Raw genomic sequence first — 60948 nt, forward strand, 5'->3', positions numbered from 1 at the left:
TTGAAGACTATGATTGGTAATTATCACCCTGTTTGTCTACCTATATGTGTTGTCTCTATCTCTCTCTCTCTATTTTTCTTAGGACTGTATGTATGATTTTATGAGTATTTTATCTTGTATGTAAGCCTATATTTTCTGGGATAAATTTTAATTGTTTTACTTAATTAGAGTCCCTAATATTTTAAGCATTAATTTCTGGACCTGGAATCCTGTATACACAGGTAAAAGATCCTGATTAAGCCAGGTGCCCACCTGACAATTCCCCATCCTCGTTTTGAGGGCATTTTGGCTTACAGCTGAGGTGGAAAAAGGAGCTTGAGTGAGGTTCTGTAGAGTGCTATGAAAGAAATCTGTGTTTTGTGTGGCAAGTTAAGCTATTAAGCTTTGTGCAGGATATGAGCCTAAGTTACAAGTGAGAAAAATAGAGAACCAGTTTTGTGTAGTGGTTAAAAGCAGTGGACTCCAATCTGGAGAACCAGATTTGATTCCTCACTCCTCCATGTGCAGCTGCTGGGTGATCTTGGGTCAGTCACAGTTCTCTCAGAGCCCTCTCAGCCCCAGAACTCTCAAGAGTAGTTCTCAAAGAGCTCTCTCAGCCCCATTTACCTCTCAGGGTGTCTGTTGGAGCGGAAGGAAAGGAGATTGTAAACTGCTCTGAGGCTTTGAGTGAAGGGTGGGGTATAAATCCAATCTCCTCCTCCTCCTCCAATTTGTCTGGAAGTTATTCACGGAAGTGGCTAGTGAGGAATGTAAGTCTGTGTGGCTAGGTCTATTTAAGGAACCATTTTGCTTATGTACCCATTTGAAATCATTATGCTTAATAACCATACAGAGGCTGTTAAGCAGTTTTACTTATCAACTCTATTCATGTTTAAGAAAAATAGCTATTTAAAGAGTGAAGAGCCACCATCGCTTGCAGACCACTCTGTCAACCTACATATACAATTAAGCCATCCTGTTCTTTAGGTCCAACTAAGAATTCGAAGGTGAGAACCTTTGGTGGCAGCAAAAATAAGGAAGGCAAGGAGACAGCATAAGACACATCACCTCAGAGCGCTACAGTGAGCTGCCTTTCCAGAGGAGTCATAGAGAAAAGCAAAATGTTACAATGATGAACAAAAATCAAGAGTCTGGCTGGCAAAAAGCCACTCTCAAACAAAAATGTAGAATTTACAATTGATTCAAGAATATCTTGAAAATGCTCTGAGAGCTCTGAGAGAGAGCAGCAAGTAATTAATTAGGCTGTCTGCTTTCTCCAGAGTAGCTTGGGCTTGACACTCCATTTGCATTTCAGGTCTGAAAAAAGAACCCTTCCACAGAATATACTGGAATGCAGTGGGCCGACTATTACATCATCTGAATTGTCTGTAAAAACTGAATGAAGAAGTCATGGTAGATCCAAATTAATGGCCAGTAAAGTGTAACCATTACTGATCCAGGAAACGCAGAGTAACATTGGTATAGCTCTGACAATCACAATTGTTGCATCAATTTGTATTCCCCAATCTGAGCATGCCTTTGTCTACTTAAAATGAACTGATCCATTTTAATTAATGCTGAGTTGTAACACATAGTAAATTAAAGATGGTAAGATAAGGCATGAAATGGGAAATTGAGAGACTGTGGAAGAAAATTAACCAAGCAACAAAACAACGTTCACTTATGTGTCTGTGCATATATGCATGCTCTTGTCATGATCTTCCCACTATCTAAGTGGGAAGCATTAGAAAAAGTTTCCGTTCTGAAAGATGAGATTAAATTATCCATACCTGTATTAGATAACACCATTTCATTGCTTCATTTTGTACACTAATACAGCCAGCCTCAGTAGCTGGAAATGTTGCAAAGTGGAGGCTTCAGGTAAGAAGGACACACCAGCTGAGAAGGACAAATATACCAGAATGTCATTTGCTTCTAGGCAGGAGTTGTAGATATTCTTCCCCCACTTTCATTTTTATACAGCGCTGGTCAATTTCACAGCCCATAGCAAGGCTGAATGGGGAAATTGGAAACCTGCAGAATCGATTTACAGAAGTGAAGTTCTATTTTCTTTTACAGCTCTTTCATCAGAGTCACTATCACTCCTGTGTTATGTGGTATTATTATCAAAAGCAGCCTGGGCATTGGTGATAATTGCCAAGAGGTGAAGCTGTTCTCTTAACGTAGAAGACGAACCACACCATTGGAGTCCTGAATTCTACTTCGCTAACACCTTCAACAGCCAACGCTTAATTTCAAAAACAAGGAGATAGCCTGAAACAGTACATCCCATCACTCAGAAACCTGAGGTTATGGCTGGCAATAGCTGCCGAAAATAAGGGCAAGGAACTCTGCAGATCCTCAGTGTTACTTTTCTTTGTTGCACACATACCAGTGACCATTTCAATTTATAAAATGCATCAGTTATATGTATAACTGGCCCCCACAGTGATGTACAATTTATTTTTTAAAAAACAGCCAACTGAAACTATAGCATCTAATAAAAGAATTGGCCTGATTTTTTCAAACCTTTTAAAAACTCTGTGCTTTCCTCACATAAGCATTTTGTTGTACATATTGAGAGTTATGTTTGCTCATCCGCTAGGCAGACAGGATCGATGTCCTTTCTGATATGTATGACCTTACTTGTTACTCATGGACTCTTTTTTTCCTATTAATTAATTCCATTCTTGAAATTATAGTGCTTAACAGTGTTACTTCCTGAGCTTTGTAAGCTTTTTATTGCAACTCAGAATTTTGTACCTATACCTTTGGAGGTAACTTACCTGTTGAATGAGCATTATCTATTACAGACACTATTAACGTTATGAGTTACACTGCAACTTTAGGAATCTTACCTCTGGTATGTTAAGTAGTTTGTTCTTCATTTTGCATCTGTACCTGTGGAAGTGACTGACCTGTTGAGTTAACATCTGTTACAGACACTATCAACATTATGAGCTAGCGCTTTAAGGATTTTTTCCTCTGTAGAGAGAGCCTTTAGGACTGGTAAGAAGGAGATAGCAAGTCAAAGCATAGATGTCAAGTCTGCTATGGGTTACTCAATATCTGTATTAAGGTTGGTTCTGAAGTGAAGGAGTCTGGGTACTTTACAGTGTACACCGGGGGCTGCTAGCTCACTCTCCTGCCCCCTCTCTAGAAATGCCTTTGTTGTGTAACCTGCTTTGAAATGCTAACCTGTGAACAAGATAGTGGCGCCTTCCCAGCCTTGTTCTCTGTGGGGAGTATGGGGTGTCAAGACTTCGGTCTGGGAACGAAAGAAGTAGCATCCTAGTGTGAAGATGTGTTGCATAGATTGCCCCCCGTAGGAATCCTTTAGATTCATACTTTAAATACTGGATTAGTGCATATGTGTTTCAGTCCTTCAATCTCTGCCATGGTCCACAGTTCTGATTACAATAAACTTGCTACTTTGTCAAGAGACTCGTTATTGAATTCAGCCGACTTGACATTTTGAAGGACTCCCTATCTTGGAGTTCAACCTTTCCGGCAACTGAAAAGGCGATGTCCGAACAGTCTCCGGAGAATGGAGGATTCCCAACCAGAGTGGAGGGGGCCGAGACACCCTGGCACATCCATACTGCCAGAAGGACCGCGGCCTCCCCTCCACAGTTTCAGCTGGTGGCGACCCCACGGCAATACCAGCCAAGAACCTCCACTACGCTGATGGATCAAGCCCCGGTCCGTCGGGAGGCGATCATGACCCGCCACACCAAGCGGGTCCAACTGGCCGAGGCCGCCGCCGTCCACCCAGGCGAGGCGAGCGAAGGCGCCAGCGCCGCGGGGGCGCAGGACCTCGAGAGTGGAAGCGAAGGGGCCGAGTGCGGAGCGGAGGACGGAGGGGCGAGCCCCAAGGACCAGACCGATGAGGAGTACGAGACGTTTCGCGCGATGGTCCGCAGGGAGATCGACGGGGCGGTGAGAGACCTAAAGGACCAGATGCAGACCCTGACCACGCAGCTGGGCAGAGCGCTGGGGGTGACCGGGGCTCGCCAGCAACAGCCAGCCCCGGCGGGTCCGCGGGGACCCCCGGCTCGACAGGGCCCCGCCGCTCCTCCACCCGGAGCGGCCCCGCAAGCCCCAGCGGCGCCCCCCCCTGCCCCGGTCAGACAAAGAGACCTGGGGGGGGGCAGGAGCTGGACGCCACGTTCGACGGGGACCCGGAGGAAGTGAACTACTTCGCGATCCAAGCAAACAGCTACATGCACTACTGGGGGGACTCATTCCCCGATGAGATGAGCCGCGTGGACTACCTCGGGTCGAAGCTACGGGGCGCAGCGAAGAAGTGGTATGTGAGCCTATGCGAAACCAACAGCCCGGTCCTCCATTTCGTAAACACTTTCGTGCAGGCCCTGCTGACCCAGTACGAGGACCCCCTGCAAGAAACCCGAGCGCTGGCGGCGCTGCGGAACATGAAGCAAGGGGCCCGATCCATCCGGGAGTACGCGGCCGACTTCCAGGCCAACGCCGCCCGGGCTCGGAACTGGAACGAGGTGATGAAGATCGAGCACTTCACCAATGGGCTGAACCCGAGCATCCTGGATAGAGCGCTCACGCAAGCCCGCCCCGATACCCTGGTGGGGTGGATTCAGCTGGCGGGGGAGGTGGAGACCAACCTGAAACGAGTGGCGATGCTGCGCCAAGCACTGGCCGCCGGCAGGGGAACGCCGAAAGCAAGCCCCGGGAAGGCTGAGCCACCTAAAGTCAAGAAGCAGGCGGTGGCTGCCCCGGGGGGGCCCCGACGTTGTTTTCGGTGTGGGGACCCCAACCATCTAGCCTCCGGCTGCCCCCAATCAGCCACCGGGGCCGCCCCACCGCAGGGAGCCACCCGCCCGGGCACCCCCGGCCCCAAGAAAACCACCGGCCGCCCTAAGGACGCGGCGAAGAGCAGCGCGCTCCTGGTGCAAGACGACCTACAAGAGGAGGAGGTGCGTCTGTCAGAGGAGCTGGCCGAGCTGGCGTGGGAAGAGGAGCCGGCGGGAAACGACGCCGACCTGCTTTGAACGGTGCCAACCAGCAGGTCGACCGAGAGGAGGCACCGCTCACGGTGAGACCCACGGGAAGGTTGTACTTTATAGTGGTCAAATTGTTGAACCCAAAGCTAAAAAGGTTCCTACAGATCCGGGCCCTCATAGACTCGGGCTGTAATAGAGAGCTGATTTCCCCCAAGGTGGTGGAGGCTCTGGGATTGAAACGCTTACAACTGCCCCACCCCATGCACTTTGAACAGATGGATGAGTCAGTAATGGGGGGGGAACCCTGCACGCAAGAGACTGAGCCGTGCCCCCTGGGGATTGAGGATCACTGGGACTCAGAGACGTTTGTGATCGCGCCCGCCTGCGGCTACCCCGTGGTCCTGGGAGTGGGGTGGTTGGAAAAGCACGAGCCCCTCATCCGCTGGAGAGCCCAGACCATCAGATTTTCCGACCCAAGTTGCAACCAGCACCTTTGGCAGGCAGCATGGGGGCCACGAGCGCCAGCCGCTCGGGAGAGGGCGTGCGTCCTGGTGGAAGAGGTGCACCATGTCCCGGACGCCTACCGCGACCTGATGGAGGTATTTAGTGAGCGGGAGGCCAACCAGCTACCCCCCCACAGGAGCACAGACTGTGCGATAGAACTAATCCCCGGGGAAAGCCTTCCCAGGGCCAAGCTCTACCAAATGGGGTGGGCTGAGAAGAAGGAGCTGCGAAAATTCCTAGACTTGAACTTGAAAAGGGGGTTCATCAGACCCGCGACGGCCCCCCACGCGGCCCCCGTGTTGTTTAGAAAGAAAAAGGACCACAGTCTTAGGCTTTGCACGGATTTTCGTGGGATTAACGCGATTTCCATGTCAAACGCCTACCCCATCCCCCTCATCAAAGATTTGCTAAGCACGGTGGCGGGGGGGAAGATTTTCACAAAGCTTGACCTGCGGGACGCGTACTTCCGAGTGCGCATCAAGGAGGGGGATGAGTGGAAAACGGCGTTCAACACCCCGATGGGGCAATTTGAATATTTAGTCATGCCGTTTGGATTGCAAGGGGCACCGGGGGTGTTCATGAATTTCATAAATGATGTATTGCGGGAATTTCTGTACAAGGGGGTGGTGGTGTACCTTGATGACATCATTATTTATTCGCAAGACGAACAATCCCATGTGAAACTAGTGAGGGAAGTGCTGGCCACCCTGCTGAAGCACCAGCTCTACGCCAAGCTGTCTAAATGCGAGTTCCACCGCACGGAACTAGACTATTTGGGCTTCCGGGTGTCTGGGGACGGGCTGGCCATGGATCCAGCCAAAGTTCAGGCAGTTCTAGAGTGGGCCCCCCCGAGGACACGTAGACAGCTCCAAAGTTTCCTCGGATTCTCCAATTTCTATAGGACATTCATTGAGGGGTTCGCCCAGATCGCTCTGCCCCTAACAGACCTCCTGAAGACGAAGGGGAAGGGGGAGGAGGCAAAGCGACCAGGGGCCAGGCTGAATTGGACACCGACTTGTCAGGCGGCTTTCAACCGGCTTAAACAACTGTTCACAAGCGAGCCGGTCTTAAGCCACCCAGATGAGCGGAAGGGGTTTGTGGTCCAATGCGACGCCTCCGACGTCGCCGTAGGAGCCATTCTCATGCAGAGGGATGAGGAGGGGAAGCTGAGACCCTGCGCTTACATTTCGCGAAAGTTCTCGGAGGAGCAGAGGAACTGGTCAGTGTGGGACAAAGAGGCTTTCGCTGTCATGTTTGCACTGAAAACTTGGAGGTCCTGGTTGGAGGGAGCCAGGGTGCCCTTTGAGATATGGACGGACCACAAAAATCTAGAGGCACTAACAGGGAAAAGAAAATTGAGTGAAAAGCAAATCAGGTGGGCGGGCTTCTTCTCCAGATTCGACTTCACCCTGAAACACATCCCGGGGACCCGCAATTTCCTAGCAGACGCCCTGTCCAGGCTCCCACAGCATGAGAGCCAGAGAGAGGAAGTGGTAGATTCCCTGATCCCCCCCACACAAGTGGCGGCTATGGTCACTACCCGCTCGCAGAGGAAAAAGGAATTGAGCGGGCTAAGCAAAGAACGAATCACCCTAGAGGCCGAACGGGAGGGAGGTGGGCGGCCGGAGGGGTTGCAGAAAAGAAAAGACGCTCTTTGGTACAAGGGGGAGAGACTGTACATCCCGGAAATATTAAGGAAAGAAATTCTCCAACTATGTCACTGTTCCAAATTAGCTGGGCACTTCGGCTATGTAAAAACCGTACACTTGGTGCACCGGCAGTTCTGGTGGCCGTCCCTAAAGAAGGATGTGTCGGACTTTGTAGCTGGTTGCCCGGTGTGTGTGATGGCAAAAAGGAGGGGGGGGGAACCCCCGGGACTCCTACAGCCTCTGGAAACAGCAAAACGGCCATGGGCCATGGTGTCCATGGACTTCATAGTCGAGCTACCCCCCTCCCGGGGGAAAACAGTCATACTGGTGGTGGTGGACACGTTTTCAAAACAAGCCCACTTCATCCCCTGCAGCCAATTACCCACGGCCAAGAAACTAGCGACTTTATTTTTCGACCACGTGGCCAAACATCACTCCATCCCTGACAAGGTCATAAGTGACAGGGGGCCTCAGTTCGTTGCCACCTTCTGGCGGGAGTTTTGTAAGTTACTAGGGATGGAACAGGGGCTAAGTTCTGCCTATCACCCCCAGACGGACGGACAGACTGAGAGAGTGAACGGGGTGCTAGAGCAGTACCTACGGTGCTTTGTAAGCCTACGCCAATCAGACTGGGTGGACCTCCTCCCCTTCGCAGAATACGCTTACAACAACAGCGCTCACAGTTCCACAAAAGCATCTCCCTTTGCAACAGTGTTCGGGTATGAGGGAAAGCCGATTCCCATGCTGCCAGGGGGGGAGGGATTGATGGGCTCAAGTTTCGAGCAATGGTGGCAAGGTCCCAGCCAATGTTGGCCAGCCATTCAAGAAAACCTGAAGCTGGCCAAGGAGGCGTATAAGAAACAGTACGATAAAAGCCATGTGCCAGTCTGGGACTTGAAGGTGGGGGACTCCGTGTACCTGTCAACAAAAAACCTGCCTCTGGCACAACCGTCTAGGAAATTGGCTTTTAAGTTCTTAGGGCCATTCAAAATCAAGCGGGTAATCAACCCGGTGACAGTAGAGTTAGACCTCCCCCCTGCTCTTGGTAAAGTCCACCCTGTTTTTCATTGCAGCCTACTGCGCAGATCTCCGGGGCCGTCCAAATGGCATTCACAAGATTCACCAACCCTCCCCTCGAAGGGGGAGTGCCGGAGCCTCTCGGGGCCCGAGTTCCGGAGCCATAAATGTGACTCGCCCTCCTTGCAAGGCCGCCCGGCAGGAGGGGGATCCTAGGGGGGGCAGTATGTCAAGTCTGCTATGGGTTACTCAATATCTGTATTAAGGTTGGTTCTGAAGTGAAGGAGTCTGGGTACTTTACAGTGTACACCGGGGGCTGCTAGCTCACTCTCCTGCCCCCTCTCTAGAAATGCCTTTGTTGTGTAACCTGCTTTGAAATGCTAACCTGTGAACAAGATAGTGGCGCCTTCCCAGCCTTGTTCTCTGTGGGGAGTATGGGGTGTCAAGACTTCGGTCTGGGAACGAAAGAAGTAGCATCCTAGTGTGAAGATGTGTTGCATAGATTGCCCCCCGTAGGAATCCTTTAGATTCATACTTTAAATACTGGATTAGTGCATATGTGTTTCAGTCCTTCAATCTCTGCCATGGTCCACAGTTCTGATTACAATAAACTTGCTACTTTGTCAAGAGACTCGTTATTGAATTCAGCCGACTTGACAATAGATCCATGTAAAATTAATTCATGTGGGTAAGTGTGATTTTTGAAGAACAGAGCAAAATGTAGCATGTCGTTTGTTTGCTGTAGGTTTGAGTCTTCATCTGTGCCTGTAGAAGTGACTTACCTGTTGAATTAATATTATCTGTTCCTATGGGACCGTTTGATTGCTTTTAAAAGTTCACCGTGGGAGCAAGAGTGGATGCTGAAAGTTCCGACATGGAGAATAAGAGAGAAGGAACTGTCAATCTTTTCATTTTTTTCAAGAGGAGGTGAGGATTTCTCATGGGACTGTGTTCTATTATTGCATGGATGTGAATAATGGTCAAATAAACATTGTTATTATATGTTATAGATTAAAAAGACTGTAATATGTCTATAAAATATTTGGGGATTCCCATTATTCTAGCAGTTGTGTTTGTCAGTCTCATTTGACACTGAAATCCTATTCTGCATCGATTCTGTGAATTAGGCAGATCATGAGATGGAGGGCAGGAAGGGTTGCATCAGTGCTTAGTTCTGATGGCCCTTTCTTACACACCCAGGGAAATGCTGATTGGCACTTTCGAGTCAGTTAGCAATTTTTCTCCAGGCCAGTTTGGCCAGGGATCCTGGAGGTCTTTGCCATCTTCTGGGCATGGAGCAGGGGTCACTGGGGATGTAAATGTGGAGGGGAGGTATTTGTGAAGTTCCTGTATTGTACAGGGGATTGGACTAGATGACCCTGGATGTCCCTTCCAACTCTACGATTCTATATGTCTGATGCCCTAGGGTTGCTAGCCTCCAAGAGGGGCCTAGAGATCTCCCGCTTTTACAACTGATCTCCAGGTGGCAGAGATTAGCTCTCCTAGAGAAAATGGCTGCTTTGAAGGGTGGACTCTGGCATTACACCATCCTCTCCCAAAACCCCGTTCTCTCCCAGACCCACACCCAAAGTCTCCAGGTATTTCCCAACAGAGACCTGGCAGTGGTAATTGCTTTTAATTATTTACACAATTAGCTGTTGATTGCATTTTTGTTCATTTTAACTATATTTGGTTGAGTGTGCTAAAGTACACATAAATCAGTCCTCTCTGCCTCTTAAGAAATACGTAATTTGGGGAGAGTGGGGGTGGGGGGAAGGAAACAATTTAAATGAAAGAGAAAAAACACAAAAATAATAGAAACATTCCTGATGGAACTTTGTTTCCTAAGGATTGCACCCAGTGCTCTAAGCAGGGGGAGGGGAGACTTCATGACAGAAATAATAATGTATTTATTTATTAGGTAATTTTTATCCCACCTTCCCTCCAAGGAGCCTGGAGTATCAGGTGAATCACTGAAAATGACCCCAGCAGCAACATAGGAACTAGTGAGACTTGTGCTCTGAACCAGCCAATGGGAATGGTGTACTGGGAGACAGGTTAAGATCTCATCTTCGCAGTGTAACTTAGGTTTGGACAGGTTGACCTTTGTGGCAGAGAGAGAGGAGGAGAGTTTTGGGAAAGGCTTAGCAAAGCAGGAAAGTGGGAAGGACAGAGGCCTAGGAGTGGAACGGTATGGAAGCACAGATAGCTACAATTACAGGAAAAAGTTGTAGATTGTGTGTCAGGGGTTATCAAGAATGTAACAAGGAGTCTGTCTGGAAAGGGTTTAACTTAATTTGCAGTATTATAAGTCCACTGGTGAAAGTTTTGATTAGATGGTTTCCACAAACATGCTTTCAACAGCCACAACTACAGGGATCAGGTGAAAAGGTAGCCACCTAATGTAGCGACCTCCCAAAATGGATGAAGACGTGTACTGAGGAGAGTGCAGGGAGTGGGAATGCTTCTAAAGCAACAAGGATGCAGGCTGATTAAAGTCAATGATAACAGTGCATATGGGGTAGGGTTGCCAATCTCCAGGTGGGGCAGGGGATCCCCCACTTTGGGGGCCCTTTCCCTACTTCAGGGTCATCAGAAAGTGGTGGCGGAGGAAAATGTCTGCTGGGCATTCCATTATTCTCTATGGAGACCAATTCCCATAGGATGTAATGGAGAATTGATTTGTGGGTCTCTGGGGTAGCTGTTTTTTTGAGGAAAAGGCACCAAATTTTCAGCATAGCATCCAGTGCCTCTCCTCAAAACACCCTCCAAGTTTCAAAAAGATTGGACCAGGGGGTCCAATTATATGAGCCCCCAAAAAGGTGCTCCTAGCCTTCATTATTTCCAAAGGAGGGAAGGCATTTAAAAGGTGTGCAGTCCCTTAAATTTGATGGCCAGAACTCCCTTTGGAGTTCAATTATGCTTGTCAAAATCTTGCTCCTGGCTCCACCCACAAAGTCCCCAGATATTTCTTTAATTGGACTTGGCAACCCTTTTATTTTATTTATTTATTTAGTAGGCTTATATTGTGTCCTTTCCCATTATGGGCTCAGGGCGGATCACAACACGAACTGAACAATAATAAAAACCTGCAATTTAAAAATTAAAACAATACAATTAAATTAGCAAACCAAAGAACAACAGAACAAAATCACCCTAATATGGGGTGGGCAGTAGACCTGGCTCCCATTAGCATTTTTTTAATCTGTACATAAAGCACCCCTCCGCTATGTAATGCAGGGTTCGACGGAGCCAAAAAGCAAGAAGGGCCCTGGATTGGGCGGGTGGAGGAGAAGAGGGGCCGCAAAAACACTTCAACATAGGCCTGTCGCTCCAGCCCTAACCGAACTACGACTTCCAGTAGGCAGTTCAGGAGCAGTATAAGCGTGCCGTGAAGGCGAGCCGGACTACATTTCCCAGCAAGCATCGGCAGAGCGTCGCCGCTTCCCTAAACCGCGCTCGCGAGCGTGGCGTTCTTCGCGGAGCCGACTGAGGCCGCGCTGGCGGCGCTGCGATCGGCGCTCGACAGAGACGGGGCCGAAACGGGAAGTTGTGGCGGCCCCCGCTGGTGACAGTCTCGCTTGGGCTGGCTTCTCCCTCGCCCGCCCCACAGCATGGCTGCCATGGGAGGTGGGCGTCGCCGTCGCTTGGCCGGGGGATGGGGATGAGGATGGAATGGGGTGGCTCGTAGGACGATCTGGGTCCCCGTCTGCCTGTCTGTCGGGGGCTTTCGAGGCCTGCCTGTGGAGCCCCGCGGTAGTCCAAGGGGTGGGGCTGGGCTAGTTCCATGAGGGTACTTGGGGAAGGCTGGAGTCTGTGTGAAGAGACGGGGGGGGGGGGGGGTGGCGAGAGGGGCAGTCTAGTGTTTTGTGTCTGAAGATGAAGGGATTTATTTTATTCTACTTGTGATGTAGCTTGTTCAGTATGGTGCTTTTATGTATACTGCTATATTGTATTAATATTCTGTTGTTTGTTTTTTTCTGTATAATGTGATATTGCTGTGGCATTTTTAAGAGTTTTTTCTTCATCGTGGAACTCAGGGTGTTGTATCTAATGGGTTCCAGGTGATCTCAGCCAGGTGTTGTCCAGACCCAAACATGCTTAAGTTCAGCAAGGTGACTGCTTCCTGTGTCTTCTGTCTAAGACTCTGGGCTCCTCCACTCAAACTCTTAACTTTGGATATATAGCCATGTTAGTTTGTATCAGAAAATGCATAAGTGTTGGTGAATCAGGGCATTTAGTGAACTCATCTTTGTGAAATCTTGTACTGGAATATCTTTTGGTAGACTTCGCAGTGCTTCAGGACTCTTGTGTTATTTTTGCCCTTAATTTTGTAGCCTTCAGTCTTGACAGATTATTATTTTGTGTTTTAATTTCTTGCGTGGACATCCTTCAGTGTGCATGGTGTCTTTGGTTTTTTCTCTCTAATAGTATATTTTTTCTAATATTTTTCTCTAATAGTATATTTTGTCCACAATGTACTACTTGTTTATGCAGTCCTTTAAAAAGGCCAGCCTCACTTCTTGGGGAATGTCTTATTCTGTGTGTAAAGGAAGATATCTTTGAGGATCCACAAATGTACTTGCTATTACAATTGGCAAGTGTTCTTTTCTCCATTAGTGAGTCTGGTGGTCTCCTAATGTTGGAGAGAGGAAGGGGATTGTCTGTGATGACATGCTTATATCTGGGGTGTTCAGAGAGGCTCTCCAAAATGTGGTATGACATCAAAGACAGGCCCTCTCTTTGTTGGAGACTTGACAAAGGTAAGCACAAATGTTGGCTGGGTACCAAGGCCAGTCTAAAATTTGTTGTTCCTTGATTACTGTAATGCCCAGTGCTGTCATTCAAGGACTTTGATAGTTTAGATGGGTAATTGTGTAAGACTTGGTCAGGATTATTAATTGGTGTGGCTTGGTGAAGGTCTTGTAAATTTTTGGTCCTTATAGAGGAAGCGGGGAAGGTATTCCATTAGGATCCAAGTTATGCTTAATTAGAAATTGCACTATATACACTGTAGCCAGTGTGGCAATTTATCTCTCACTTCCTCTTCTCCACCCCACTTATTTTCTCTGAAAGGCATTGTGGCCACTTCCTGTTTGGTCAGTAGTGGAACCTGAATTCTAAATGGTGAAAGCCTTGTATTTTCTTGTTGGAATCCCTGCTTGTTTTCATTGCTCTAACAAAACAGGTTTTGTACTTGAAATGTTGCTCAATTGTCAGTTCATTAGACACTCCTTATGTGCTGTTTAGACTGTGTTTGTTTTCTTGATATCTAGGAAATTTGTATCACAGGCATATTTTAAAGGTAATTGGATTAAATATAATTCTACCAGGGACTTTAAATCCTATCAAAGGTAATAAATGTGTTTTAGACAGGCTTTGCTTTTATAGATGCTAAGAAATGAGTAGGTAAATACAATTTTGTAGATAAATTCAATTTTTTTTTAAAAAAAATCAGCATGTTCTGTCCATATGTGTCAGGTTTCTATTCATTTAAAACATTTTTATGTCACCTTTGCAGGGTCCAAAAGGTGGTGAACATAAAAACAATTAAAGATTGTAAAAGTCAATTAAAACACATGAACACACAACACTAGAGGGAGGGATAATATTATTGGGGGTATAGCATGTGAAACAAAAATGTCTTCAACTGCTAGTGAAAGACACCCAGAGAGGAAGACAGATGAATCTCCCTAGGGAGAGAGTTCCAGAGTTTTGGTGCCATGATTGAGAAGGCTTTTTCGTGTGTTGTCACCTGTCTAGTCTCAGATAGTGGGGGCAACCAAAACAAAGCCTCTGAGGATTATTTGTTTATACTTTCAGTTTTGAATCACCCAGTCCCCAAGTTCACAGGACTACGGCTGATGAACAATGATAAGTAAAATACATCATAACAGTGTTAAAAGTATAGTATAAATTTTAAAATACTTATCATTTATGAAACAAACTTCAGTTGGCACGTAAATTTATTTCAAGCAGTTCCAGACCATGTTGCCTCATGGGCAGGGGATGGAGGAGATAGCAGAAAAGATGTAAAAGAGATAAGGTGGGGGGGGGTGCCTGCCAAGTAAGATCAATTGCTGTCCTCAACCAAAAGCCTGGCAAAACATCTCTGCCTTATAGGCTCTGCGGAATTGCATTTAAGTCCCGCAGGGCCCTGGTGTAATGTGGCAGAGTTCCACCAGGTTGGAGGACATCCAGATGTCCTTAGGGCCAGGGATCATCATCAGATTGTTTTCAGCAGAGTGTAATGTTCTTCGGCAGATGTACCAGAGGAGGTGGTCCCAGACTGCTCAACGCCTTGAAGATCATAACCAGAACTTTGATGATTGGACTGAGTGGGTAGGTTGGTCTGATGCTGTATAGGGCTTTAAAGGTCAATACCAGCACGTTGAATTGAGCCTGGAAGCAAATTGGAAGCCGGTGTAGGTGGAACAGGGCTGAGGTGATATAGATCCCACAAACCACTCCAGCCTTCACTCTGGCCACAGCATTTTTTACCAACTGTAGCTTCCATACAGTTTTCAAGGACAGATCCATGTGGAGTGTTTTGTAGGTGTCACACAGGGCATAGAAGATATTTTATGCCCAGAATGACCGCAGCTGGCTCACCAGCCAAAGCTGGTGAAAGGCACCCCAGACCAGTGCTGCCACCTGTTTATCCAACAGGAGTTCAGGGTCTGGGAGCACTCCCAAGCTATGGGCCTGCTCCATACAGAACAGGGTGGTCTCTCATCCATGTACTAAGCAGAGCTAACGATGCTTATCTTCTGAGATTGGGCTAGCCTGGGCCATACAGGGTAGGGCAAGCCCATCTTGAATGTAGCTTAATTTATGAGGCTGAAACTTATGTAAGCGTTACTTTATGGAATTAGATGCTGATATCCAAGAATTCAGGATCTTTCAACGTATTGGAGCAAGATTTGAGTTAAAAGATGAACAGGATTTCCAATGCATTAGTTTTTAGTAGCACACGTTTATACCTTGGAAGTCTTGCTGGTCTTTGAAGCTCTACTGGACTTTAATCTTGCTTTTCTACAGCAGACCAACATGACTACCCACGTGAAAGTTTCTGTGTATTGAAATACACCTTCAGAGAAATTTGATTTTGTGTTCAGAACAGAAGGTGAAGGAACTTCAGTCCTGTTAGTACCTCATGAATTAATGAATCCACATTCAGTTAAAGCAGGGGTGGGGAACCTGCCAAGGGCCATATGGATATTTATAACATCATTCGTGGGCCATAAAAATTATCAGTTTAAAAAACAGTGCTCCACCAAGGGAGAATGATTTATTTATTTATTTATTTATTTATTAATTTCATTTATATCCCGCCCTCCCCCACCTTGGCAGGCTCAGGGCGGCTAACAGCAATCCATAAAAACACACCATAATAAATAAAACATTAGAATTACATTATAGAACAATAAAACATTAAAACATTAAATTAAAAACCAGTCTAGTAGATACAATTATACTGCGGTATAGATCTTTGGACCGCATTGGCGGATCTTTAATTACCATTTTTCTTAGCAGTCCGAATATGCTGATTTAAAAAGGATGGTCTTGCAGGCCCTGCGGAACTGTTCAAGGCTCCGCAGGGCCCGCACCTCCTCGGGGAGTCGGTTCCATAGGGTAGGGGCCGCGATCGAAAAGGCCCGTATTCTGGTGCTCTGATATTTAACTTCCTTCGGCCCAGGGATAGTCATTAAGTTTTTCCCCGTTGACCTCAGTGCTCTCTGGGGTTCATATGGGGAAAGACGGTCCCTCAGGTAGGCAGGTCCTCGGCCATATAAGGCTTTAAAGGTAACGACCAACACTTTGTACTGGACCCGGTATATAATCGGCAGCCAGTGCAGTTCACGTAGTCCCGGCCATATATGCTCCCGTTTCGGGAGTCCCAACAACAGCCTGGCCGCCGCGTTCTGCACTAGCTGCAATTTCCGGGTCCGGCACAGAGGTAGCCCCAAGTAGAGGGCGTTACAGTAGTCTGGGCGTTACATGATTCAGGCCAGCAAATAATTGTTAATGCAAATAATTGTTTTTTTATTTGAAGTCATGTGGGGAGAGCCTAATCTGGCACACACACACACAGTCCGCCGCCCTAGGCAAATGCATAGGTCCAGGGCTTTTTTGTAGAAAAAGCCCAGCAGGAACTCAGTAGCATATTAGACCACATCCCCTAATATTAGCATATTAGGCGACATCTGGAATAATCAAGTGCAAACTGAACTGTGACAATAACTTTTCCAGGCCCTGCAGCAATTCTAGGCAGCCATCCAGGCCCCAGGGAGGCTGCTGCACAGTGCGGCTGGGCCCCACGATCATCGCTGGCTAGCCAGGCCCCATGGAGACTGCCACATGGCTCGGTTTGGCCCAGCAATCCCCAAGGGCCACACCAAGTGACCTCAAGGGCCGCATACAGCCCTCGGGATGGAGGTTCCCCACCCCTGAGTTAAGGGGATAGTTAATTGTTGAGTCCTGAGATGGGCAACGCCACCAGACATTTAGTATAGGGCTGCAAATGGCCTGGGTATTATATCAAGCCATTTGGAGCCCCAGATATGGCCTGCAGCATCTGTGCAATATTCTAGGTAAACAGGTGAACTGTCTCAACTTCTTTCTCTTCCCACTGCCTTGCATGCCTCAGTCCCTTTAAATTAGCAGTGTGGAAGTTTGAGACCCATGGTTTACTGCATTACTTTTGGGGGGAATGATGTGTGATATGCTTTTAAGTTTTCTACAATTTCATTTAAGGAAAAATAAGAGGTTTTAATTCCCTTTTTAAAATGCATTAATCACTGGACACTGTCATTCATCAACAGTAGATGAAAGTACTGATAGATTTTTGATGCAATCTCAGGAAAACAGAAATGCCTTATTAAGGAATCCCTCATAGTTATGTATTGGCAGATACAACTTGGATAAATTTCATTTTAGGTCAAGGCTAAGAAGAGGTTTATTGATTTCATGCCACCGTCTTTCAAAGGAGGTCAGAATGACATTTATTCTCTCCACCACCCCCAGGTTATGATGAGAGATATAGACTAGCTAAGCCTATTGAGGCTGATTGGGTATTTGAACCATGAATTCCCAGGTCTAAGTATAGCATTCACCATGCTGCAGTGGCAAAATGGAAGTGGTGTACTTCTTGTGTGTTTGCTGTGTGTAAAATTCATACAGAATAATTCTTCTTGGAGTTGAAAGTTTACAGGCTGCACTTTCAGCCCAAAGTCTCCCCTGGCTAGCAGTGAGGGGTGGCTTGGGTCTGAAAGAATGAAATTTGAGTCCAGTAGTATCTTTAAGACCAGCAAAGTTTAATTCTGGCTTTCATGTGCATGCAGACTCCATTAGAAAAGCTTATACCCGGAGTAAAATTTTATACAAAAGCTTATACCCGGAGTCAAATTTTGTTGGTTTTAAAGTTACCAGTGGATTCAACATTCTACTGCTTCAGACCAACACGGCTACACACCTGAATTTAGATTTGAAAGGGCATTGTAATTTTCAGCGGGCATTATACTTGTCATCCATGCTGGCTAATTGAAGGATGCACTTCCTCCTCCAAGCCTGATTATCTGGCTTGTGGTGGAGACTTGAAGCAGAACCACAGGGTGGTCTTTCTCCTCTAAGCTCCTCCCTCAGCAGATGAGTGGGAGTCCTGGAAAAACTCTGCCAGCCAGTTCCAGTAAGCTGTTGAACAAGAAAACCTCACTGCGCAATGCATAGCAGTTGTAACAAACTGGTAATCTAAATGTATATTTGCACAATAATTTTAATAGTTTAATAATGTTGGGAAGAATACATTTTCAAAACAGGGCATACTACACTCATGACTGTTGCACAAATCATGCCATGTTGAGCGGTACCACTTCTTCTGTGACCCTTTCATTAATGGAACACTGTTTATTGGGATGAACTGTGCTGAAATTTTGTTGGATACATGTCATTCACTGAGCTACTACATCATGACCAGCATGGCTTCAAACTGTTTTCAAGGAGGCTGGCTAGAGTGTCAAGGAAGGAAGGCTGTAAAGCATCCATTTTATATGTAAAAGTCCTAGGATCAATCTTTGGCATCTCTGGTTAAAAGGATCAGGTAGCATCTAATGCAAAAGACCTGACTGAGACCTTGGGGATCTGCTGCCAATTGAAATAGATGATACTAACTTCAATGGACTGATTATCTGACTCCGTGTAAGGCAGAACAAAGTCTGAGTCCAGTGGCACCTTTAAGACCAACAAAGCTTTATTCAAGGTATGAACTTTCATGCACACTTCCTGTGTGTATTAGAGACAGAACAATTATAAAACAGTTTTTAGAAAATCTAAAAAATATTTGTGTTGGACTGTAGGAAATTTTACCAGATTTTATTCCCATTTTGTAGGATTGTATGACAATAGGAGTTTTTAAGAAAAAATGTTCTAAGTCTGTTATGGTTATGCATTGCATCTTCATCAATTCTGTCAGTATTTTTTTGGAAGTGGAAGTCTGAGGGAAGACTCAGTTTGAATTATCTTTGAGTCTCCTAATAGCAGCTAAAGTTTGCATGGCATGCAGATGGCCTAACTCTAAAAGTACCTTTCTAAACATTCTGGGCTATTTATTGGAAAGTGGCTGAGAAAGCAAAACATATTGGGTACAAGCAGAAGAAAGTGAGCAAAACACAGAACTTCTGTAGAGAAACAATCTTTAATTATTGGGTATCAGACCTAAGAGGATGACAGTCACAGAATTCCCAAGCTGAAAATATCCATGAAAATTGCTTCTTCACGTTATTACAATTGTTTCATAGAATCATATTGTTGGAAGGAACCTCCAGAGTCATCTAGGCCAACCCCCTGCACAATGCAGGAAAATAACAAATCTCTCTCCGCCCCCCCCCCCCCCACAACACACCCCTACTGATCCCTGGGTGCCCATGATCTGCCCATCATGCCCAGAAGATGTTAAAAAAACAAAACCTCTCCAGGATCCCTGGCCAAACCAGCCTGGAGAAAAGTTGCTGCCTGACCCCGAAGTGGTGAACAGCATTTCCCTGGGTGTGTAAGAAAGGGCCATGAGAACTAACACTGATGTAACTCTTTCTTGCCATAAGCTGCCTAAATTCACAAAATCAGCACTGCTATCAGATGGCCATCTAGCCTCTGTTTAAAAACCTCCAAAGAAGGTTCCCAGATCAATATTAGCAATCTGGGATTCTTACTTTGCAACCGTATTAATAGTTATTGCACTCTAAGCCCACTGACAACTTTAAACTGAGACTGGAGTAACTTGCCATGGGATTCCAGTGTTAGTGAAACAAAACTAAAGAGTCTCAAGGTCAGCCCAGAAGAGAACTGGAGGAGGGATTTGGTGCCTCTTCTTGAATTCTTTCAAGATTGAACCGTCCTGAGGTGGGGAGAGAGGGAAGCCATTGGTGTGTGGAAGATGTGGTTCTGTGCTTGAAGACTTGACAGAACCTCAACCCTCCCCCACCCTTAGGCATTTCCTCTTGCCTCTTCCAGATACAGAGTGTCTGACCAAAGCACATCTAAAGAGGTGGCTCCATAGGTATCTGCAGCCACCGCTCAGTTATATTGCCATACCACCTGCATGGTCTGGAATTATGTCCAGAAAACAGAGGATCCATGTTATGCCCAATGCCAACTGTGCAGATCTTGCTCATCTCTCTACTGCTGGACTGAGAAGCCATTTGAAGTAGCAGCAGCAGTAATTGCTTCTTCGTGGGGAGGGAGGTGCTGCTGCAGTGGCATTAGGGGTGAGTTGTTTCTCAGCCACCACTTACAACGTGCTTCCTTCCAAGAGTTTATTAGTTAAAAGCTGGCACCAGACATCTCTGACTGAGATGTTTGTTGCTATTGACAGTATACTGTGTAGGAGTAAGCAGAGGCAGGCATCTAAGAGGGTTTTATTGGTAACATGATTGCTCTTGCCAGTAGATCCTTCAGGATAGTAGAGGGCCTTGGCCTCCTTTGGGTCCTCCATGATACATACTACTGGTACATGATCCTCACTCGTACCATGATGTGCTGGAACACTGTGTACTCTCTTTACATGGTGGCAAGTGGGCATGTGAAAGCATAATTTTTCTGAACTTTGGGGAGAGTTGTACACTATTGATGTGTAGCATACATACTTATCTCTTGTTTATTGTGCACTGGTGACAACCCAAAGATATTTTGGAGGGCATCATCACCCACATGGTCAGTGCTCTCACCTTCTGTAGAGATGAGGTCTCAAAGAACATGTAGGCTAGATGGGATATGTTCTTGTTGAGGAGGGGGGGAGGCATCATCCCTCTTAACCAGGTGAGGATCACCCCCCTGCTCACCACCATATGTGTTCTTCCTGCGTGTTCTGGAGCAGGCACATGAGTCTAATGAAAACTGAAGGTACAGGTGGGAGGATTAAGTACAGGAAATGGTTAGGGACTACCTAGCAGAGCCATGGGAGCTGCCTAACACTGCTCCTTTGATTTACTGAGCCTGGAAAAAGATAGTTTTTCGCTATTGGCACAGAACAGGGGTGGCCAAACTTTCTTAATGTAAGAACCATGTTGAATAAACGTGAGATGTTTGAGAGCTGCAAGGAAGAAAGGAAGGCAAAGAGATGGGGGAAAGAAAGGTGGGAAGAAGACAACTTTAAATGCATTCTCCAGGCCAGCCACCTGCTGGCTTGGCTTGGGGAAGTGATTTATAGAGAAAAATGCCTTCTCCAAGGGGGGCAGTGGGGGGCTTGAAGAGCCATACAATACATGTGAAAGAGCCACCCCTGGCACAGAAGTGCCTCTTCTCCCCCCCCCCCCCGCTGCCATGACTGTATGGAGTGAGTGGATATTTTCACAAATGTGTGACACCTGTCACCATTCACACCTCCTCCCCTGGGATGTGGAAAATTGGTCTTCCCCAAGATTAGCTTATCCTTGTTAGCTGCCTAAGCCTTGGCTACGAAGATGCTTAGTCGAGTGGCATGTGAACAACTGTGCTATGTGCCTTTCAGATTCCTGGAATGTTTGAGAAAATGGAGAACTCAAATTCCTGTTATTCAAGACTGAACAACATATACCTGGTCAAACTCAGTGGCTGTTTTAAAACCACATTCATGCAAGAATTACTTGACTTCAACTTGATAGCACTTTCTACCATTGAATGGAGGAATGCATGGTTTGGCACTCCTTGGTCTCTTCAATTATGTAATAGTTGTATGTGTAGGCCATAGATGTCTCTTATGAGTGGGCAGATGTGTGCTCCTCAGTGTTGTTGACTGCTGTGGATGGTTCTGCATGGATGCACTTGTGGTGAAAAAGATAGGGAATATGTGAGAAATGTCTGCTCACATTTTGGTCAGCATTGTTGGGAAAGGATTGTTGGTTTTACAAGCACCCTGGTATACTTTCCACCCTCCTGCTAATCACCCATTGCCTGTGGAAGATGGTGAGGTAGGCTCATAACATGTTGTGAAACATGGAACACCCCCCCTCCCAAGACCAGGAGACCCTTGAGGGGGCAGTGCAGCTTATACTGGCCTCTTTGACCCACAGTGGTTCTGCAAAAAGAGAAATTCATTTACATCAGAACATATTGTAGTACATAAGAACATAAGAGAAGCCATGTTGGATCAGGCTAATGGCCCATCATGTCCACCACTCTGCGTCACACAGTGGCCATAAAAAAACAACACCCAAGTGCCATCAGGAGTTCCACAAGTGGGGCTTTCAATTGTGAAAGTAATCTACAACATGGTGGTACATTGTACTACATGCAGCATCAGTTGATCCAGTAAGGCAGTAACCCTTGTACAAGCCTTCTGTCATTCATATTAAGGGGAGTGAAGGTTTACAGCATCAAATTTGGCTACATGGATTCACACACATGATGTGTAGATTGGGAAGAACAGAGAGAGCAGTAGTCAGTGCAGCAGCACTTAGATGTATCATGTGCCACCAAGCCAACTTTACATCCATTATATCTAGGACCAAAATTGGTGAATGGAAACATTGGTGAAGGAGGAAAGTTTGTCTCGTTAAAGGCACTGTGCCTCATGCAGCACTGCACATTTAAGTTTTCAATGGGAAACTCTAAAACACCAATAGTAGCAATGGGCTTTCGCTCAAGAAGACTGAGTAGAAGAGGGAAAGTAAGAGAGTCAGTGGTCAGGCTCCTCTGCAGTCTCTCCTTAATGATGTCCTGGACCATTGCCTTCCTCTTACTTTCCTCCACTGACAGGAAGACGCAGAATGGAACAGTTTTAGAAGGCTGTGGGCACATGTGATTTTTCTTCCCCTAAGAAATGGGAGGGATTGAATATTTGTGAGGCACAGGGACAAAATGAAGTTTATTTGTATTCCTTTATGAGGTCAACAAATGATTTCAGCAGCAAGAATTTTCATCACGTCTAGGCAAGTGTGTCTGGAACCTGAAATTGGAGCATGGCACCATAGAACCTGTCAGAGCAGTGTGATAGGTTACTCGATGTAGATCAAGTAATGTCCCACCCTCCGCTGCATAATGCATAGACTGGAGTAAAAAGTTGCCTTTCCTTTTATTAAAGTTACATCACCTGCTTCATTTACCAGATGAGATAGCAAAACTGGTTTCATAAGGCTTATAGAATAATGCAAATACATAGGAAATTTAACATTGTTTCTGCCTTACAGTCATCATGTGAGATTATGGAAGTGGTAAGAAAAGCCACTTTAGGAATTTTTGAGTGTGTTGTTGAGTAGTCAGAATGGGAAAAAAACATATTGAAGGGTTAGCTAGCAACCAGAAATTTTTTTTTTTTTTTTAAATTTTTAAATTTTATTAAAGAAAAAAGAAATGCAGACAGAACAATACACAAAAGCACAAAAGTGCTAAAACGTAAAACACCAAACAGTACACAATGTTACAAACTATACAAGCACTAATCATACACAACCTCTACATTGCTACATTACTACAAGTACTACATTACTACAAGTACCCCCCCACAGGAGAAGGAGAGGATTTCACTTATGAGTAAAACATTCATTGCTCCCTCACTACATTAACTTGATATAATTATTTTATATCAAAACCTCTGTTTTTAACCCATTCGTATATAGGATCCCATTCCTCCCGGCATTTCTGCACATTACCACTTCGCAATCGAGTAGTCAAGAGATCTGATTCCGCTATTTCTAGAAGTTTAGTAATAAATTCTTCTCTATTAGGAATTCTGTCTTCCTTCCAATATTTAGCGTATAAAATTCTGGCAATTGTAACTATGTACAGCAATAATTTCAGCTTGGTCGTAGGTAGGTTTTGTCTACAAATGTTTATAAGGTACAGTTCTGGAACATGTTTCACCTGTATTTGCAAAATTTTTTGGATCCAGATGTTGACTTGCGTCCAGTATTTTCTGGCCTTTTTACATTGCCACCATATATGGAACAAAGAGCCTTTAACTTCAGAACATTTCCAGCATTTATTAGAGTAAGAAGGATATATCTTTGCCAACCTATCTGGGGTAAGATACCACCTGTATATCATTTTATACATATTTTCTTTAAGATCTGCTGGCTTTATTAACTTTATATTTTGCTTCCATAGCTTCTCCCATTCTTCCAAATCTATATTATAGCCAAAATCCTTCAGCCATCTAATCCATGCTTCTTTAACCACCTCATCTTGCATCTTGACTTGGAGCAGCCAGTCGTATACTTTGGTAATTAATTTTTGTTTAGATTCCAAGATCAGATCTAAGTCAGAATAAGAGTTCAAAAAGCCAATTTCTTTATCTTTTCTGAATCTTGATCTCACTTGGCATTGTAACCACCAAGATAACTTTAAAACTTCTTCCTCTATCAGTTCATTCTGGTCATTTAGCAAGTAAGCATAGTCCTGTTGATTTTCCCAATTATATAATTTAGGATGTGACGCAGCCTCTATCGGGGAGATCCATTTTGGAGTGTGTTTATACTGCACTTTAATTTCAGTCCAGACCATATACAGAGATCTTCTTATATCATGTCTAAGGAAACGTCCGGTTTTGGTAGGAGTTTTGTACCACATGTAGTTGTGCCAGCCTTCTCCTAGCCCATCACCCTCTAGAGATAATAATCTTTTATCCTCCAATTTACACCATGTTCTCAGCCACGCAATATTGCAGGCTTTATAGTACAATTTCCAGTCTGGGAGGGCTAGTCCTCCTCTTAGTTTAGTATCTTGCATAACTTTCATTTTAATTCTGGCCTTCTTACCCCGCCAAATAAACATTTTGGTCATCTCGTTGAGTTGCTGAAAAAAGGGTTTAGGTAGTATAATTGGGATCGTTTGAAATAAAAATAGCACCCTTGGAAGAATGTTCATTTTAATCGTTGCAACCCGGCCAAGAAGCGAAATTTGGAGATCCTTCCATTTAATTAGGTCCCTCCGGATCTCTTTCATAATTTTTTCATAGTTGTCTCTATATAAATTCTTTAGGTTATTCGTCAAAAAGATTCCCAAGTATTTAACCTTCTTTTCATTCTTAAATCCAGAAAGCTGTTCCAACCTTTCAATTTGATCCTTTTCCATATTCTTCGTTAAGATCTTGGTTTTAACAACATTCAATTTAAATCCAGATACTTCTCCAAACTCTCTTAATCTCTGTTTTAAAAGCTCAATCGATGATATGGGTTGTTCCAGTGTAAATACCAAGTCATCTGCGAACGCTAACGTTTTTAGTTCTGTATCGTTTATTCTAATCCCTTTAATTTGAGAGTCTTCTCTAATCTTCTTAATCAGCGGCTCTAAAGTCAATATAAATAGTAGGGGAGATAGTGGACATCCTTGTCTAGTACCTTGTTCTATCTCTATCAAGTCCGTCATTACTCCATTGAAATTTACTTTCGCTGTCTGTTTCGTGTACACTGCTTCAACCATTGAACAGTATCTTTCTCCACACCCAACTCCAGCCAGAGTCTCTTTGATAAAATTCCAGTTAACATTGTCGAAAGCCTTTTCAGCGTCTATCAAAATCGCAGCAAATTCTTTATCTGGGTGCTCTCTATAATACTCAATTGCATTCAACAGCAATCTCACATTCTGGTTCATTAAACGTCCCGGAACAAAACCCGTTTGATCTTCGTGAACTAAAGTTCTAATAACTTTCTTCAATCTATTTGCTAATATAGTTGCATAGATCTTATAGTCACTGTTCAACAGAGAGATTGGTCTGTAATTTTTAATTTCTGCTGGATCGGAATCTTCTTTATGTATAAGAGATATTAAGGCTTCTTTCCATGACTCTGGGATATCACCCGTATTATAAACATTTTCCATTACTTTCTTGAAGGGAAGCAGTAATACGTCTTCAAAGGCTCTAAAAAATTCAATCGGTAATCCGTCTGTACCCGGCGTCTTGTTACTTTTTTGAGATTTTATAGCGTCAACTACTTCCTGCATTGAAATTGGATTTTCTAAACTTGCTTGTTGTTCCTTTGTTAGTTGTTGCATTTCCACTTCGTTTATATAGGCTTCTTGTTTTTGTTGGTCAAGCTTCTGTTTCTTGTACAAATTCCGATAAAAATTCTGAATGATAGTTTTCATTTGAGAATTTTGAAAAATCTCCTCTTTCGCCTCATTCCTTAGCATCTTTATGATCCTTTTCTCCTTCTCTTTCCTCAATCTATACGCCAACCATCTACTCACTTTGTTCGCGTTTTCAAAGTAGTTTTGTCTTGTCCATTTTAGTTTTCTCTCGATTTCTTCTGCCAAAAGGATATTTATCTGATGTTGAATAGCTATAATTTTGGACTTAATCCCGTTTGGGTTCACCATTTTCTGTTGTTTCTCAAAGTAGTTCAACTTTGTTAAGAGCTCATTGTAGGTCTTTCTTTGTTCCCTCTTCCTCCTTGATGAATATCGGATGGCGAGGCCCCGAAAAAAGGCCTTAAATGCATCCCATATTATTGGGATCTTTGTATCCTTTTCCAAGTTACATTTAAAAAATTCTTGTATTTCTTTTTTTGCTTCTTCCAAAAACTTAGTTTCCTTCAGAATTTGTAAATTTAGAGACCATCTAAAGTCCCTTTTTTGTTCCTGGAATGCCACCGAAACTGGGCTATGATCCGAATACGATTGAGGAAGAATCTCCACTTGGTTGACTGTTAGCATCATATCTAGAGACATCCAGACCATATCAATTCTTGACCAAGACTTATGTGGTTGTGAGTAGAAGGTAAAGTCTGCTGTGCTCGGATTTCTCGTTCTCCAAGCATCTACTAAGTTCAGTTCCTCAGCCATTTTTAAGAAGGAGTTGGGTAATAAATTTCGAGTCTTCACCTTTTTCCTTTGTGGGTCTACATATTTTTTATCCAGGTTCACATCGAATATCGCATTATAATCTCCTATAATGCAGTATCTATCCGAATTGATTTCTCTTAGCTTAAGATACAGGTCTTGATAAAATTTTTCTTGATTTTCATTGGGGGCATATATATTCCCCAAAATTATTTTCTGACCATTTAGTTCTACTTCAACGATAAGAATTCTTCCTTGCTCATCCGAATACAAACAACTCGATTTTATATGATGAGAAATAAAAATTGCTACCCCTTTCTTCTTCTTCTGTAAATCACATGAAGCATATAGAACTCCCAATTTCTTATTTTCCAGGTACTTAACATTGTCTTTCCGAATGTGGGTTTCTTGTAGACAAATGATTTGTGCACCAGATTTTTTCAGTTGTTGAAAGACTCTCTAGCTAGCAACCAGAAATAAACATGTACACATCAAGCAGGGCATACTCCTTTGCTGCTTGCTAATGCTAATATTCCCTCACTGTCACATCTGGAAGTGATGCACCCGGGCAATAGCCCCCTCCTAGCCCTACCTGACCTCTTGAGACATAGGCTCCAGAAAAGATTGCATGCAAGCACTTCACTGCACCCCGCCACACCCCATAGAAAAGCACCATGGAAAAGGTTTTTTCACTTATGTGGCTCCAGCAACTCCCATGGGAAATCCTTCTCACGGTTTTCTTTTAGTAAGGGAACTGGATGGAGACATCCTGGATGTCATAGAACTCTTCCAGCCTGCATATGGTGCAGACAAGGAGAAATGTCCCACTGAGCCACTGTCTTCCTTGGATTCGCCCATCCCACCCTCTGACAGAGGAGAACTAGGTGTGCTGCAGCTTGCTGCTGTTGCTGCTACTGACTACAAGTTTAACAGCAAAACAATACTGTGGAAACAAAATATATTTACATATAGAACAATGCTGCAATAGGTGTACATATATAAAGACTGATAAGCAATATAAAATCATAATGAACTGAATAGTTTGTCCCCGTTGAAAATGTCAGTTTCAAAAATAAGTCCTGAGCAGAGTCTACACAGTCCCTAAATTAGAGATCCACTGCAGGGAAACATTTAAGAATGTAAGTGGTGACTTCCAAGTAACTTTCTTAGAGAAGTAATTCAGTCAAAAAAGGGATCCGAAACCCAACAGGCAGTCAGTAATAGCTGTTTCGAACTCTCTTTGAGAACCTTTTAAGCATGATCCTATTCACAAACAGTATTGTAGAAGCTTACTGAACATTCAAGAAATCCAAATTACAAACAATATTGTACAGAATATTTACGCTTGCTGCTGAAGTAGGGCTGAATAATGGTTCAACACTTTGCCTCCAGAAATCTAGTTCAAAGAATATAGCCATTCAGCATCAGGCTATGCATTCTTAATTCCTGTGTAAGCCAAACTTCCTAAAGTATGCTTGCATGCCCGGTGTATAGAATCATGAAGCTCTTAAAGGGACTCTGCAAAGTCAATCTGAGATATACCAGATCCAAAAACCTTGGCACACACCTCATAAAGGAACCTGCCCCGCTACCTAGAACCTTTCTTGGAAGAAAACTCAAACATGATGGTGGTGGTCGATGGGATTGGAATAGACCCACCTGCAGCCCATTATATATGATGATTGATTGCCTCCGCATGAGCCAGAAATGCGCTTACACATGCTGTTTGCTGCCTTGTTAAAGGACGTGAATAGACAGAAGTGCATGTGTGTAGAAAATGAGACACTTTTGTGGGGACTGCTAAAACAGAGCCCCATTGTTGTATGTGCTTGAAACTTGGGGGGGAGGGGTGTTGTCTGATTAGAGAGGACTGTGTTCCATGAGAATTTAATTCAGTCACATTGTATATAAAAACTGGCCCAGAGCACAGCTTGGTTGACCTTCAAAAAGTACAGCGTTTGGATGCACCAAGAAAAAAAAAACTTCCCTACTTGAGGGATCCATGAACCCCTTTTATTGCATTGGTTGTTGTCAAGTGGGGGCAGTTAGAATAGAGGAAGCTCTATGATGATGTCCAATTGTGGAAATCATACGCACAAAAAGTGTGCTAAAGCAGTTGGGGAAATAACAAAACAGCTACTAAATACAAACCTGCAAGGCAAAGAAAATGTTTATGTGTGTCCCAAGAAAAAAATGTGCCATGCAGCATCTTGCCACAGTGCCTTGTGCTAGAAATCAGCATGAAACTTGAAGCGAGGACTATGTTCCATCACCTCTGCTAATGTGGTGCTTGCCTACAATATTTTAAACAGCTGCCAAGAAAGATGTGTCCCCATTGAAGATAATGTGGGCACAAGACAAGCTGCAGGTGGTTATGTTTGCTCTGGAGTTGGGAATGAATATAGTTCTTTCAAGGGAAAGACCTTATTTGTTCGCTGTGGATTCTTCCAGCTGTAATAGTGCATTTGCAATTGTTTTATTGCCTCAGGAAAGATTAATTTGCCGAAAGACGTTAAGTGTACCAGATTTCCAATCAGGTCATTGCCATCATTCAAAGATTTACTTCAAAAGTAGTATGTACTCTGGGAGGAGAAATGGGTGGGTATCAAGGTTGTGTGGTTTTGAGTTGCACTAGGTCTTTTGAATAACAGTGGCAATAATGGATTAGAGCACACAGAAAATAGAAAATCATTATTGGAAGTAGTAACATCAGACCTCTCTGCGAACTGACCGGATAATGTGGCAGAATGGCAACCAACCATAACATCTAGTGTATCAGTTTGTGATGGGGGTCAGAAAATTTTGGGAATAAGGTCTATCCATCTGATTTCCCTTTCACTGGGAAAGCCTAAAAGGAGCTCCACCTGACAATCAGTGCAAAGGGAGAGTTACTGCAAAGGGCATGCTGACGTGAGGGTATGTGAGAAGTACATAGACATTCCTTGTATCTCAGCTGAAAACTCCCCTAGAACCCCTGCTCCATAGGAGAGGCTGAGGGGAGATGCCTCTGACATTTGATACAAGATGGATATGTGCTGTGCATGGTGTACCTGTTAGGACCTGCACCACTGCATTCTGTACCGATTGGAGTTTCTGGGTTAGCCCCAAGGGTAGGTCCACATAGAGCAAGTTAACAGTAATTCAGCCTAGAGGTGACCATTGCATTGGATTACACTGGCTAGGTGGGATGGTTAGATGCAATCATTACAATCCAGGAAATTCATGAAGTAATAAAAGCCGTGTAAAAGAACAAAGCCCCAGATTTAGATGGTTAGACAGGCAAGTATTATAAATTATTTAATAAAATTGTAGGTTTACCTTTATTGAATGTGATTAAAGAAATTATAAAACTCAGGAATTTATTGCAAATCTGAAGAGAAGGAAAACATAATTTCCCATAAACTGAGGAAGGATCAAACTTTAACTGCTTCTCATAGGCTAATTATTGAATTGTGATGATAAGATATCTACAATTCTTTAGAAAATAATCAACAAATATTATTATTCACTCTACCTAGAACGCTTTGCAGCTATGATCAATCAAACATCTTATATAAAGGAAATACATGAGTATTGTCACAAGCTAAATGTAATGTACCATACTAGTATTAAGAATTCGAGTGTGATGATAGATACAGTATAAAAATTTGAAAACATCTCTCACTATAGGATTTGTATTGCTAAAACTCTGGGTCTTTTGTTTAATGTTAAAGAAAATGGTTATTGTGTATGTAGTCTGTTAAGTAAAGTTAAACAAATCAGGGTGGATAAAAATCAAATACATTTAAATAAGATTTTAAAATTAAAATTGGATTTTTAAAAATTAAATGCTTTTTGAGGAAAAATTGATCTAGTTTTCTGTTTAAGATACATTAGTCCAAAGGTTATTCATCATGAAATGAGGATTAGTTTTTAGTTTTGTATCATGAGGCCTCAACATTCATTGATGTTTAAATTTTTTGGTAAACTAATTCCATTAATCCATTCCCAATATCATACTTTTTCAAATGTTTCTGTAAGATTATTTTGGGTAGTTTTTCTATCTAGAAGGTATCAAAGATGTTTAGTTTTGTAATAAAATTATTAATTTGTGTCTACAGAGATAACATGCCTTTTCTTCATATAAAATTTTTTATAAAGTAAACATACAGACTTAAGAAACGTCAATCGTATTGGTCTTCTGCACATCGGTGCACACAAAACCAAATCCTTATCTCTTAAGTGCTAAGTTTCAAGAAGTTCAGTGAATATAAGATGGTTTGGGTGGAATAGGTCTGGATAAGGAGGAGGTGTTAAGAGCCAAGTGTGACGAAGAAGGGGCAAGCAGTACAAATACTGTATAATGTTATTGTTTTAGTTAAATAAAACATTTTAAATTGTTATTGTTAATGAGACCACGATAAGATGGTAAGACGGGGTATGGGAATCCCCAGTATTCAAAAGTATTATTATTCAGATAGAGTAGATTGGATAACTAAATGGATGAAGACTGATAAAAATACAAGATTGATTCTAGTGGAACAAACTTTTGTGCAAATATCCTTGAGAATTTGGATTTGGTTGAATAAAAGAGATAAAAATCATTATTATGCTAAAGTGCAGTTTTTGTTATCAGTGCCTTAGAAAATGCCTGGACAAAGGTCAGACCAAAATTAGCTCCTAGAACATCACTGTTGGCTTCTGTTATAAGATATAAAGATTATAGTGAAGCTATAAAGGAAAGGGTTTTTAAAGTTTGGGAAAATCTAGTGGTATCTGGTTATAGATCCTTAATAGTTAATTAGCAAACGGTTGTAACATTTGCAGAGATATCAACTTAAGCAGCAGGCAGATATCTTAGTTCCAGTATCTACAGGTTAAAACACTCCTTTGCAAAGATGAAATAAGAACCCAACTGACAGGTTTAGAAAAATTAGCAATAACAGGTGGAAAAAATATATATTCCCTAAGACAGGGTGTTTCCAAAACTTTTCCCCTCCGTGGCCCGGTTCCTTCCCCATGGTCCGGGCAGAGGTTGCTCAGGGAGCGATACAGAGACTGCACGCCAGCCAGGAGCTTTCCCCGTCCTCTGATGTTTCCCAAGATCAGAGAGGGATGGGGGAGGGCTTCTGGCCAGCGCACAGTCTCAGTATCGCTCCCTGATCCTCCTCCAGGTGGAGGAGGATCAGGAAGTGATACAGACACTGCGTGCCGGCCAGGAGCTTTCCCCGCCCTCTCTGATGCTTCTGAACATCAGAGAGGGACAAGGGAAGACTTCTGGCCAGCGTGCAGTGTCTGTAGCGCTCTCTGAGTCCTACAGGCAGCGGCATGGGGGCAGGGGCTGGAGCGCAGTACAGCATGCAGTGCCGAAGATAAATAGAGAGGGAAGGGGGCTGGGCCGCCCCTGGTGACCTGGTATTGAAGCTTCCGTGACCTGGTACTGGGTCGCGACCAGTGTTCCCTCTAAGCTGAGTTAGTGTGAGCTAGCTCACAGTTTTTTACCCTCTGGCTCACAGATTTCTGTCTTAGCTCAGGAAAAATGAGCCGACAGCAAACTAATTTATGCAGCAGCTTACAACTTTAATGCCAGTAGCTCACGAAGTAGAATTTTTGCACACAGGACTCCACAGCTTAGAGGGAACATTGGTCGCGACCCTGCAAATGGGAAACACTGCGCTAAGATATATAATTATTGGGTACTGATAGTAAGTGGCAGGGGAAAATGTAAAACTCCGGACAAAAGATCTGAAAGCCCTAATAAATCCAGAGATTAGGGCATCAGTGTTCAGAAATAGTTAAATTTTTCAATAAACCTCTCTACCAAAGAAAATGTAATAAAATTTTATCATTGGCACCTGTCACTCTATAAATTGGCAAAAATTACCAAGAGGCTAATGGGGATTGTTGGGTATATGGAGCAACCAATGCCAATTTTATATTTGATAGAAATTCTGGAATGGTAAAATTTTGGAATCTGATTGCAACAGCTATCTCTAAGGGTGTAAAAAAAGAGTTACCATTATTCTCTAATTTTTTTGTTGTTGAATTTTGTAGATTTCCTTTCTAAAGATGTTGATGAATTTGTTCTGCAAGGTTAACATTTGCTCAAAATTGAAAGAATATCATTCCCAAAAAGGATGGTTGGGTACAAAAATTACCGGAGTGCATTCGCTTATGTAAACTAACCTGTTTATTACATGGCCAAGTGTCTGATAAATTTGGGAAATGGTTTTCTTTGTCCAGAATGAGAAGTTAATTTTGAGTGTGTATAATTGGTGGTTATAATTGTCTTGACTCCTTGTAATGTGTATTCTGGCTCATTGTAATGTGTATTCTGTATTTTAGATTTTTGTTTGTATCAGATTTATTTTTAATAAGTTTTTAAAAAGAAGGCTATCAGTTATCTTTTGCTCTCCAATAAAATCTTTTGTGTCAATGTTTCACCAGAACAGGGCAAGTTTTCACAAACATTGAACGGAACTCCTGCTTCAAGCACAGCCACTGGTGGAATGGATCCCTTCCATGCCTGTAGCATTCTCCAGCAGCTCAAAGCAATGTATGATGAAGGTCAGCTGACAGATATTGTGGTGGAAGTGGATCATGGAAAAACTTTTTCCTGTCATCGAAACGTTCTTGCTGCAATTAGTCCTTACTTCAGGTATATCTTGTTCTTGAGCTTGTTGAGTACATTATTATCTCACATAGTTGAAAATATGTTAGTTGAAAATCTAAACAGAAAACTCTGCAACTGTAATGCTACTGCCCTCTCAATGATTTTACCCAAAAATGGTAAATTTGAGACCGGCCGATAATGTGCCAATTCAGCCAGATCTGATGTAATCTTTTTCAAGAGAGGGCGGACCACAGCCTCTTTAAGAGGTGTTGGAAAACACCCTTCTGAGAGGGATCTATTTATGATGTCCCGTATAGGACATCTATGTTCCCTCTGGCAAGATTTAATTAGCCAAGAGGGACATGGGTCCAAATTGCAAGTTGTTGAGCGTACAGTAGAGAGGATTCCTTCAACTTCCCCCAAGCTAAGTGTGTCGAAGTGATCCAGAACTGAACCAGAAGACAGGCACGGAGCCTCGAGTTCTTGTACTGTATCCAATGTGGCGGGGAAGTCGTGGCGGAGCAACATGATTTTATCTGCAAAATATTTTGCAAACGCCTCACAGCCAATCTCTAATTCTCTAGCATTTGGTCTGCCTTGAGGCAGTGTTGTAAGGTTCCCAGTTATCCTAAACAATTGTGCCAGGCGCGAATTTGCAGATGCAATCTTAGCCGCAAAGTAATCCTTCTTAGTGGCTTTGACTGCCATCTCATAAGACCTCATAAACTCTCTATAAGATGTTCTCGTCGCTTCATCTCGAGTACGCTGCCTTTGCCTCCCTAACCGTCTGAGCCCTTGTTTCAGCTGTCGCAGCTCCGGGGTATACCACGGAGCCAGCTTAACATGAGGGCGCAGAGGGCGTCGAGGTGTGATCTCGTTTTGTGAGTCACTGCTCACCTCTTCAGATATCATTAAGTAAAAACTTACTAGTCTTTAAGTACCTCTAGCAAGACTCATGTTTAGGTTTATTTCATATGTTCTAGCTGTTATACTGTATAAGAATAAGCTGATAATTACTGGTTTAAGAGTTAACTGTAGTGGTTACTTTTTAATGATCAAACTCCCTGATTGTTTAAACTCTTAGAAGGATTTGGTGATACATTTCCATGAACAGAAAGGCCATTTTCACCAGTTCCATTCCATTCCATGCACTGCAGACTCCAGATTCAGCCTTCATGTTCTTTAATAGGGTTTCCTGTTCCCCAGAAGCAGCATTTGGGGGAGTGTTTCAGGCTATAGTAGAACAGGGAATATCGGTAAGTCCCGTTCCACGGAACTAAATCATGTATTCTAATAGCTGTTGGTCAAATCTGAGATATGTAAATCTGATGATAGGAACCGTGAACAGACAAGACAGAGCGTTCTGCAAATCTGAAAAGCACCCCAGAGTTGCAGAAAAATCTGGAATATATATGTATTCCAGATTTTTGTATATATATGAGAAAGTTTAAAAAACCCAAATGATAAAAGCAGTGTCTGTAGGTTTAAGAACCAGAAGCCTTCAGGGGCCATTACTAGTCAACTACAGCATTCTAGACTTGGTTTCTCTCAGTAAAAGGGGGGGGGTCATTTCCATGGTTGTTTTGACCTTTAAGGGAGGACTTATTGGGGTCAGACGTGGCAGCAACCATTGGGTTGGTAGCAACCACTTGATTTACATGACTCAGCCATGCCTGGCTGCTTGCTACTTTTCAGCAGCAGCCACACTATGAAATCTAGTGTGGTATAACAGAACCCCAGAGTAGAGTGTGCAGTATCCTATGAAAGCTAACTCTGTGATGTTGAGCCAGGCACTGTCTCTCAGCCTAACCTACCTCACATGGTGGCTGTGAGGTTAAAAAGGAGGAGAGAAGAATTACGTAAGCTGCTTTGGTACGCACTGTGGAGAAAGATAGGACATAAATGAAGTAAATGCATAATATAGACAAAGATGGGAGACAGATAAAAGATAGGTTGGTGAACAGCTGAGAAGAAGAGCATGGGGCAGGGAAAGAGGAAAGGATACGGGGGTTTCCAGAAGGAAGGAAAGAGGAATCAGTGTAGGGAGGGCTGATACAAGGGAAAGTAATATGCTTCCTCCACAAGTCCTTGAGGGTTCTCTACAATGCAAATGGGCCTGGCACAGCAGCTGGCACCGCACAAGTGGCCCATAGTTTTCCTAGATAGAGGCTACTTTGGGGGAAGCTAAGGCAGGTGGGTGTTAGGAGAGAAGGAACAGGAAAAGGGAGAAGCTTATGAGGCTTTCAGGGAAGGGAAAGAGGAAATAGTGGAGGGGGGGAATTAGATTCCCCCACCCTGTAAGACCATGTAAGTTCCTGCTTATTTCTTCTATCAGTGGAAGTTACTGCTGGATCCAAGCCTGAGTATATTTCTAGACATTTCCAAGTCATTATGATATTTCATTGACCACATGCATAAGTAAATTGAATTCCTCTAATTTCTTACAGCTGTAAACAAACTTGATTTGTGGCATTCTATGGCATTTGCCTGTGCCAGTGTTGCGGCAATGGAACATTAACTTTTAAGTAGTTCAGTCCTCCTACCGAACTAACACAGACTGCTAGGCAGTACATAATTCTTATTGGTTGCAAAAGGCACCTTGGTTGCTGTGTGTTATAGTTTCTGTGCTGAGAACAGTATGCAGAATTAGATGGTGTATTAGATACTCAGTTCAGGATGCCTTAAAGTCAGAACCTTGTTGATCAGTTGTTTCAGAGGCAGTAATCTTCTAAACACCTTGTGTACCTCTAAGCAGATACAGACTTAGTAACTAAAAAGGGTCTTACTTTTTTTTAAAAATTTTCTAGATCAATGTTCACGAGTGGCCTTACTGAGAGTACCCAGAAAGAAGTACGGATTGTTGGCGTTGAAGAAGAGTCCATGCATTTAGTACTGAATTATGCCTATACCTCCAGGGTAATTCTGACAGAGGCCAATGTCCAAGCTTTGTTCACTGCAGCTAGTATCTTCCAGATTCCTTCTATCCAGGACCAGTGTGCTAAATACATGATCAGCCATTTGGACCCCCAGAACTCTATTGGAGTGTTTATCTTTGCTGATCATTATGGGCATCAGGAACTGAAAGTCAGATCCCAAGATTACATTCGTAAAAAGTTCTTGAGTGTCACCAAAGAACAAGAATTTCTCCAGCTGAGGAAAGACCAACTTGTAAGCATTCTAGACAGCAATGATTTAAACGTTGACAAAGAAGAGCACGTCTATGAAAGCATTATAAGATGGTTTGAGCATGAGCCTAGCAAAAGAGAAGCCCATTTGCCAGAAATTTTTGCCAAATGCATCCGCATGCCCCTCTTGGATGCAGAATTTGTAGAGAAAATCCCTCCCATGTTTGCACAGGCTATAGCCCAAAACTGTGTACAAAAAGGACAAACTAGTGCCAATGGCTATACCCAACGGCTTGGAATGACTGCTTCAGAAATGATCATCTGCTTTGATGCTGCTCATAAACACTCAGGAAAGAAGCAAACAGTGCCTTGTTTAGATTCTGTCACAGGGAGAGTGTTCAAACTATGCAAACCACCCAATGATTTGCGGGAGGTAGGGATACTTGTTTCGCCTGACAATGACATCTACATTGCTGGGGGTTACAGACCAAGCAGCAGTGAGGTCTCCATAGACCACAGAGCAGAAAGTGACTTTTGGATGTATGATCATTCAGGCAATAGATGGATCCCTAAATCCCCACTGCTACGTGCCAGGATAGGCTGCAAACTGGTTCACTGCTGTGGTAAACTCTACGCAATAGGCGGTCGCGTTTATGAAGGAGATGGGCGTAATTCACTGAAATCTGTGGAGTGCTACGACAGCCGAGAGAACTCCTGGACAGCTGTCTCTGCAATGCCTGTAGCAATGGAATTTCATAATGCTGTGGAGTATAAAGACTGTATCTATGTTTTACAGGGTAAGATGGGTTTATATTTCTGTGGGGGGAGGAGGGGTGCAGAATCTATGGTTGGGATATTTGTAGGTAGCATTCAACCCCCAAAATAGTCGAAGTGGTGTCCTCTTAGATACTTAGAGAGCCAGTTTGGTGTAGTGGTTAGGTGCACAAACTCTTATCTGGGAGAACCAGGTTTGATTCCCCGCTCCTTTACATGCAACTGCTAGAGTGACTTTTGGTCAGTCATAATTCTTTCAGAGCTGTTCTGCTCAAGAACAGTTCTTTGAGAGCTCTCTCAACCCCACCTACCTCACAGGGTGTCTGTTGTGGGGAGGGAAAAGGAAAGGAGATTGTAAGCTTCTCTGAGTCTCCAGGTAGTGAAGGGTGGGGTATAAATCCTATCTCCTCCTCTTCTTTTCATTTTATGGCCATAGAAAGGGCATGTTGAATTTGGGGATGCTGGTCGTATGTATTTTCTTTGTTTATGCTTGCTAGATCCTCTGTTCTGAACACTGAAGTTGCAAAACAACAAAAAACATGAACAACCTTAGGGTTGAAGAACAAAGTGGTATGTTTATCAGGCATCAGGAAACTACAGTGTATGGCGGCCATGCTGTGTGCAACCCAAAGGATGAAGTGCTGGCATGTCTTGTGTGTAGGATAAGCAGAAAATTCTTATTGCAGTATACATACTGGGTGGAAAGTAACAGAACAGCAGGTTAGATTAAATGGGTATCGCAAGTAAGTGCAAAGTAAGTCACTAGTCCATAAGTTTTTGCTAGCTAAATTGCCCATGGAATTTTAAAAACTCCCCCCCCCCAAAAAAAATCTCATAATTAAAAATGACAAGTAATGAATGGTACTTCTGAGACTGCAGATTTTTAAAAAGAGAAATGTATTTGGGACTTTTCCTACTTAGAAACAACTTTAGAGGCAGTCTTCTACACTTATGAGGGAATGAGAGAAAAGGCATTCAGAAATGATGTGAGTTTTCTGGAAAAATATGAATAGGAAGAATGTCTGTTATTCTAAATAGAATTTGATCTGATTTAGCAGACTTGCAATAAATAAATAAAAAGCACCCCATGGTAATACCCTAATAGAAACAAATGTTTGGACTGAAAATAATATTTGGTTAGAAAATTTTAGCAATCCTCCTTTGTTTAAATATGTGAACAAATTTAAAGACCCAAGTCTGTGAAGAGTTACTCCAGTCTAAATCAGTTTTAGCACACCCAAAGAACTGCACATAATATTCCATGCACATGGTTGTCCACTCATCTATTTCTCCAGAATTGAACAGTCTTCCCTAAGGTCACTGACCTCAGTTTTACTGGAACTTGCCATGGCATCACTTGCATTACTCATTAGTTCCATGTCAGATTGAGGAATGCAGTATCCCTTCTGCTATGCAAGAGGAGATATATAAAGATTTTAGCTTGGGTTTTGATTTGACTTGCAGAGATAATCATATGCATTTATAACCTGATTTTGGTTATTGCATGTATTTATGATGGTATTGTCCACTGCCACACACCATTTACAAACCAATAAAACATACAGGTACTCTTGCACAATTTCTGGAAAACAGTACTGACAACTTTGAAAACTTCCAAGGTTGCAATGGCATCCATTCATTATAAATTATTATTTTGTTTATAGTCTGTTCTCACTGTGTTAATTTTATAAATTTTTTAATCCTTAGAAATTAATTAGCAATAATGGTGCCTCAGATTAATAATATAAGAACATAAGAGGAGCCATGTTGGATCAGGCCAATGGCCCATCCAGTCCAACACTCTGTGTCACACAGTGGCCACAAACCAAGTGCCATCAGGGGGTCCATCAGTGGGGCCAGCACACTAGAAGGCCTTCCACTGTTGCCCCCCCAAGCACCAAGAATACAGAGCATCACTGCCCCAAACAGAGTTCCATCAATACACTGTGGCTAATAGCCACTGATGGACTTCTGCTCCATATGTTTATCCAATCTCCTCTTGAAGCTGTCTATGCTTGCAGCCACCACCACCTCCTGCGGCAGTGAATTCCATGTGTTAATCATCCTTTGGGTGAAGAAGTACTTCCTTTTATCCATTTTAACTTGACTGCTCAGCAATTTCATTGAGTGTCCACAAGTTCTCGTATTGTGAGAAACTTTGAAGCCAGATATAAAAATGTTCCTAAGGGAGGGGTGTATTGCCTCAGATGACTCCATCTTTGCTAGTTGCCCTAAGTCTCTTGGGAGAGGGCAACATGAGCTGCTCTCAAGAGAACATTCTCACTCTCATGCTTGTTAACAAAACCTTACCTTCAAGGTCTGTGTTGTCCTTGTGTTTGACCAAGCTTGATTTTTCATTCTTTGGGCTCACAGCCAGCATTTAGGGTATAAGATGCCTGGTATGCTCTTGGTCTTGAGAAGGTTTCCCAAACTTTTTTTCCCCTGTGGCCCAGTTATTTTTGCAATTCTCCTTCGTGGCGCACTAAAATTTGGGGGTGAAGCTGGGAGACTTAGGGTGGGTGGAGCTGGGAGACAGGAAACGATGTACAAACATGCTTAAAACACTTGCAATATTTTGTTTAGGATAATAGTGGGATTTTGCAATGCAATTTTAAATAATAGTGGGATTTTGCAATGCAATTTTAAAACTAAAACATCAAGAAAAAGCACAAGGATCACACAGTAGAAAACTGAAAATATAAAATACTCTCAGCCTGGGAAAACATGAAATGGCAGGACATTTCAAGCTTCTCCCCCCTCCCAGTCTACTCAGATTGGCAATGAGAAGGAAGGAAGGAAAAAGAAAGAAGAAAGGAAGGAAGATGGGAAAAGGCTGACTGACACAGAGAGTGAGAGAGGAAAAGACTGGCATACAGAGAGAGAGAGAGAGAAGGAAGGAAGGAATTAGATAGACGGGGAAAAGACAGAGAAAGAGAGGGGAGTGGGAAAAAAGCAAATAGGGAAAAAGAAAGAGAGAAAGAAAGAAGAGGGAGGGAGGGAGGAAAAAGAAGAGAGTTGGAAACAAATAAACAGAGAAAAAAGAAAGATAAAAGAAACAGGAAGGAAAAGGGAGGTAAGGAATGAAAGAAAGGAGGGACAAAAGGAAGAAAGAAAGAGAAAAGAAAGAAAAAGAGGAAGAAACGGGATGGGAGCAACTTATCTTTAAAACTGCTGAGTCTTGCCCAGCATCTTGGCCCGCTGAGCCTTTCAGACAGCGGGAAGTAGGGAGGCCCCCGCATGAGCATAGCTGCGTCCCCTGACCTCTGCTGGCCTGGGGAAGGTTGGGAGGCCCCCGTGCAGGCACAGCTGCATCCCCTGACCTCTGCTGGCCTGGGGGAGTTTGGGAGGCCCCCATGCAGGCACAGCTGTGTCCCCTGACCTCCGCTGGGCAAGGGGACGCTGACGGGAGGCCCCACGACGCAGCATTGAGGCTCTGTGGCCCGGTGCCGGGTCGCAACCCTGCCAATGGGAAACGCCAGCTGTGAGGGTTTGGCTAAGCTCTGCTCTCTGTGTGTGTGCATGTTTCAAGGCCAGCTGACTGGATCTTAGCCCTGAATCCCCTTTGATGTGATGTGTTATTAAAGCTCTTCTCGTAAGTAAATCCAGATCTCTCATGTCAGTTCTTGATAATTTTTTTTAAATTATAAATTGAAATAGAGGTAGAGAAAGAAGGAAAAAGGATTATTATCAGTATTATATTTATCTGTTATTTAGTCATCACAAGGACAAATAACATCAAAGTAAATATTGAACATAAACACTTTTAAAATACATAATATTGGGTTGTTTCTGTAATCTATGCTTATGATTAAAACCTAACTTTATTACCATTTGTTGCTATTATTAACATTGATTATTTCATTATATGTTCTAATACATCTTAGTATTACCACAGTTATAGTAAAATTTAAATCCAGAGATATTTTAAGAGCATTTCTAAAAATGAAAAAAGATAATGATAAAATAGCTTCATATGTATGTCAGAGTTAACTTTTATAATCTCAAATATGTTATTTCAAACAGTGTAACATTATTTCAAAAATAGTTATACTTATGCCTTTGCAATATTGTCTATAGCAACTTTAATTTATATTCATGCAGTTATATTAATACCTATGGTATCTTTATACTGATAATTGAAATAATAGAGAGCATTTCAGTAGCTAATACATATGTCAGTTTTTTGGGAACTTCTGCAAACCTATGGAACCCTTGGTCAGGGTCCATAACAGTGGCATCACAAACAAGATTCCTTCAAGAGCTGATATGCCTGGGGCTGGGCATAAGCTTGGGTTAATGGCAGATGCTCAGTGCTTAGGCTCCACATCCTTCACTACCTATTTTCAGCAAAACCACTTGATATCTCTAGATACTAGTGTTCCCTCTAAGCTGAGTTAGCATGAGCTAGCTCACAGATTCTTAGCCTCCAGCTCATACATTTTTGTCTTAGCTCAGGAAGGATGACCCTCAGGAAGGATGACTCCAGAGCACAATAATTTATGCAGTAGTTCACAGCTTTTAAACTCTAATAATAATAGTAGTTATTGTTGTTGTTATTATTATTTCGTTACAACAAGTTCTAATGTCATTAGTCATTAATAAGGGGAAAAACCTTTTCTTATTATGGAATCCAGTTCATGTGCTACTGGGAATAGGATAGATTATTCTTCTGCATTGCATTTCACGTAGGTGCTGGATAAAAAGTTGGATGCTATTTTTGATAACCACTTGCGTATTCTTACCATTTCTTAAAGGAGAATCAGACGTGAGACTACTGGAATAAGAGAGGATTTTCAATCTGAGGTTTGGACTGTGCGATGTGCAAAGGTTTTTATATGTCTCCTACTTGGGCTAATTAATTTTCTGCAATTTTTAATAATTCAATCAGTTGTTAAGGAGTCTATTTCACTGCGATTTAATTCTCATTTATTTTAAAACATTAATCAGGGCAAATCAATCCTTTTTACTACAAAATGGCTTTTAATCTACACGTTATAATTCTAGGGCTGTGTGTTACCAGAAATGCTGTGGGTCTGCTCTTTTTATGGGGGAATCAGCAGAGGCAGACCAAGATAGAGCTTTTTAGGAGTGGAATTCCCACAAAGTGTATACCAGTACTAGTTCAGAAAGAGAGAGATATTTTGAAATGACCAAACCAATTGAATAAAGAAAGGAATTTTATTAAAAAATAAAATAATACGATAAAAATACAGATTTAAACTAACACACACACAAGAACACCAGAAAAATAGATTTTAGTAGACCAAATAGGCAGTAAGAATTTTTTGGTGGGGGGAGGGGGGAGATGGAAGATTCATAGCTACCTCTCTGAAGAGTAGAAGTCCATGTAGGAGAGGGACAAGATTACTAGCATCTTGGGTGTGTGGTTGGATCCAGGAACGCAAAACACAGAACATGTCCAGAGTGCCTCCTTGAGTAGGCAGAGACATACCCTGAGGCATAGGTGGTCAGGATGTTCTGTAGAACAGTGCAAGATGGGATTCCCATTGTGTAGTGAGAGTGAGTTGAAAGCTTCCCAGGTGCTAGATACAAAAGTGTAATGTTCTATGTTTGCTTAGAGAATGGGTCCAGGAGATGGCTGTTTGGGAAAAATGGTGATGTTAATTATTTTCTTGATAGTCTGGAGCTAATCCTAATCCTAAATCAGACTTTTCCCTGCAGCCACTGTGGCCGGACCTGCCTGTCCCGCATTGGTCTTGTCAGCCACCAGCGAGCCTGCAGCAGACGTGGACTATTGCACCCTTCTTAAATCTTCGTTCGCGAAGCCAAGCCGAGAGAGAGAGAGAGTCTGGAGCTGAGGAGAGAAAATGCTCTATCTAGACTATCAACTAGAAGAATAGCTTTTAGGAACGACATGATTAGCTGGAGGGGAGAGGTTCTGCTGAACCTGGAATGTGAAAGTGTGGACAATAGGAGACATAGTATCAGTCATAATCTATTCATACCAACGGAGATGGGCTAATCTTTTGGCCATGCTTGCTGTCAGACAATGGCCAGCCTCTCAACATATTGAAACCTGGAACCTTTGAATTATAGTCATTGTTCATCCATTGTTCCACCAAGGAGGAGAGAAGACCGGGGGGGGGGGGGAGTGTTGCAAAGAGGAATGTGGCGAACAGCCCTGTCTTTGGCACCTGTATCTCTCAGGTTTAGCTATGGCTCTTAGCAGGCCCATCTTTAGTGCCAAGCCTTACTTTCTTGGGACACTGCTGTGGAGGTCTTTTAGGGTGTTGGTGTGTCTCTGCTCTGGTGGAAAACCACCCCTGGATTTAGGGCTGTTGCCATGGCTACATATGAACAATATTATTAAAAGATGCAGGATAGAATCAGCAATAATTAAACAACATTGATATAGTTTGTATTCAGGAGACACATTAAAAATACAAAACATATTTTTAAATCTACTAAATATCTACACAAGTTTCATGTGGCAGGAACATCTAAATTGTGAGGTACAGTCATTCTCATTTCAGGCAAATTTATTTTTAAGCAAGAAAAAATCAAGATTGATTGAAGGGGGTAGATTTATCTTTTTGACAGGTTTATTAGATGAGAAGCCCATAACCATAGCCACAATTTACACACCAAATGAAGGGCAGCTGGCATTTATTGAAGATATGCTTAATTAAAAACATTTTCTAAAGGACCAATAATAGTTGGTGCTGATTAATCACTTGATCAATGAGGCATTAGATATAGCTATGAAACTTGGACCCAAATGAGTGACTAAGTAGTGTTCACACTCAAAGACAAAACTTTTTTTTCTATTTTGAATAAATTTGATCTCTTAGATATGTGGGGAGTTCGTAATCCAGCATCAAGAGACTACACCGATTTTTCAGGAGGGCATCAAATCCACACAGGAATAGATTTTCATGTTATCATCTGCATCTCTCTATAACAAGTTTCAACATTCTGATATAGGCTCAAAAATATATTGGGACCATGTTTAGGCATCTGATACATTGGAGTGATCACCACCAAAGAATAATTATAGACAATGGAGCTAAACCCTTGAATCTTATTAAATGATTTAGTAAAACAAGAAATAGACGCAATTATACAGCAATACTTGGCAGACAACTTGGGATGTGGTGTTTCCATGTGAATATATGGAATGCAAAGGCTGTGTTATGGGGTAACTTTATTTCTTTGGCAACATAATGTAAAAAAAATCCAAAGGAACTTCTAAGACAAGGTAGTTTAGCTAGAATTGGGACTTTTGAAGCAGCTCATAAAGAACAATTACAGAAAATTTTACAAACTATTACAACTGGAAAGACAAAACCTATACATATTAGAACTTGCACAATTTAAACACAATGTTTTACATCTAAAGCAAAAGAAATGGATCAAGTTCCCTAAATATTTAAAATTATTGTTACACAGACTTAAAGGTTATACTGTCTTTATGCCAATCACTACATTGAAAAATAATAATGGGAAATTGTGTAATACAACTGAACAAATTATGCCAATCTTTTTGCACAATACTGTAAATATTTATATCAAACAAAGAATCTGGACTTGTCAAAAATTAATTCATATTTAACAAAGCGTAGGTTGACCCACAAAATTTTATTAGAACACAAAATTTTTAAATGCTCCTATAACACCGGATGAAATTCTGACTACAATAAAGAACCTAAAGAATTATAAATCGGGACTAGATTACCCGGGGCATTCTGCGCAGACTCGGAGGAAGGCAGCCGCTTGTCTCTTCGCTCCTACTAACGCTAAGTTGTTTTAATCTTTTAACTTTTATCTTGCCTTGACAGAAGGAATTGTTTTTAAAATTATAAATCACTGGGAAATGATGGATTCCTGGCAGAATTTTATAAAGCTTACTCCTCAATTTTAGCCCAACCATTGTCAGATGTTTTCAGTGATATTTTTTTGTTAGGAAAATCATGGAATGAATCTATGATTATACTAATAACCAAGCAAGTAAAGGATAAGACAGACCCTAATTCATATAGACCTATAAATCTTCTGAATCAGGATACAAAGATCTTCTCAGCTATTCTTGCAACACGGTTAGGGAGCATTATACATAGATATAGCAATAGTGGCCAAATAGGCTTTATACCTAATCATAATATTACGGACAATATTAGGAAATCACTTAACATTGTTAATTATTGTTGTGAAAAGCAAATACCATCAGTTATATTGTCACTTTAGTGCCAAAACCTTTGATGCTGTTGGACCTGCTTATTTACATCACATATTGAAATCAATGGAGTTTGGAGATAATTTTTGTAAAGCCATTGAAACCTTATACAGAACACCCCAGTAATGATTAAAAATAAACATCTCTATTTCTGAAGCTTTTAACCACACAAGGGGCACGAAACAAAGGAGCCCTTAATCACTACTTCTTTTTGCCCTATCTCTAGAACCCTTTGCCATCCCAGAGAAAATGTGCTAATCCAGGGTATTAATGTTGAGAAGCATAATTTTAAGATTGGCATATTTGCTGACAAAACAGTGCTGTATTTGGCTGACCCCACTTGTGTACTTGAAGAGTAATGGAAGAATTTAACACTTTTAGCAAGGTTCGAGACCTTAATACTATAAAAATTGAAGTGTATCCCATTTATACTTCAGATTAGTTAAAATTGATACTTTAAAATTTGTATAAGTTTCAGTGGGTTTCTGAATGCTGAATGTATTTAGGCATTGAAATCCCCCTGCAGTTAGATAATCTCATTAAGAAAATTTTTGGCAAACTTCAGAAAACTGTGAAAGAACAATTTAATGATTGGTCCAGAATTCACTTTAATTGGTTCGAAAAATTGGATATTATAAAAGTTTTTATCCTGCCTAATAACTTATTCCCTCTCCCCCGCCCCAAACCATCCCTCCAAGAGGTAATCTGGACTAGCAGCACTAGTTGATGATCCATTTTTATTAAATACATTGAAAGTTTGGGATAGAAATCGCAGTAAAATAGTTCCATCAGTTTCCCTGCTCATGGTGTTTAATGGGCCAAAGTTGGTTTGAACGTGCAAGACATCAAGAGACACATATTACAGAGGAATAATTTAGTAAGAATATTTGGATAACACTAAGAATGGCAAATTTTTAGACAAGATCAAAATTGCTAATATCTTGGGTGAACCATTGCCATGGTTTGCCTATTTACAGTTCAGATACCTTTTAGCACAACCTACTTTTAAACAAAGTACAAGACTGTTAACAGCCTTTGAGCAACTATTGAAACAGTCTTCTCTCTCATATAAAGGATATATTTATATAATTTATACAATTCTAATGAAGTTGCTTTTTTAGTCACAACCTACATATGTCTCTAGTTCGGACAAGGATTTCACAGCTCTTCCAACAATATTTGGAGTAATATCTGGTATTTTTTCCATTTCAATCTAAAAATATAATTCAAAATCAACTTTTTAAGCTGTTAGCCAGGTGTTATATAGCACCACACAAGTTACACCTAATTCATAAGTCAGCATCCCTTGTGTTGGCAAGGGTGCAAAGAAATTGAAACCTGTTGGCACGCATAGTGGCCTTGTAAATATGTGCAAGAATTGTGGTAAGTGGTTGTTTTTAAATGTTAGTGATGTTATATGCCAAACAATACCAGTAGATCTGAAATTATTAGTTTTGTATGTATGGAATGACTATTCACTAAATACACACAATAAAATATTGATACAAATTTTATGCACAACAGTACGATTAATAACAGCTATGACATGGAAGAATACTAAACCCATTTTGATTGTTGTCTGGATTCTAAAAATATATGATTTATTCATCTTGGACAAAATAACAGACTCATTATTGCAGAAAGATACTGATAGTTATGAATCAAAGGTTTTTTTGATATGGTTTCCTTTTTTAGAATTTCTTGTAGAAAACGATTTTCAAATGTCTCTAGATTTGATCTTAGTTTTGTAAGAGTTACACTTAGTAAGCTCTGCTATATTTGTTGTTTGGAATACTTATTGTATCCCGCTGGCACTTTTTGTGTTATTCTTATTTTGATGTAAACAGTATTATGCATATTGTTTTTATCTTGACATTTCAATAAAAAATTTAAGATTTTTTTTTTAAGAAAGCTGATATGCCAAGACACCAAAGGAGGAGAGGGAAGAGGCTGCATTGAAGAGTCATCTTCCTGACAGGCTCCAATGAGAGATATGAAGTTTGGTCATATGTCATTTGGTGGTCTCAGGGGGAAGATGGATGGCTTGGCCAAAAGCAATTGGTGCTTGCACCCCTGTTGATGAAGCAGCTGCTGCTGAACCTCTGAAGTTGGAATAGTGGCCAGAGAGAAAAGAACAGAATATGAGCCTGCTGCCCTGGTCTGTGTTGACAGCTCAGGAAGTGGCCATGCAGGAGAGCATGGTAGAAAATTACATCCTGGCTGATTTGGCAGATGTGGAAGAAAAGCCACATACCAGCCTCTTGGTGAAATGTTTGCCAGCAATTCAGAAAGCCGCCATGCAGGAAGAAATTAAGTGGAAAGAGAAAACAAAAACCAGAAGTGGAACCTGAAAATGGAATGGAACTGTGAGTGCTGGTAGCACTCTGAAGGAAAAAACTGATGAAGAAACAACAAGAAGAAATGCACCCATGGTGAAATCCTGTGAATGCTGAGGACTGGATAATCATCCTAACCCAGAGCCAATTTCATTGCAGCAGCAACTTCAGCAGGCAAAGGGTGGATTTGTTTTCAACTGCTTAGCCCAACTCCTGAACAGAATCTTGAAGCTAAGTGTTCAGTCCACTCTAAGGTGGCTCCTTGGATGGGCTCCCTCTAGTGAGGGCATACAAGCAGGTGCCAGTTAGGGATGCGCAGGGCGAAAAAATCCCCAGATTCTGGTCTATTGGACCCAAAATATATTATTTCCCAGTATTCCTGCATCACAATATTGGTATGGTGTTGGGCTTCGGACAGATATTAAGGAAACCTGAATTTATTTGGCTCCATTATACTCTATGAGGACTGCCGCAATAGGGTATAATGCAGAGTCGATTTGGGGCTCTGGGGAGCATTTTTTTTTAGGTAGAGGCACCAAATTTGCAGCATAAAACCCCTGGAGTTTTCAAAAGATTGGACCAGGGGGTCCAATTCTATGAGCCCCCAAAGAAGGTGCCCCCATCCTACATTGCTTTCAGTGGAGGGGGGAAAAGAATTTAAAGAGGCTGTGGTCTCTTTAAATGCCTTCTGAGTTCACTTGAGAGACTCTTTGAATGCCTGAGTTCACTTGCTGAGTTTTATTGCACTGGCACCAGTGTAGGCCAGCTTGGAGAAAACTTTTAAAGAAGTATCTTTAAATGCCTTCTCCAAGCTGGCCCATGCTGATAGCATGGTATGACTCAGCAAGTGATGTCAGAAAGCATTTGAAGAGACTGTGGTCTCTTTAAATGCCTTCTCCAAGTGGTTCCCAAATAAAAGCTGAATAATATCAGCTTTATTCAGGACAGCTATATTGGTAGCTGAATCAGGGTAGTGTGTCTATTTGGTTGACTAAATATGGTATTTGGGGGGGGGGTATTTATTTGGTTTTGTTTATACTGAATGCACACCCCTAGTGCCAGTGTATGCAAAGTTAATTCAGGCAGATAACTGGTGTTTGTTATCAGAGGCAGGATGCCAGAGTTTAATAAACAGAATCTGTGAATTATACAAGAGTTGTATGAGCAGACCAGGGTCAGTTTTCCCAAAAGAAATAGCAGCAAGAGGTCAGCATCTAAGGGAAATGTGTTGAAGCTACACTGAAGACTTCCTCCACCATACTTTTATGCATTCCAAGCTCTGCATCATACCTGCTTCTTGTGTCTGGTGATGTTCCTTCTCTGCAACTGACAGCTGATGTTGAGCTTAGAGGCAAACTTGACCATCTGGACTGTAAACTACACCTGTGCCAGTATTGCTCTTGCTGACCTGGGGGGTCTTAGGGGAGATAGTTTAGGGTCAGTCATCTGACCTGTCAGCTCAGAGCTGAGGGATGAAACCAGCACTTCACTGCCTCCTGGCTGTGTGTCCGCAGCAAGCTGTGAGTCCTGTCTGTTTACTCAGGTGCTGGTGGCTGTTAGGCACAGAATCCAGCTGTTCCTCAGAACTCCCTCCAGGGTCTGGCTGTTCCACGGCAATGCATATGCTAATAGATTGGATCGTAAATTCAGAGCATCAGGCATCCCCTAATTCCATGGATGCTGCTGCGCATAAATCTCGTACTGAGGAGGAAAAAAGTGGAGGGTGGGAGGTGCTTTTACACCTACTCAGAAAACCTCCAAGCAGAGCTGTTTGCTTCCTGATTCATCAGACCCTCCTGGCTGGATGGAATAGTATTTCCCTAGACTTTTCTGACAAAGGAGCAGTTTCCCAGTAGGTGTGAGGGGGTGACGAATCAAGGCTGCAGACTTGTTGCACGAGTAGAAAGCAGAGACTGAGCTGGGAACTTTTAAATTTTGGTGGACCCTGCGTGGACTGTTCCAGGAAGATAGCCTTGTCACCTGAAGAAATTGCAGCTGTCTTAGCACATGGAATCTGGACTCTAAAAAAAGATTCCCTGTGAGAGAAGAGGTGATGAAGAGCCCAGTACTGGGATCAGTTGTTTGGCAGGAGCACCCCCTAGTGGATTACCATCTCCATGCATGATCTGAATGCAACTGACCAGGGCTTTTTCCAGAGGGAGTGTCCCGGGTTGGAGTTCCGGAACCTCTGTGGAAACAAAATTCTCAAAAAATGTCTAGAAGTTCATGAGGGGCACCAGGAGAGCACGACAGTCTTTGATCCAACAAGGTATGTTAAAACAAGGTTGCTTCAAGGTCATCATTCAGTGCTAGGCATCAAAAGCAAGACCTCAAAAAGAACTGAGGAAGTTGGTGACTTATCTAAAGTTTGGAAAATGCTTTAAAGTAGAGGTAAGTCCATAGTGCGTGAAAATAATATTGTTTCAAAGAATCCCTTGTGTTTCTCCTTCAGTTCCCTCTTGAGTCCTGACACCTCTTTTCCCAGAAAAATAGCCCTGCAGCTAACAGACAAAAAACCCAAACTTCAGATATTTTCTAGCTTTGTAAAACTGTTTGATAGTTATTATGCTTATGGATTGTTTTTAGTGAATGTTTGTTGGATAATTGAACTGTTTGATCTTATAGCCATTTACCTGTTATCTTTTTTACTGTTTTGCATTATCCTATGTTGGGGTGGTTCTAGAAATTAGTCTAGGCAGACATTGAGGGTAATGCCTCTGTGGACAGTCATATGATGGGCTAGGATGGATCTCCCCTCAAGAGTGTGGGCTCTTCTACGGCCTCTGGTCTGTTGGGATTGAGCTATATCAGTTCCCTAATGCTGAAGACCAAGGGTGGGTTTGTAGCTATTAGATATGAATAATGGGGAGGGGGGGAAGCCTGACACTTGGCTTCAGTGATACTCTATATTCTTGGGGGTCAACAGTGGGAGGGCTTCTGGAGTTCTGGCCCCACTGGTGGATCCCCTGATGGCACCTGGGTTTTGGCCATTATGTGACACACAGTGTTGGACTGGATGGTCCATTGGTCTGATCCAACATGGCTTATGGATTTTAATAATGTTCTATAGGGCCATTGTGAGGCCCTCACAGAGTTATAAATGTTTCGAAGAGTCCAGCCGCAGGAATCTATAGGGCCTGGAACAATCTGCTGGCAATATGATATCAGAAAGAGACATGGAACTTGCCCTAAATATCACTGCAGTTTGAGGGCAACTTTTTAAAGAATGCAAGTGTGCTGTGATGCCCTCTCATCCATATGGCAACCCCCTGTCCACTTCCCTCCCCTCCGTTTTTCTTTCCCTTTACTGACTGAGCTGCCCTAGTAATGTGTTTTCTTCATTGATGAACTCTGGTTGTCCCATCCTGTTAAAGTACGAAATTTTAGCTGTTGGCTCAGCCCAGGACCTGGGGGAAAGATTAGGAGCCCACTTTAACTTAAACAATTTAAATGGTACTCAAGGTGTTTTGAAATTCAAAAATAACAAAAAATATTTTTTTTAACATAGAGGGGAAAGGCCTGGTGAAATCAGGGGTTGAAAATTTCCGAGGTACACTTTCTTTGACTATTCTGTAATTCTTTTGGTTTCCAGAAGGCTGGTACACTCTTTCTAGTACCCAAGCCCCTTGTCTTGAAACACCAGTACTCATCTTGAGTTTTTAACTGACTCTTAAGGTTTCTGCAGGCAGTTTCTAAGCACACCACACGACACCAGGGATCACATCACTCCTCAGAGCTAACTCCCTGTTTGATTGAGTAGAGAAATTCTCTCTCACTGGAAGATCTATCTTTGACCTGAATGGGAGTCTTTGAACTGCTAAGGCTGAAATCAGACTCAACTCAGTTAAAGCAGAAATCTGACTGACTCCTCAGCATGCAGCTCTCTTCTCTGCTCAGCTACTGCTGGCCAATAAGATTGCTTGGATCAGCCTGTCACTCAAGGCTCTCTGTTTCTGTGAAGAATTAAACCATCACAGTCCTTCACTCTGTACAGCACTTCATAGCTTTTAAAAAGTGCAGTCCATCACTTGTCCCATCCATTGTATTCATTGCTTTAGGGGACATTCTCACAAGCCTCTCTTGTGCAGTGGGTGAAGTGTATGTGTACATTTTACCTTTTTGTTTACTTTTATACCAAAAGTTAAATTTAAATGCCATTATATATACATACACAACATTTAGAATACATCAAAAACCTATTTTAACAACCTCCTCCCTTAGGTGGTTCTGGAGAGTGCATCTGCAGTGACATTCTCCTTCCCTTTTATGTGCACAGTAGTAAGTCCAAAGTGGAAAATGTGTAGCACCAATTGTTTTCACTATTTCATTCACCCTTGGTATAGGATATACATCTGAGGATGTAACTGTGTTGATAGTCAACACAGAATCTTACTGTCTGATCCAGTTTTTGGGAATAAAATAACTGGTGAGGTCCAAGGACTTTCTGATGGTACAATAAGTCCAAGTTTTAGCATTACTGTAAGCTCCTCCTTGATACTGATGACATTTGGGCCTAGTTACTGGCCCCTTGTTGCAGACCCTGGCCAAAGCTCCATAGATTTGCAAAAAAAGCAGAGAAAGAGTTGAAGCGGAAAAAGGAACAACAAAATACAGTTAGACAAAATTCAGGCAGCTAGAGAAAAAGCATTAGCTAAAATGGCACAGCAGGAGAGAGAGAGGGAAGTTGAGAGGGAACATGAAAAAGAAATGTATAATATTAAGACAAAGGAGATTCAGTTAAGGGCAGAATTGCCGTTTCCACAGAGAGATGCAAAAGTTCTCAAAGAACCGATGTGAGATCTGGGAGGTGAGGAAGAGGAGATTCCTGGTCAGGACAAAGAAAAGAATGAAAACTGAACTGGCAAAAATAGAAGCAAAAGCCAGTAACTAGGGGTGAGTAGTGTAGCGGCTGGGCTTGCAGAAGACACAGAATTAATCAGAAAGATGAAAAATAAGGCTGTGAACAGATACAAGAGGACCTTCAGAAACTGAGTGGGCAACAGTATGGCCAATTAAGTGTAGTGTTGGTAAGTCTAAGGTGATGAACACTGGGACAAAAACTCTCCATTTCAGGTATAGGCTAATGGGGTCTGAACCTGCTGAGTCCGAGAGGGAAAAAGATCTTGGTGTTGTATTGGATAGCTCAATGAAAGTGTCAACCTAGTGTGCTGCTGCGGTGGAAAAGGGAAGCCGTGGTATTTTTGTTTTGTTTTGTTTTAGCAGGAACACACTTCTGGCGGGCTTGGTTTCAGGGTGCATGGCCTAAAATGCAAATGAGTTCTTGCTGGGCTAAACACTGTGCAAAACAATGGTGATGTCAGGGGGTGTGGCCTAATATTTAAAAATGAATTCCTGCTGGGCTTTTTCTACAAAAAAAGGGATTGAGAATAAAACAGCTGATATTGTAATGCCCTGTATAGATCTGTGGTGCAGCCTCATTTGGAATACTGTGTATGGTTCTGGTCACTGTATCTCCAGAAAGCATTATAGAGCTGGAAAAAGTACAGAGGAGGGCAACCAAAATGATTAAGGGATTGGAGCACCTTCCCTATGAGGAAAGTCTGAAGAGTCTGGGATTTTTCAGTTTAGAAAAGAGATAACTGGAGGGGGGGGCATGATAAGAGGTTTATAAAATTAAGCATGGTGTGGAGAGAGTTGACAATGAGAATTTTTTCTTCCTCTCCCAGTATACTAGAATAGGGGGCATCTAAATTGATGGGTAGTAAATTCAAGACAGACAAAAGGAAATACTACTTTATATAGTGAGTGATTAAAATGTAGAATTGGCTGCCAGAGGATATAATAATAGCTGCAGGAATAAAACATTTTAAAAAGGGATTAGATAGATTCATGGAGGATAAGTCAATGGCTACTAGCCATGGTGAGCGTGGGGAACCTCCACATTCAGAAACATTAAGCCTCTGAAATCCCAGGACCAGGAGACAACATCATCAGTATTCCTTTTATGTTTCACAGGTTCCATAAAAGTATGAAAATGCATTTATGAAAATGATTTGGGCTTATGTATGTGAGTTCTGTACCATGACATGAGTTGCTGACTGATAATGACAGCAATGAGAATCCTGTGAATTATGGGGGGGGGGGGAGGTATTTGTGAGTTTCCTGCAATGTGCAGGGGGTTGGACTAGATGACCCTGGAGGTCCCTTCCAACTCTATTTTTATGATAACTTCTTCATTACTTTCTGTGTTAAAGGCTCATGATATCTGAGCAGTATGTAACAAGCAAGTTAGTGCTTAAATATTCAGTTTAATTTATTTAGAAACATTTCTATCCTGTGTTATCTCCTTGGACTCAAAACATGACTATGTTTTTGGGAATAAAACTTAAAGCAGCAGTATTCAAGTCCAGTAGCTCAGTGGTCTTCAGTACATTGCTCAAGATCATCAGATAAGTTGGAGACCACCAGGCTGAGCTGCAAGCTGCTACAAAACCACCTTCTTTCCTCTCCCCTTTTGGATCTGCTGCTGCTGCTGCACACACATGGGGAACGAGAGCTCTCTGCCTCCTGACCCTTTGCAGTCACAGAACAAGAGCAGCAGAATGGCAAGGCAAGGTCCCTTGATAGAGGACTCCTTACACAGACACACAAATACAAATGAAGCCTGTTACTGAGTCAGATCATTGGTCGATCAGTGTCAGTATTGTCATTCAGACTGGCAGTGGCTATCCAGGGTCTCAGGTGGAAGTCTTTCACATCACCTACTGCCTGGTCCTTTCAACTGGACATGCTAGGGATTGAACCAGGGACCTTCTGCCTGTGAAATAAATGGTCTACTACTGAGCCATAGCCTTTCACTTTGGCTTGTCCCTTAATATAGTATACCACCTAGTGCTCAACATATGTTTCCTGTCCCTGACACTGTTAGACCTAGTCTTGACAGTGGCAAAACCTTAACTCTGGCTCCCCCTTGCCCAGTCACCCCCATTCTGTCACATGACTTCTTGTCATGTGTTTGTGGTTCAGTGCTGCACACAGTCCCAGGTCTGGAAAGGTTTATGACCACTGTACTGGACTTCCTTGTAAGATATGATTGGGTAAATAAGCACCTGCAAAGGAAATGTGCTTTAGGAGATGGAAGGCATGAGGTCTTATAATGGAATGTGGCCAATAATACCTTATCTCTCTTGTTTCTGTCTGTAGGAGAGTTTTTCCTCTGCTATGATCCTCGAAAAGATTACTGGGGTTTCTTAACTCCCATGACTGTGCCTAGGATCCAGGGGTTGGCAGCTGTCTACAACAACTCTATCTACTACATTGCTGGAACCTGTGGAAACCATCAGCGTATGTTTACCGTAGAGGCCTATGACATTGAATTAAACAAGTGGACTCGAAAGAAAGACTTCCCATGTGACCAGTCCATTAATCCCTACATTAAACTTGTTGTCCTCAAGAATAAACTTCATTTGTTTGTGCGAGCTACTCAAGTAACTGTCGAAGAACATGTCTTCAGAACCAGCAGGAAGAATTCTCTCTATCAGTATGATGAAGTTAATGACCAGTGGCAGAAGGTGTATGAGACTCCAGATAAGCTCTGGGATCTTGGACGTCATTTTGAATGTGCTGTTGCTAAATTGTATCCGCAGTGTCTTCAGAAAGTTATTTGATTCTCCCCCCCCCCCCCCAAATTTCCATCGGTAAAATGCCTTAGTAACTTTGGTATTTAATGCTAGCAGAAAAATTGTTTTTAAAAGAAAAACCAATTCTGTCAGTATTTGATGTGAGCTGAAATTGATGGCTTTTTTTAAACATGGGGATGGGTGCTCTTTAAAGCTTGCAGTGGGGAGAAGGGAATTGGTGGTTTAGTTTCCTAATGGATGTTTTCCTGCAGAGTAAGGAGTGGGTTACAAAGTGCAATTATCAGCTTTTTCTCTGCTAGTCATTTGATCATGTTGTTCTAGAGTGACAGTTTGACTAAAAGCAAGAGTAGATAGATTGGGGTAACTATGCACTCCAGTGAACGCAACTCTAATGTTAATAGCTAAAGTGAAGAGAACAAGTTTGAAGTAACTTCTTATTTAAAATACGGGTAAAATCTGAGGCAATATCAGTAGTTTGCTATTATAATTCAGTGACCCTAAGTAGGCAAATACACAGTCTTTATACCTCTTCCATGTGTATAAAGGTACTGAAATGTTTGTTGTATTTATACATTGTGTTAGGTTTTGGAGAAACAAAAGTTTGCGACAGTACAGAGCTTCAAATGTGCAGTTGAACTTGTTGGTCACTCCATGAAGGGCTTAAACCCAATGGTGCTAGTTCATTTTAAATATGTTAAGTCTGAAATGGGTCAATTTAGACTGCCAACATTATGGTAGTTGGGTAGTATTACTGTGTCTAGTCTTAAGCATGTACCTTGCTGCTTTGTGTGTGAACCCCCCTGTTTGAACTTCTTGTGTATCTAGTTCTTATGTAGGATAGGCTAAATAGTCTTAATGGCTGTTACTTTGGGGGAGTCGTTCCATCTGTTAAAAGGCTAAGCGCTAAATGCACTTTTTTTTTTGTCCATCCTGCGATAAGTTTGACAATGTAGCGTTGAATGCTGTCGGACAGCCAAAATTTTGGGATTTGACGGGGGTGGGGGGAGTACAAGACTTTGGGTTCCTTATTGTTGCTGTTCTTGGCATGTGTCTCGCTTGCAGCTGCTGAATTGTCACAAAACAATATTCGCCTCCAGCCAGCCCAGTGTGGAAGCCATTCTGGCTATCTGTCAATGCCCGCAGCCCTTCTGTCTGTTGCCTGGCATCCTGCCCTCCAATTGTTTCTGTGAAAGTTTGCACTACTGAGCTTTCTTGGTGATCCAGTAACCACTTTTGGAAGTCTGCAGTTGAAAATAATTTTTGGTACCAAATAAGAATCCACTTTCTCTGTGGCTGTCATATATCTGAATTGGTGGAATGAGAGTTTCTCATTAAGCTTCCAAATAGTTTTAGAATGACAGATCCAGTTGAGCACCAAGGTTTATGATAGATCTCCTATTAGTGGTTCTTTGCTAGGAGTAACACGTTTCAGAGCACGGTTGTTGAAGAATGAAGTATGTCTTACTTTCATTAATTCGGTTTTGTTTTCCAAGATGATTTGGCCATATAACCCCAAGGTTGGTCGTTACTTCTAATTGATAAATCAGTCAGTCAGTCAGCTCTTGGCTGAAATGGTTAAATCTAGAATGGTATTGGGTCAGCAAATTTTTGGTTTGTGTGATTCCCTAGTCAGCTTTTCTTTGTGTAAATATGAATCTACTTGATTTTAAACCTTGCACAATACATTGAACACACAACTGTGAAATTATTGAAAGCATGATAATGTCTCTTTCTATTACATACCTCATCTTCCAGAGATTCAGTGAACAGCTTTTTGTCTTGGACTTCTTCAGATCGCTAAAGGGTACAGTAGTTTTGGCCTGTAACATACATTAGGTTTCTGTTGTGGTCCCTTGAGAGTGGTAAACTTTCCCTTGGTGGCCTCTATCCAATCATGCATTTCCGGCTTTGCCCCTCACACTGTTCCTCAGAGTCTCCAACTCCCAGCAACATTATTTTCAGACCTCTGTGAGTTGCTGCAGGAGGGGGCAGTGAGAAAGTCCTGTGAGGTCCAGAGCATTCAGATATTAAACTAGTTTTTTTTTTTTAAAGTCACCAGTGAACTCTAAATGCAGACAAAAGGCAAGTCATGTGTTCAGTCCTTGCTTTAAAAAACACTCCTAAAGCAGTCATGAAGCAAAATTGCACAGTCAACATGCTTCCTTAGATGAGAGTTCTGGTTCTTCTAGACCAGAGGTTAAGGCTTTGATATGCTAAGTATAGTTGTTGAACTTTAAATGACATTGCATTCTGGTTTCCTTAGACTTTCTTGAGGATGCTGTTAAAAGGTATATCCAGTTGATTTAATGTATTTAACTTTATTTCTTACTCCTTATTTGGCTGTACTAGCTCTGTTGTAAGATTCTTAGCTGCAAACTTTCTGAAGCACCCTCCCTTACAATGTTGCATTAGTTTTTTTTGTTTGCAAAAAGTGTTATGTATCTTTCAGTAAGTTAAGTTTGGTTGAAAAAATTTACAATACTTATTGCTGCTTTTTGACAATCTTCTCTATTTATTTAGTAGAAATGTCAGTCTGACTTGAAATTTAAGAAATTAGTTTAAGTTAGCAAATGATCCTGGCATGTGATGTACCGAAATACAATACGCTGTAGTTATTTCTGCAGTAGGTTTGTTCTTAACTTTTCATTTAAAAAAAAAACTGCACTAAATACAAAGATCTTTTTTTCTAACCATTTACACTGGGGGGGAGTAACATGCTTGAAAGCTAACTTTTGAAACTTTTGCCATGGGGGGTGGGTGGAAATACAGTGAGTCTTCTGCATGAATAATTGTTTAAGCAGTAATATTAACCATGAATCTTTTAGTTCTTTACTTGCTTTTAAATTATCCCGTGAGAAGTCCCTCCTGCCTTCCAATGTAAATCTTGTTTTTTAGAATTGTATTTTTTTCAAAGGCAATCCCACACAGTGTGAGGTTAGATGATGCAAGCCTGCACCAGAGTTACTGTAACTGCGCTAACTTAAACAGGGCCAGGGCCAGGTTTGGGTTTTTCCCCATCCATCCTGCTTTTCTTATTTATCCTTTCTTGTTGAGTCACCAATCTTCCATTTTAACACATTGGGGAGGAAGGGATAAGAAAACATGCTGGAAAAAAGATCCCAGTTTTTTTTATTCCAGATTTTGCTCCCTTTTCAAGGACCGATCTGTGCACGTGTTCCACCGTTTGTGCTGACCTGATGAAGCCTCTTCTTGCTTGTGCAGCAGCAGAGCTTGGTGTGTTGTCCCCGTCCAACCTACTACAGCTGGTTTTGTTGCGTGTGCCGTGCATGTGGTTTGCATAATATCAAAGCACTCCCTGTGTTCTGAAATCTATTTAAAAATGGCATCAGATGTTCAGCGCTCAGGTATGTTAGTAAGAAGTACTGTAGTCCTCTGACGGCAAATGTGTGGAATTTTAAACATTTTGCCATAATTGCACAATTTTGCATTTTTACTTAATGTCATGTTAGTTTTCTTATAATAAATCTGTTCAAATACAGTTGAGTTCGCTGCTTGGTTTTCTTGATTTTTGGTCTTGAGTTTATAACACATCTCTCAAGGGTCAGGTCTAGTACTGACTTGTAAACACACAAAGTTGTCCCTGTACTAAAGTCTGGCATTGCCTACCCTTTAGCTCACATATGAAGGGTTTGCAGTGTTGTATAGAACGGAATGGTTCCAGTTACCCGGATGGCTGTAGGCAGTACTGCATGGCTCTAGGCAGGGAAACAGTGGCTGACTTTTAATGTTAATGTGCACTGGTCCATGCACATGTCAGTCATGGAGATGTTTCCCTGAGCTTCCCTCAAAGCCGCTATTAAAAGCTGCAACCCTAGGGTGCAAAAAGCAGCTTGGGACAGTGTTTTTGATAGAAAATACGGCCTCCAAGAAAATAGCTGAGTGCTTTCTCTCCTTGCACTATCATTTATTCCAGATTACAGCTTCCTGCAGTATCTTTGAAGTAAATTAAATTGGAAGAAAACATTCAGAGATTGAGCATCATATATAGTTTGAACTTCAGATGCTAAATATTTATCCAAAGGGAAATCTACAGGATTCCATCTAGGGAGGAAATGAGCTTTAGCTTTGACTGTTTGAAGCAAAAGGATGTTCTTTCTACTAAAGAGTAACCAAGTATTATTGGAAATTCTTTTTCAATTGTCTTTGTTTGATAAATATTTATTTATTATGTTCGACTTATATCCCGCCCTCTCCGCAAGCGGACTCAGGCGGCTCACAACATCATATCCACACGATTAAACCAATAAAACATATAAAACCATAATTTACATTTTTCAGTTTTTAAAAACATATTACAGTTTTTAAAACCATTATATAGTGCTGAATCCATACATTATAGGCAGCATTAAATTTCCAAACAGTGATCACCGGCATTCTGTGTGATGTCCGGTGGCAGCTGTCTTTTCGTCAAGCATCGAAGGCCTGCTTGAACAACTCGGTCTTACAGGCCCTGCGGAACGCAGACAGATCCCGCAGGGCCCGTATGGCTTCTGGAAGAGCATTCCAGAGCTCTGGTGCTGCCACCGAAAAAGCCACGCATAACCTTGTCACGCATAACCTGGCTTCTTTTGGTCCGGGGGCGGAGAGCAAGTTTTTTTTTAGACCAGTGGAGTAGAACTAAAGAGTATATCTTAAAAATATATAGAACTTTATACCCTAACTTATAAATAGTATAAACCTAAAATGAACTTTTCAATCTAAAAGGATGTTATGACTGAAAAACTAGGTTTTAGGTGGTGAGAGAACCTGTCATACCTCTTTTCCCTTCGTTCAACAAATGATAGTGAAAGGGTACTTGGGGAAATCTGCCTCTTTTCTTGGCAGGGCTCTTGACTTTTAACAGATGCATGTCAGAGGACATACAATTGCTCCAGTCATTCCCAACTTGAAGGTCTTATGGGTGTCTTCACACATGAACAAAGTGCTGTCTAGCCCCTTGTTTGCTATTTGAATATGATAGTGTGGGTCCTAGAGAAAAGGAAAGCAGTCTTAAAATCCAATGTATGTTCTAGCTAGTGTATTATTTTACATTCTCATATGAAGTGGAGGGGGACACCTTGATTTAAGCCTGGTGTATAAAAATAGCCAAAATCTTGAAGAAACTAGAATAATGTTCACCCAAAATGTAGTTGATGATTTTACAGAACTATAATGTACTTGGCACAAATTGCTCTTTTCATGTATAATTCTGTAAGCCTAAGGTGAATGAACTTGCTACAGTAAAATCCAGGACATTTTTTTTATAATGGTGGTGTTGCATTGTTCTGGGGATACTGCTGGTTTCAAGTTATGAGAGACCAGAATGAAATAATATAGTGCAGTTCAAAAATTATAAAGTAATTTTGCACATATATCTAAAAACCTAAAAGTATCTTATTTGTGTCACTAGATGACGATGAATAATGAAATGAAGGAAGAAAATGAAGGATGCTTCACATGACTTTTAAAACAAACTTTTAAATAAGAAAGAGAAATAACCCACAAATTTTTCATGCTGTTTTGTGCCTCTCTTGGTTGGGGAAGAAGAGGTGATCTGTGGATGTTTAATAATAAAATGCAAGTAAACATCTCCCATACTCCTAAATAGTAGCAAGATTTAATTAACTGTGAATAATTAAGATAGTGAACTGCCTTATACTGAATCAGATAATTGGTCCATTAATGTCAGTATTGTCCCAAAGATTGAACCTGGGACCTTCTGTATCTCAAGCAGATCCTCTACCACTCTCTCTGTGTGTATGTATGTTATCAATGTCATCCTATTTCGTAGAGAGGTAGCTGTCTCAGTGTACTGTTGCAAATAAGCAATCTAGTGGCATCTTGAAGACTTAACAAAATTTATTCCAGCATAAACTTTCATGGGCTATAATTTACTGACAAAGTGAGTTCTACTCCATGAAAGTTTATGCTAGAATAAAAACTTGTTATTCT

The 60948-nt window shown here is 42.1% G+C and overlaps 1 protein-coding gene across 1 annotated transcript; it reads left to right on the top strand.

Moving 5' to 3' along the window:
* The first annotated feature begins 11590 nt into the window (after positions 1-11590).
* KBTBD8 (kelch repeat and BTB domain containing 8) lies at positions 11591-58495 on the top strand. Its single transcript, XM_060239504.1, has 4 exons — positions 11591-11755; positions 32801-33011; positions 35774-36888; positions 54560-58495. Exons 1-4 carry the CDS (start codon positions 11740-11742, stop codon positions 55021-55023), a joined length of 1806 nt encoding a protein of 601 aa, XP_060095487.1. The 5' UTR covers positions 11591-11739; the 3' UTR covers positions 55024-58495.
* Positions 58496-60948: the final 2453 nt, after the last annotated feature.

Source organism: Heteronotia binoei, chromosome 5 (genome assembly GCF_032191835.1).
Source record: "Heteronotia binoei isolate CCM8104 ecotype False Entrance Well chromosome 5, APGP_CSIRO_Hbin_v1, whole genome shotgun sequence".
In the NCBI taxonomy this organism is placed as follows: Eukaryota; Metazoa; Chordata; class Lepidosauria; order Squamata; family Gekkonidae; genus Heteronotia; species Heteronotia binoei.

Coding starts and splice junctions, on each gene's coding strand:
- KBTBD8 (XM_060239504.1), top strand. Junction 33,012..35,773: donor GCAATTAGTCCTTACTTCAG/GTATATCTTGTT, acceptor AAAATTTTCTAG/ATCAATGTTCACGAGTGGCC. Junction 36,889..54,559: donor CTGTATCTATGTTTTACAGG/GTAAGATGGGTT, acceptor TTCTGTCTGTAG/GAGAGTTTTTCCTCTGCTAT.